This window comes from Cryptomeria japonica, chromosome 2 (assembly GCF_030272615.1).
Source record: "Cryptomeria japonica chromosome 2, Sugi_1.0, whole genome shotgun sequence".
In the NCBI taxonomy this organism is placed as follows: domain Eukaryota; kingdom Viridiplantae; phylum Streptophyta; class Pinopsida; order Cupressales; family Cupressaceae; genus Cryptomeria; species Cryptomeria japonica.
The window spans coordinates 663,242,508-663,314,596 of NC_081406.1; the positions used below are offsets into that span (position 1 = coordinate 663,242,508).

Sequence of the window (72,089 nt, forward strand, 5' to 3'; positions counted from 1 at the left end):
TGTTTCTAAAGTATGTAGTCCTTATTATAAGCTTTCCAAATGGTATTATGTGTTGTAAATTATCACTGATAAAAACATATTGAAATGTTCGAAATGCAAACAAACAACCTAAACTACACAACTTACCAAATAAACACTCATGATTAGGATGCTAAGAAAAGAAGCTAAATTAATAAAAGAGTGAGAAAGTGCAAACTCATAAGCTCCTTTTGATTTATCAGTCCTTGATTTGATGTATGCTCACTTTGGCAAGGGTGCTTGGAATCACTTCACAGTTATACAAATATGGAATCGAAGCTAAATTGGACGCAAGATGGAATCTAGATGCAAATGCAAAATGACATTATAATGATGTATTCATATGAACGTGGATAGATTGTGAAGAAAAATGGAGGGATTAGATAGAGATGGAAGGAGGGATGAGGATGCCTCAAAATGTGCCACTTATCTCTGTGAAGCCAAGTGGTAGAGAAAATTATGAAAATTGTCCTCTTAGAGGCCAAGTGTCAATGCACATGATGACAAGTGGAAGAGAGGCCACATGTTCATTTGGGAGTGAAATACCCAAATTAGATTTTTTTTCCAAATTATTTAGAAAATAAGGAATATACACACATGGGATAAGGTTGGTTAGCAACCAAATATTAGTTAGTGGGTTAGGATTAGAGGAAGGGTTAGAGGGGAGTTAGAGTTGGGATCCATGTTCTCAAAATGGAATAAATTTGATTTATTTAATTCAAATTTAAGAGTGATAAGAAGAAAGGGCAACATGAGTTAAATAAAAAAATAGATATATTTATTTTATTTAATAGAAGAAGGAAGAAATTAATTAATAAAATGATAACAAAGATACATTAATTAATTAATTGGAGGTGGCTTAATTAATTAAATTAATTTAGCCAAAGGGTTGAGATTAATCAATTAAATAATGCAATTATTTAATCAATAATCCAACAAAAGAGAATTAAATTCGATTAATGAAATTAATCATATTAAAGTGTGTAAAAGTATAATTTTGGATATATTTAATTTAATCAACATATTTATTCTTATTTCTTGTGATTGCAGAATTTTGATCGAACATTAAGGTCTTTGTTTCACACGTGGAAAAATAGAAAGATAGAGAAAAAAATTTGTAAAAAATATCTTTTCTCAAGGTATTGATGTCCTTGTTTCAACACAAAACAAGAATTTTTTGATTAAGATAAAATAGGTTTTATAGGGACCCAAAACCTAAATCCAAATAGTGAAAAATTAAGCCAACAACAAATTAGACAATAGACAACAGCTGAACAACATAAAAAATAGGGGAAACACCCCACAAAATCTAGCAAAAAAACAGAGCAACTTGGACAAAACAACCAATAGTACAAACAAAAGACTAGCCAAGAGCTTGCATGAGCTTAGAATTTTTCTGGATTACACTCTTGTTAATTTCCTTGAGCTCCTCCATGATGAATCTTGTGGCACTCCTCTCCTAGTTCCTAATTCTAGTCCTAGTCGAGGGTCTAGTTGAAACCTGCATCTCCACCCATTGTGAATTTTTCTCCATATTCTTGTTTGTCAACTTGGCAACTAAAGGCGACACATTGTTGAGCGACTCGGCTTTCTATACAACAATTTTCTCATTAACCTTTTTAAGACCTTCTGCACTATTAATCATAGCCTCTTTTCTTATCTCCACTAAGCCCCTGAGATTGCCTTTTAATTCCTCCATAATCTTATCCAGGTTAGCAATTCTTGACTCATGCTTGATTTTCATGACCCTCACTTCTTCAGTTAGTTTTTGAGTAATTCTCAGGAGCTTGTCAGTTTTGTCTAGCATAGGGTTCTCTATAAAAGTATTGATTATGTCTTTAATGCCCTATTTTATGAAGTAGATTTCAGTGAATACCCAACATAAACACTTCTCTTAGCTGTTGAAAGAATTAGCAAGTGGCACTTAAAAAATCCATTTTCTCCTAGGTCCACATTAAGGGGAATATCCAACTTGATTTTGTCTTCCCCTAGATCCTTGGATTCTATTTCTTCCCCAGTTTTTGCTTTTTTGAGTGTTGAGGGCCCCAATCTTGGGGTTTAGAAAGGGGGGCTTTCAACTTTTAAGCTACAAGTCTAGGGTGGGGTTTTCTTTTCCTGCTACTATTGGTGCCAGGAGTAGCTTTCTATGGGGGAACCTCTTCCTCCGAGGGACAATAGTCTGGGTCATTAGACACTTGAAGGTCACACCAATCCATGGCTGTCCCTATGTCCTTGTCATCAATCTCGGTGTCCGAAACCATATACACATAAGGGATTTCCATGGAGCAAGGGTTATTCACAATAGGGAAGGGTTTGACCTCATGCACTTTGGCATATTCCATTATAACTAGGATTAACCCCTCATGTAAAATAGGGTTCTCACTGTATTTGGCATGAGTTGAAAGACTATGCTTAAGTGAGGAGAGTAAATAAAAAGGCAAAGAAATTTTCCCATCATGCCTAAAATGATTTAAAATGGTGAAATGATATGAAAAAATGGTAGCAAAATGGCCATCCAAAGTGATGTACCTCATTATAACCTCTGCCCTTTCTACCCAGAGATTCATGAGTCTTTTTAGTTGTAGCCCCCATCTACCATTTTCCTCACTCTATCACTTTCACTCTGTTTATCGAAGAAAATTAACAAGGCTTCCTCTGTCGCCTTCCGCTCTCTATAGAATTTTTTTCCTTCCACTCTTAAACTAGTAATCTCTGCTATGAAAGGCTCATCAATTATGAATTTTGCTCCATAAATGCTGAGAATGCCTTTATGCTAGCTCTTCATAAACTCTTCCATCATCCTATGATCATGGCCATGCAAATTTTTGAGGTAAGGCTCAAGGCTGGCATCCAAAATTTTAGTCCATAGTTCCTTATTTTGTTCCCATTTCTGGCATGATGTCAACTTCATTTTGTTTTTATCTCCCTCCATAATAAGAATGCCTTTGTAGATTTGGAAATTCATAATTTTAATCTCAAACCCGAACCAGTGGATACAAAATTAGCTGACGATGAACAATCTGGAAAGACGATTCCACTTATTACAAGAAAGGACTATTTATTTGGAAGGATGACACCATAAATATTTGTTTGTTGGTAAATATTTTTGGCATCCCTTCATTTCAGATTACACAAGTGTATCGGGAAGGATTCCATTTTCGTCCACCATTTGATTTCCTCATACACCACATCAAGATTTTCCACGTAATCTACAAGCATGTTGCCTTCTCGAAAAATGTGAGTAATTCAAATTTCGTCTAGTTTGATAATCATAACGAGGCACTCCTAGATTAAATGTTTGATCATTGATCTTGGAGACGTCTTTTGAATCAAGCAATTAATGATATTGAGAAAATCACTTTCTTAACATACCTTTTTATAGCCTCCACGCATTTCTAGTCGAATCCCAATGTAGGTTGGATTTGCCTAAGCAAAGTGGTTTATCTGAGAAAACAAAGAAGCAAATTCAAATGCATACCAAAAAAAATTATCCATGATGACATATACCTCTATCAAAATTAGAAGTACTTTGACTTCAAAATTAACCAAAAAAATATATGCAACAAAAAATTATGAAAATATATCCATACGCTAGATATTGGTGTGACAAATATATATTTTAGAAATTAGAATTTTATTCTCTTTATAAAAAATGCTATGCATGGCATCATAAATGTCACTTCTAAAAAAATTTGATTACCGTAAAAAATAAGTTATTGAAAGTTACACAAAAATATGCACAATTTATTTGTAATTTAAAAAATAAAATTAGAATCTACAAAGAAAAATCTCAAAACTTTTTAGTTTTCTTCATCTTGAAATTCATAATGCCCATGCCACTATAAATGTTAGAAAGTGAAGATTTGGTGCAAAATGCTAGTTTTAATGTCAAGTTTGGCCAAATTTTTTAACCCATTATTGTGGGATCACAAGAAAACAACAAGAACTAATTCTACTTATACTTGTACTTGTACTTTTACTTCTACTTTCTTAATCATATTCTTGTTCTTTTTGCGTTCTTGTTCTAATTAGATAAAAATGGAAGAGGCCTGAACCATTACATAATCATAGAAGAAAAAAAAAAAAGGGGTCTTATGAGGAGTGAGAGCGCTTAGAAGAATAATTAGCTGTAAAAAAGGAACAAAAACCAACTGACCACAAAAACCAACTAGAACAAAAACACTACACATTTTTCTTGTTCTTGTTAATGTGTATAATTGGTTTGATAATTCTACACTTTTAGTAGATAGATATTAAACTAGTTACTCATATTAAGGAAATGTGAAAAAAATAATAGAATTAAAAAAGATGAGGATAAAATATTTTGAAATATAGAAACTTATTCTACTTGATTCTCGAATAAAGATTTATGACATCAAACTATACATATGGAACTGCCTCTAAAAAAGTAAGAATAATGGATAAATTGAGATAAATAAATACTTACACCGTGTTTACTAAAGTTTCTATCATATAAAGTGATTAGAACTTGGTTATACATAATTTAGAGAGGATGTATATATAGATACACACACACACATACGTATATGTCTGTATGTATGTATGTAGGTACATACATACAAACATACATACATACATACATATATACATATACATATACATATACATATACATATACATATACATATACATATACATATACATATACATATACATATACATATGTATGTATGTATTTATGTACACACACACACACACACACACACACACACACACACACACACACACACACACACACACACACACACACACACACACACACACACACACACACACACACACACACACACACACACACACACACACACATATCATACATACATACATATATACATATACAGATACAGATACATATGTATATATATATATATATATATAAAAGCATGTGCACACACACACACACACGCACACACACATATATTTGTGTATGTGTATGAATGTGTGGAGGTATAGATAGTTGCAAAGATAGATATGAAGAGATAGAGAGTGACAATTAAAGTGAGGCCCATGTAGAGAGATAGAAATATGGAGAGATAGACGAAGACATGGTGATATATAGATGAAGAAAAACAAGAATAGAGATAAATAGATAAGGAGATTTAGTAAAAGAGACTAGGAGAGATAGGGAAAGAGATTAAGGGAGAGGGATATATAAATTAATATAGATAGAAGAGGAGAGAGGGAGGCATGAGGAGATAGAGATAGAGGGAGAGTTAGAGAAAGATAGTGAAAGAGATAAAGAGATAGATAAATATATAAATAGAGAAAGAGAGATATGTAGATATAGTAATAGAGAGTGTGCAAGAGAGGGACGGATATATATAGAGTGACAAATAGAATGGGAGGGGGAGAGAGGTAATAAAATAGATAGAGAGATAGAAAGGGATCTAGAGAGGGAGATAGCTATGTAGGTTCTAAATATATTTAAAAATAAATAAAATATGATATGTGAAGTTTTTATGTTAGTTTTAATATCTTATTTTATAGTTAACAATAAATTCTAGAAAGTGGTCCATTTATTCGATATCACCTAACTTTTTCTATAAAATTTATAAAACTATAAACTCTTAAACATATATTGATAGCACCAATATCTAGTGCACAAATTATGAAATCGAATGACATAATGACCCAAATGATGAGCTACTTCTTATCTTTTTAGCTATATATATTTTTAAATATTTTGAATATTTCATATTTACATTTTTTTTAACAGTGCATTCATATTCCTCAAATATGTATATGTATTTATTTTTCTTTATAAATGTTGATGTGCTTATCCAAAAAAAATTAAACATTCATTATGTGGTGTGTGTGATGAATGATGCAGTTTAAAGGATACAATGACTTTAAATTTTTATAATTTTTAAAATAAAAATATAAATAATACACAAATTTGAGTACACTACTATGACTTTATTTATGCTAACATATTTTTATAAATACCTTACATAAAAAAGTAGAGGATTGCACACTTGACACTATGTTATATTTTAGTGATAAGATCAAAGTGAAATAATTTTGAAAATTTATTAGGGTTTAATATAATTATTAAGTATAAATTGTACATGTTGAAAACACCCATGGTTTTAGAGAACATGCTATTAATCTATTGGTATTTGGGACCTTGATTTTGTTTGGGAAAAAAGTTTCACAATAAAATATCATTTTTTATATTGGTTAATAAATTAAATGGGTAAATATAGATATTTTTGTTATAAACAATGATGAAATTTTGAAATAATTGAATATTAAAATATTGAATGGGAACCTAGGCATGTGATATTTAGATAAATAATTGGGAAATTATGTCAAATAGAGAATGCTAAAATTAGAATATTATTTAATGTTAGACTTGAAAGCAGTGCTTCCTTGTCCATATAGCCACCTAAGATTTTGTTTTAGATTTTGACCCTAGAATAGAGGAGGAATTCTTGAGTCTAGGATAGATTTATGATTTTGGCTATGCATTTGTGCACTGAAATTATCTTGTCAACACACGGGTTTTGATTATACACCTTGACCTAATATAATATTCTTCTTTATTTTTTTTAATAAATTGGGGATTGGTGGTATTTATGAATACCTTAGAAGGATCATTACATGCCCAATATATGAGGGCACAACACCTCAATCAGTCCATTGAAATACAAAATAATACTAAGCACCTAAAATGCATATTATGCACTCTTTTACTAAGCCATGTTGAATTGTGTGAGTAGCTTTACTACTCTTATTCTCTATAATGATGTGCTCTTTAATTCCTGTAGAACATGATTATTTGATGGTGAGAATAATTGTATTGAGTATCTTTAAACACTAGAGTATAGATTAACATATAATGATAAAAGTGTAAAATAGTCAAGGTTGAAGGATGAAAAGGATCAATTGACCAAATTTAAATTTTAAAATTTGAATTTGAAAAGGGGAGTTTGAGACCATGAGGTTTCCCTTGCATCTTAATGCTTTTAAGTTTGACATGTAGGTGGATAATATGAATGCATAATGAGTGTGTAAATGTATAGAGTAAGGTTAGTTGTCTAGAAAGGTGTGTATATGCAAATAGATAAAGAGGCTACAACAATATGTCCAAATATGAAAAATATCATGTCATTTTCATTATGTAAGTTGAAAATTTCTCTACATTACCTTAAATGCTCTTTATTGATGCTATTTTGTCCACTTATAACCTATTTTGATGCCTTCACGCCTATTTTTTATTTTTTAACTATTAATTTAATTTCTATAAAATTAATTTATATCCTATTTTTTTATGTCTACACCTCACTTAATACATTCAAAGTTTTGAAGTTTAAATTTCTTCAAGTGAATATGAGTTAGGGGAAGAGCACCAATAGATAACATAGTTTCAATAACCATCACCTTATTGTGATGTTGACCCCTCAATAGCCATCATAGTGAAAACACCATTAATAAATTTATTTTGTACCAATAGCTGATCATTTTTTGTTCATAATTGGCCCATTTGTGCACCACTATTGGAACATTTGTGTGCCACTATTGGGACATTTGTCAACAAGTACTAGCGATTTTGAGTTGATGGTTACTAGAACATCTTTAGTTAGGTATCAGGTGACATTTTGAAATGTGTACTTTTTGACCTTTGTGCGCATAACTAATTCCACAACATGCATCGTTACTACCTAGAAGCTAGATCAATAGCTATAAGCAATTAAGTCGCATACAAAGACAACTAAAAAAAAAAAAATCAAAATCCGATGTACCATTTAGGATATGTGGGTGCGTGAAGTTATCTATGACGGCTACTGGTACTCTTCCCCTAGTGGAACTAAGGATTTTTAGGTTTTGGTCCCATATCCATTAGTCCAAGATAATTAACCATTTCATGTCTAAGAGATTGGATATCTCCACAATGACGAGGTCAAAAGTATTTCTAATAAAGCTTTTATCTTCACTCTCATATATTTTTCTCCAAATTAAGTTAGTTATTCTATATCCAAGATGTTTGAAGTTAAGAAGATTTTTTCGACTACATCTAAAGAACCTATGATGATTCACATAGTAAACCAATGACTTGACATGTGTATTCATAGGGTACCAATAAACACTCTAATTTTATTTTCAACGTTAAATTTAGCTTTTGGTATCCTCTCTACATTTAGTATTATATTTAAATTACCTACCCATTTTCACCAATTATCATATTTACTTATTTTTATTACCTTTTTATATCCCCTTATTATTTCTACCTTAATAACCAAGGGTCTTGCTCACACCTCCATTTATTTTGAAACTTTTTTTGACATTAAATATTTGGAATAGAAAGCCTAAATTAAATATGACAAGTTTTTCATCTTACAAAAGGTTTAATTAAAAATCACTTACACATTTCAACCCCTTAACTATTTCGAGGCCAGCTTTAACAATGAACCTCTATAATAATAGATATCTCAATTATAATGTACACATTAGTCTAAATTATAATAGAATGTTTTTTAATATAATTGGTGATTCTTTTGAGGGTCACAACATTACCAAAAGTTTTCCAATAACTAGCCTTAAGGGAATTGTGTGAGATTGTACTAAACTTGTGTGAGACATGGACCAGCTCTGATACCATGTGAGATTTTGCCAAGATCAAGAGGCAATGGAAAGCACAAATAAGAGAGAACAAAATAGATGATAGAAATAAACTGTATTCTATCAAGATGAAAAATATGATCAACTGGATCATTAAGCATTCGTTACATACAATGAATATGAGCCTTCTTATATAGGCAAGGCTATATGGATATGTGAGCACACAAACATGACATGTGGCTCAATAAGAAATAAGGGTAGGTAGGAAATAGGTGTGGGTAGGTAGGAGAAATAATATAATAGTCCACATGAGGTGGATCACCCACTGAATGTAGAGTGTAACAACAAGATAAACACCATAAAAGGTGGAAATTCTCCTACACACACTATCCCAATGTGGCACAAACACCCAAGTGTCTCATACCCAAACTACTATGAAATGCATTTACTAAGTAAACTTAAGTAAAGTGTAATAATATCCATGATGAATAATTATTTTCACCAACACCCCCCCTTAATTGCAACTTAGGGGAATGCACTTAAGTCTACAATGCAACTAAGCAATGCAAGATGGGTCTCATCTACGAGGCCATGTTAGGTACCCATGTCCAAATGAAAATGCATGAAAACCAATGCAATGAAATCTCTTACAAAGTGGGGAAAGAGAGAAAAACCCAATGGCAAAAAATCCTCCCCCAAAAGAAAGATGATGAAAGCACACAATACTCTCAATGATGAATGAGAAGAACAAACTATATCCCCCCATAAGAGAGAAGAAGAGACCATGAAGCCCCCCCTCAATGTCAAATCTCTTGCAAAGATGGTCCAATGATGATGACCAAAATACCTACCCATAAGGAAGAAAGAGAGCCAATGTTGCACCAATAATGTTAAAGTGTAACAAAACTAGGTACCAAGTCGATGACGATGAATCACTCGCTGCAACAAAAAGAAGATCAGACATGGAGACAACCTGCTATGAGGATCATCTGGATACTCAGAAATAGAAAAAATACTTGTACAATCCAAGTCTCACAAGAGCCATGTACAAATGTGTACAATCTAAGTTTCAACTAGAGCCATGCACCAAGTCTCACAAGATATTTCTAATCTATGTGTATAAGAGGATTACATCAAATATGTCAACAATGACAAGATACAAAGAGGTGTGGCACTTTATGATAGTGCGAGTACAACATTTCTCATGAAAGAGCATACAACATGATAGTGCAAATCTAGAAACATGAAGTTGATGCCACCAAGAAGCCCTATAGAATATTGCAGAAAAAGACGCCTCCGATTGGGATGTGGCCAAGCGATATAAAGGAGCAAATCAACCCCCCCCCCTTGATTGCCGGTTGGAAGCACTACAAGACAGGTGTGAAGAGACAAGAAAAAAAGTGTTCCAAATTGGACTTCAGAGGCCAAATCTAGAGGAATTTGAAGTTTGAAGCCGCAACGGAAATTTTCTAGAAATTATAATTTTGTAGGCATTTTTCAAATAGCGATATCTCACTCATCCAGACTCGTTTTTTCGAGCAATTTTTTTTGTTTTGGGGTAGAATTTTGTGATCTATATAGTGGTGTAGAATTTATCTGATTTTCAGATATAGGTTTTTTAGAAATCACGAAATCCCATTTTTTACAACTTTGGAGGCTTCGTTTGGGCTCATATGGACTCCTTTTCAGGTACCATTTTTTTTGAAAGTGCATATTTTTTCATCTACTTTTATAATCTACCATCTATTTGTAGTGATTTTAAGTAGAAATTGTACTTTTTGTATTTGGCCATTTTTGGTATATTTGGTACTTGCATTTTGCTTGGATCTCAGTTTAGATCACTAGCAGTATTTGTTGAAGTCTCTTAAATCTCATTTTGAGAAGTTGTAAATTGAAATTAGAAGTCCACCTTGCCATTGTTTGCAAGTGGCCTATTGTACACGCACTACATATAAAGTGCCAAAATCATCATTTTTGGGGGGTACTTTGATTGAGTAAATTTGGGGGGGTGTCTCTTGTGCTTTTGTACTCTCGTGTTCCTTCCTTTTTGCTACTATGGGTTCTTCTAAGTTTCCTCTCTTAACTCCTCATAATTATGCTACTTGGAAAATTGATGCATGGAGTAAACTTATGAAAAAAGGACTCACTCATTACATTGATGGAACTATTGTTGCTCCCGCTAATCCTAAGGTTGATCCAGTTGGTCACTTGGATTTGCTCACTAAAAATATCATGGCAATTGGTACCTTAAGAAAGTATGTATCAAAGGATCTCATTTTTCATATTGAGAAATGTACTCTAATCAAAGATGCTTGGAAAAAGTTTCAAGACTTGTATGGTCAACTTGATGAGATTAGGGGATATCAAATTGATAGTGATCTCACCATGTTAGATCCGAAGAACTTTGATACTATACAAGATTATGTCATTAAGGAAAATGAGTTGAGGGTACAACTCAAAGATTGTGGCATTGATAAGAAGGATACTCAATTGATCTTCAACTTGATGGGCAAGCTTCCACAAGAATATGCCACATTTGTTTCTAGTTTCCAAACCCATAGGATGACAATGGGTTCAAGCTACAAAATGCCTACATTTGATGCTTTCAATGAAATATTGATGATGGAACAAACTAAGTTGATAAGCATGGGCATTCTTAAGACTTCTAAGTCTCAAGCATTAGTGGAAAATCAAGGGAACAAAGGAAATCAAGGAAAGGACAACTCAAACAAGAAGAAATGGAAATAAAAGCCTAAGGACAAAGCACCATATTCTCCACAACAAGGAGATACATCCTCTTCCAAGAGAGATAACTCACCAAAGAGGGAGATACCTACTTGTGCCTATTGTAAAAAGTTTGGTCATGAGGTGCATCGTTGCCATTCTAAGAAGATTGATGAGCTCACACATATCATCAAAAAGGATAACATTGATTTGCCTAATGTCTACAAGAAGGATGATTCATCAACTTCCACTTCCTCACATTCAAAAGGAAAAGGGCAAGCATTCATGGCTTCTAAAAGTGGGAAGACTCACTTTTTTGGGACAAGAAAAGGAAAAGCTCTATGTGCTACAACAAGTCATGATTCAGAGAGATGGCTTCTAGATTCAAGGGCTTCTCATCATATGGCATCTTCATAGTCTATGTTCTCTACATTTGAGCCTTGCACCATGCCGTAGATTTTGATGGGCAATCATACATACATGGATGTGGTTGGGAAAGGATCTATTGACATTGGGGATAACTCCTTCAATGATATGTTGTGTGTACCCCACTTGACAAACAATCTCCTTTCCATCTATCAAATGACACATGGCGCAACTAAGAGAGTTGTGGAGTTCACACCTGAGTCAGTTTTCATTAGAGACTTGGAGACTAGAGATATCATTGCAACTGGGGTGGTTGATCATGCATCTTGGTTATTCTCCTTTTCAAATTTTGTTGATGATGATGATTTCACATTTGATGATTCTACACATGATGATCACACTTCTTGTGATGGTTTAGTTTTTGAGGAGAACTTTGGACACTTGAACATGGGGATTCTCAAATGTAACCCCATTCTTGAGCCTTGTATTTCATCTCCTCATATTGATATCACATCACCTATTGCACCTAATGATGTGGATAGTGTGATAGTTTTGCCTTCATGTGATTCAGTGCAACAGGATATTCATTGTCTTCCAACTTCAGATTCATGGGATGATTACTTGATAGACATTGCACGTTTGTTTGTGGAATCCTACATTGCAGATTTGGGAGACATCATTGATGACATTCATCTTCTCTTTGATGAAGGTGATCCTTCTTTGATTGTTGTGAGGGAACACTCTGACCCTCTTGTGCATTCTCTATATGATCAATCTTTAGAGGTTGACATGATTGTGGATACTTATGTACAATAGTTGGAGGAGGTCTCTTTATCTTTTGAGGAGACATGTGAGTCTTTGGGACATGTTCTACATCCATCTCCACTAGATCTTGGAGTGCCTTTTTCAGTAGTGTGGCACAGTTTACCACCTTTGGAGGGGGTATCTTTCAGCATCGACATGGGGACACTTGAGCAGTTTTTAGAGATTCCTTTCATCATGGGTTTTCTTCATACCTCTTCCCTTCATGATTGGGGAGACTTCATGGATACAGCTTTGGTTTTGTTTCTTCCTAAGGGGAGGAATGTTGTTCGACATTCATGGAGCAGTTTTTTCATACATCGAGCTTCTATCATTGGTGCAGATTCCACATTGAGGGGGGGCTTCCTAGCTTCTCTTCTTCTCTCATATGGGGGGGACTTTTTCCTCACATGGGGTTTTGTCCTTCACATTCTTCTATGAGAGTTCTCTTGTATGTTTTTCATCTCTCTTTTGGGGAAGGGTTTTTTCCCATTGGGTTTTCCTCTCTTTCCCCACTTTGTGAGAGATTTCATTGCATTGGTTTGCATGCATTTGCATTTGTACATGGGTACCTAACATGGCCTAGTAGTCGGGACCCATCTTGCATTGCATTGGTTTGCATGCATTTGCATTTGTACATGGGTACCTAACATGGCCTAGTAGCCGGGACCCATCTTGCATTGCTTAGTTGCATTGTAGACTTTAGTGCATTCCCCTAAGTTGCACGTAAGGGGGGGTGTTGGTGTAAATAATTATTCATCATGGATATTATTACACTTTACTTAAGTTTACTTAGTAAATGCATTTCATAGTAGTTTTGGTATGAGACACTTGGGTGTTTGTGCCACATTGGGATAGTGTGTGTAGGAGAATTTCCACCTTTTATGGTGTTGATCTTGTTGTTACACTCCACATTCAGTGGGTGATCCACCTCATGTGGAATATTATATTGTTTCTCCTACCTACCCACACCTATTTCCTACCTACCCTTGTTTCTTATTGAGCCACATGTCATGTTTGTGTGATCACATATCCATATAGCGTTGCCTATATAAGCAGGCTTATATTCATTGTATGTAACGAATACTTAATGATCCAGTTGATCATATTTTTCATCTTGATAGAATACAATTTATTTCTATCATCTATTTTTTTCTCTCTTATTTGTGCTTTCCATTGCCTCTTGATGTGGCCAAGAGATATAAAGGAGCAAATCAACCCCCCCCCCCCTTGATTGTCGGTTGGAAGCACTGCAAGACAGGTGTGAAGAGACAAGAAAAAAAGTGTTTCCAATTTGACTTATTAAATAATGTTTGTGTTTTTAAAAGATTTTAAAAATCTAAATAAAAACAACTTATTATGCCCATGCAAAAAAACTTTATTAAAAAATAAAGAAAAAAATACAAAAAAAGGCGATAGTCATTTTTTTTTGAAAAAAAAAATGATATTAAAAAAACTTTAATAAAAATTTATTAAAGATAAAAAAGACTTTTATTAAAAAGTTTATTTTTTTAATTATTAAAAAAACTTAATTTTTTTTAAAATAAGAAAAAAGTGAGTTTTTTTTTATTTATTAAATTTTTTTTAAAAAAAAATTAAAAAACAAAATTAATCATACCCCCCCCACATGGGGAGGGGCCCATAGGTACACTGCGGGGCCGTAGGTACCCTGCGGTTACCCATTGTGCTTGCGGGCCAAAAAAAAGTCCCCCCCGAAAATTATTTTTTTGCCTTTTAAAAAAAATGAAAACCAAAAAAGTTCCCCCCCCACCCTGCTTTTCAAAAGAAAATTTTGACTTTTATTTTTTTTATTTTAAAATTTTCCGAAAAAATAAAAAACGGAAAAGTAAAAAAATTAAAAATTCAGACCTGTACCTGCAAGTTCGTATGGTGGGTTAGGAGGGGAGATTTTTTCAACTCGGGGTAATGGAGGCTGATTTCGATGAATTGACAGTCGATCTTGAGGGTTTTGGGCCTTCTGAGCACAATGGCAATGACTGATTTGACCAAAAATGCTCAAAAAATGCAGATAGCTGCCGGGACAAGTCACCACCCTCCACCTTCAAACGGCTTTAGATTTGGCCTCGGATGTCAGATTTGGATGAAATAAAAGGGGATTCTTACTTTCTCAAACCTCCTCAATCCAATAGTGACCTCAGATCTGACCCAACAAGTTCCAATAATAACCTACAATAGAAAGCTCTAAAATGCAAACCCCAAAATTCTCTCAATTGGCAAACCAATGGCACTCTAATGGCTCTGATACCATGTGAGACATGGACTAGCTCTGATACCATGTGAGACATGGACTAACTCTGATACCATGTGAGATTTTGCCAAGATCAAGAGGCAATGGAAAACACAAATAAGAGAGAACAAAATAGATGATAGAAATAAACTGTATTCTATCAAGATGAAAAATATGATCAACTGGATCACTGAGCATTCGTTACATACAATGAATATAAGCCTTTTTATATAGGCAAAGCTATATGGATATGTGAGCACACAAACATGACATGTGGCTCAATAAGAAACAAGGGTAGGTAGGAAATAGGTGTGGGTAGGTAGGAGAAATAATATAATAGTCCACATGAGGTGGATCACCCACTGAATGTGGAGTGTAACAACAAGATAAACACCATAAAAGGTGGATATTCTCCTACACACACTATCCCAATGTGGTACAAACACCCAAATATCTCATACCCAAACAACTATGAAATGCATTTCCTAAGTAACTTAAGTAAGTGTAATAATATCCAAGATGAATAATTATTTACACCAACAACTTGTACAAATTTTCAATGTAACCATTATTTTATATATTTATTGCATTAGAATTGGAATTAAGTAAGAATTCTTTGGATTATGAGAATTTGACACAATATACATACTTATACAATATAGAAAAAAATAGCTTTATAACTCTAAAGAGACCAATATAATGAATAGAATTTTGTTTAATTGACCTATATAAAATAATTAATAGAATATTTTGAATGCCACTAATAAGTTAACTTGACCCCTTCTATCCATGCTTCACAACCCCAAATACCCACTTACATCACAATAATTAACTTATCAACTTTATCCTTAAATAGGCCTGTGTGCCTTCTTAGTTTGTTAGCTTTTATTTTGATAAAGGACTCTGCTATTACTATGGACTTTTTACAATTACCTACTATTATGTTAAAATTCAGTAGAAGGCAGTTTGGTAGGATGATTATGTATAGCTATGTTGGTAAGTTAGTTTTTGATTATTTTTTGGAGTTGTTTCTGTGCATTCTGGGCGTCTAGTTGTGTGACGCTTGAAGCTGTTTGATTGCTCTCTGGTTTTGCTGTTTTGTGAAGATTCAAAACCCTTCTCTGCTAAAGTAATAAAAAGCACAGGAAAGATATATTGCTTCTTTGGAAAACTGTAATATACAACATATTTCTGAACAAAAATAAGCTAATTAACCTGAATTATATTATTAAAAAGAAAAACAGAAGTGTACAATAGTTTATGTCCAAAGCAGATCGCCCCTCTGCCAAAACAGAGATGCATACAATTCGCTCCCTTCGCTATCTTCGCTTGAGAAAATAACCTCACTCTCCATCCTCTCATACCCATATTGACTTTCTTCTATGCCGTTCCATCCTGCTCCCATCATTAAAACATCTTGACCGTTGCCATAACTAGGCAGGCCTTCCGTTAAAATAGGTGAATCTTGTGCTGCAAAATTATTAAGGTCCTGGGCAGAATGTTCCGGTGTTTTATCAATGTCTGTGGAGTTCTCCCCATTGTGAGCAGCAACAGCAGGAGCAAGAAGAACGAGCTTATGGCCTTGGCGCCCTAAGGCCACATGGCGAAGCAACTTATTCCTTGTTGTAAAGGTGAGGTTGCAGGAACATCGCCATGTGCTATGCCCACACTTATTTCCGTGGGTTTTTAGATCACCCACGAAAGAAAACTCCTTTCCACAGTTGTTGCAGGTATACATCTTAGCACAATGTCTTCTTCTGTAATGGTTCCTCATGGATACCATGGATTTCAAGTGCTTGAAATTGGGATGACGCCTGTTGTGTCTGCAGCCTTGGGAAGGGCACGAATAATATGATCTTGATCTGTCCTTGAGCCTGTTGGATGTAAGGGCTTCTTTGCTTTTGTATTGCTCGCCATGGGATCGCATATGAATGCGCACATTTCCGTCTCGGCGGAACTCTTTACCACAGATGCTGCACAAATGGCTGTGCTCTGCAAGAATCTCGGCAGCCTCCATTTCTACAATTTCTTCTTCGCCTGCAAAACTCAAACGCTGACATTGTGACAAAATCGAAGCAGATGTGGCGATCACTTGGTAGATGATGGAATTGAGGTTTGAATTCGCTTGATCGTGGCTTTCGTTTTGCAAGAAGCACTTCACTTCCTCGGCTTTGTCCCCAAGCCAAGAAAGCTCAGAAGTCAGAGAAAACAGATTTGTTTCTCCTTCATCGCCATTTCCCAACACAGATTTGTCACCATCATTACCAGAGAAGGGTTGCCAAGAGTTTTCAACCTCTTGACTGAAAATCTCTCGCTCTATAACTTCCATAACTTCACTAAATCCTTTAGAACCCATTTACTGAAATTTGCGTGTTACAAAAACAAGCCAGAAAGGATTGTTTGGATTGGATAGGCGCGTGGAAGGCACAAGCCAATCTATAAAGCATATTCAACACTTTCCACACAAGCACTTTCCTAACATTTTCGCTGTCTAATATTAATTTAGAAAGAAAAAACAATGGGGGAAACGTGATAATTGAGATGATGTTTTACCCACAGGTTTCTCCAGTTTTTCAAACATTGCGGCGATGAATTAACAACCACCATAGCAATTTTATATGATCGTGTGCCCATTGGACCGTCAAAGTGAAATGACCTTGACAGCTAGTATGTCTTATTCCCCAAAATAACAACTAGCGAAGGTAACAATAGGGCAGTTTGCAATTAAAATAAGATTGCTGATCACCCAAAGTAACAACTAGCGAAGGTAAGAATATGGCGTTTTGCAATTAAAATAAGATTGCTGATACCTTCTCCATTAAACTAATATCTTTGTGGTCACTGACGCTACGTCATGCCAGGCTTTATTATTATTTCTTAATCTTTCACTTCTGTGATTACTACCTTTACTCATCATACTGGTCTAAAAAGTTGAATTTACTACTATTATAAAAACACTTCCTTTAGATCCCTTCGCTAGCGTATTTACAGACTCCCAATTTAAGACTCTTGATAAGATAAGAAGCATTGAACAATATCATTCTCAGGAACACTGTACACCTAACTACAACAAATCTCAAGATAGAGATGACAAGGAATGTAGGAGAGAAAACAAAAAGTTTGCGTAGAATAGAAGGCAAATAGAACATTCTTAAATAGAAAAGAACAAATTATGAGGGGTAGGGTTAGTAGATAAGTTCAAATTTAATGGGTGTAGATAAATGTTTGTGCGAAAAAATTCGGGACGAAATAGCTGACCCAAGCAAACAAATCTCTCTGGTTTCAAACGGTACCATATTTTTTCCTCTCTCCATCAAAACGCCTTGGTGACGCTGTTGATTTAAACGGCTCCGTTGAAGATGATCTATGGGCTTCTCCTATATCGTGACAGTGTTCGACCTGCCTCTTTTGTTTGGTTCTTCTAACATTCTCAGATGGCTTTTCTGAATACTCCCACACATCCTCCTTTTCTTCTTCTACTCCTTTGTTTGCTGTTCGTTCATTTTAAGTTTCCTGAATACTATGTAGTCTCTTCGCCTTAGCGTTCTGTTGGACATATACAACAGCTTGATATACCCTTTGGAACGTCAAAAGGCCCTTTCCAAGGTGTTTCATTCTTTTATCCTTCCGGATAATGTGGTTCAAGATACTTGTAATTGTCAATCTCATTCTGTTACTCTATTTTTCTTCGGTAGAGTGCCTTCTAGGCAATAATTTAATAAGTGGGCTGAATTGCATTTTGGTTATGGCTATGTTTTATATTTGTTTCCTTCCTCTTATCATGCTCAAGAAGCTTTTTAATATCATTAGGAGAAATTTTAGTGTACAATATGTTATCTTAAGTTTGACATCTTTCATGTCTTTAGAATTCTTTTCATCCTGATGATGAATCACAAAGTGTGATTCAAAACGTTGATGGGAAAAAAATATACACAATCAAATCCAGAAAAATACATTAGAATGATTTTGTTTTTCATTTTAGGGTCTCGTTAAACATCAATTTATCTTTGTGTAATCTCTTAGGGCTAGGTTTAAGCTCTCTCAATTTGTTATTATTCTTGTCAAGAAGGTTATTGTAGTCATGATCCCTCTTTTCATAAACCATATACCATTGCATCTAGTTGAAGTCTACGTAAAGTAAGAGATAGGGGGGAGATTATGTGAATCAACCAATCTCTTTAATGAGTGGTTCTCCTATCTCTATATTGTAGGGTTTATTCACATAGTTATGTGATTAATCTCTATTGTACCTGTAGACACCCAAAATTGTCCAGTCTAAATAAATAAATATTATCTAAGCTTAATTCTTCTATTAATTAAATAAATCTTTATTTATTTAATTAATTCATTTATCCTCTTTTAGCCTTATTTCTCATTTAAATAAATACATTTATTTATTTAAATTATCCTTTTCCTAAATTAAATAAATATCTTATTTATTTAATTGATCTCACTCCTTCTATTAATTAAATAAATATTTATTTATTTAATTAATTCATTAACCTTTTTTACCCATGACACATGTCATTCATCTCTTAATTCATACACTACCTACCCCTTTCATTATTTTATTATTTCTTTTACCTACCCTCTAATCATAGCCGACCTCTTTTACACCTCTCAATTTTATCCCTCCATTTCATATAGTGTCTTCTATATAAGGAGATGCTTCCTTCATTATCAACCCTAATCAATCAATTTAATAAATCTATGCATCCTAATCAATTGATTACACTCACTATGCATTCAACCCTGACTACGCTTTCGAACTTGCATATGCAATCAAGCCTACTTCCAACCACATTTTCGTTCTTTGTTGAGCTCTTGTGCGCATAAAATCTAAGAGAAAATATATCAAGCAAGATTAATGGAGATAGGAAGAATGGAGATTCAAACCCTATTGGACATGTGATGGTATAATCTTTGTGATTTCATTTGATTTGCATTGTCTTAGGTAATCTTCATATGTTATGGTGGATCTTTGTTGTTGTTAGGCTAGGGTTTTGTGGTTGAATTCATTTAGTTTTTCATCATTATTGTTATGCATTTTCACTATATACATTTTGGCATGCCCAATGGGACATGGATTTTTGTTAGATCTATATTTTTTTTAGATTTTTCTAACCCTATATTGTAGTTTTGTAAAACAATTTGGAGAATAACTTTGTGCAGCTAGGGTTTTGGACACAAAATCAATATCTTGGAGAGATTTGATCATATCTCACAAACAGTTGAGAAATTTTGCACCAAATTTTTTTTTGCAGGTTGAAGAAAGTATCAGGAGCTCTCAATACAAAATTTAGAATTTTTGGAGCACATTTTCATTTTCTATGAATTTTTTATGATTTTTCATAAAAAAATAATTTTGAGAGAAAATGAGAGAATTTTTCGGATTTTCTTACATTTTTGGAAATCACTCAGAATTATACACAGGATCTGTTCTTTGTGATTTTAATTTTGATGCAAAATATTTCCCTAAAAATCAGATCTTTAAAAATTAGGGTTTTTCTTTATTTTGATCAGATCTCACAAACGGTTTTGAATTTTGGCATCAAATTTTTTGTGTAGGTCAGGAAAAGTATTAGAAGGATTCAGTAAAAATTTTAGATTTTTTTGGATCACTTGTTCAATTTATATGAATTTTTTATGCAGTTTCATAAAAAATTAATTTTGAGAGCAAATTAGTGAATTTTTTGGATTTTCTTACATTTTTGGAAATCTTTTAAAATTATACATAGGATCTGTTCTTTGTAATTCTAAATTTGATGCAAAATCATTCCTAAAAAATGAGATCTTTGAAAATTAGGGTTTTGCATTATTTTACCCATATCCCACAAACTGCTTGGATTTGTTGTAGAAATTTTTTATGCAGGTTTGGAAGACCATCAGGACTCTCCAATAAAAATTTCAGATTTTTTGGATCGAATTTTCATTTTATATGAATTTTTTATGATTTTTCATAAAAAAATAATTTTTGGAGCAATTTAGCAAATTTTTTGGATTTTCTTACATTTCTGAAAATATCTTGAAATTTGGTAGGTGATCTTTTTTTTATGATGAATCAGATCTTTGAATTGTTCAACAATATGCATTGTTGAAGGCCCCTATTTCACAAAGTCTTTTGGATCTAAAATTTACCTAACTTGTGTGCTTGCAGGAAGGGGTGACTATTTCAAACAATCCGAACTACTAATAAATCTTTGTTGTAGGTCCTTGGCAAGGGTTTTTGGAATTTTATTGTGTGCCTTGTTTTCATAGACTAGCAAACACTTCAATTGGTGCACTAAAATTGAATCATTGTCTTTTGTGTCTTGAGCAATAGGCTCTTTTTGTTTAATCTTTAGAGGGCCTATCTTCCCATGTGGTCATTAGGACTACTAGTGAGAAGAACGACCCAAGTGGTAGTGAGGAAAACCCACCTCTTTTGAACCATTATAAACAACTGTATTCATGGTGAAAACTATGGATAACGTGTGCTGATTAGTTCATACCCACACTATGTCTCCCCATAAACCCGTTTGATCAAATTTATTTGATCAGTTGTAGGGCATAACCCCTACCGACTGGGAGCCTTCTGTATTTACAGAGCTGGAATTGCCGCATGTATGGCCACATGAGTGGATGCCCTTACTAGCACCTTTTTATTTTAGAAGCCAAAATCCTTCTAGTTATTGAGGGAGGAGGTCGGACCTCTGGTAGCGGCCCACACACATACAATTCTTAGTAGAGATACAAAGTTCACCACGAAGAGTTTTCATGGGGACTGATGCTTGGCTGACCTGAGAAGTGAGTGTCGAGGGGGGAGCCAGTGAGGTCAAGAATCTAAGTATCCGCTCTGAATAACATAGCCTCGGGGGTAAAACCTCATGTGGGATCAACAACTATTGTCTTGGCTAGCCATAAGAATTGTGCTTGACTTATTTTAAACATTCAAAACATTCAAGATCAAACAACAAAACATTGTGTCTTTTGTGTCTTCAAGTGTATGCAAAACAAATTTTACATCAAACAACACACTTTTCTTGGAGTCATTTTGAGTCTAAACACTTGCAAATATTGAGTCCTCATCAACATTGTGTCCTTTTGTCATGAAAAATAGTCAAACATTTAGATTTGGTCACAACCAACAACTTCACAAATTGGAAAAATTTTACAGTCCAACAAACAAGAGCAATCAGTTTCAGAATTCTTGAGCTTCCTAAGTTGTTTCTCTAGGTTTTCATCTAGCATTCAACTTGTCTTTGGGTCTCACAAAGTCCATCATTGCTTTACATTTTGCATTAAATTTACATTTGTCTAAACTTGAGTCAAAAGGTCACTTGCTTGTCCTCATCATACTTTGTCAACACACTACATACAACAACATTTTGCTAAGTGGTCCCTCATCAAGGTCTATCACCTTTGGGTCTCATTTGGTCTTACTTAGAGTCAAGGTCAACTTACCTCATCAAGAGACACTATCCTCTCTTTGGAAGTCACACCTACTCTACTACATACATACTTGGTCTTACACTTTGGACATTGCAAGTACACCTCAAATTCATTTACATTCCATCCAACTCTTGGTCTTCCATACTTTTTCCATTTTCATCTAGTCTCACACATCTCGGTCAATACCTAGTTCATGGTTGAAACCCATCTTCAAAAATCTAGGAGAGAAACTAAAGAAGCTCAAGAGTTCGCAAACATGAGTTCTTATGAGTATGACAATGATATCTTTTTCAATTCTAATCATACTACATTACTTGACATGGATGCCTATAGAAACATTCCAAATGTTGAGAACATGGACACTGCAAACAACAATGATACACACAATGATGATATGGACAACTTTTCAGTACATTCAGCAGATGTGGAAGAATCCATTATGGATCCCTGTTTCAATCAATTGGTTGAGGAAATAATGAGGAGGGATAAACAATACTTCTTACAAATGATGCCACAAAGTGGAGCCAAGATACCTCATGATTTTGACATGTCTCAAATAATGAAAAATCAACCTTGCAACAACCTCACTTCAACATGGATCAAAGGAGGCCTAATAGTGGAGGCAATAGAAGACCACATCTTGTGCTTGAATCACCATCATCTTTGTTTCAAAAACTAGAGGTCCCACATACACACGGTCAAGCTTATGATACTCACCTTCACAGACCATTATGGAAGTCTTATGTAGAGAAATATGCTCAATCACATATCAATGCTATGGATCAACCACCAAAGCAATTAGATATTCAAAGGCATGCTCAAAATTTGGACACAAGGAACCCTGTGTCAAATTTGGGGGCAACACATTAGAACATGACATGCCTGTAGAGTATGGTATACATGGACAAAATAGATATTTCGTTCCTCAACATGAATCTATACTAAGTGGTCCATATATGCAGCATCACTATAGACCTCCTCCATATGAACATGTGTATGATCAATATCATCCATATATGAAACATGCTCCTCCTCCAATTGGTGCCTCAAGCATAGGGCATGGTCCAAGAAGTTGATCTCCACCTAAGAGAAATTTGGAGAAACAAATTAGGGACTTACAAAAGAAAATGGAGGACATAAATACATTGAAGCCAACATACACAATGAGAGACATATGTCCTTATCCATTTGACAAGAGCATTCCAATGCCTCCTTTTCCTACATACTTTGTGACACCTAAGTTTGATAAGTATAGAGGAAAAGGGGATCCTAAGGCACACATAAGATAGTTTTTCATAGCTTGCATTGAGATAGCAACAGAAGAGACATATTTGATGAGATTATTCCCACAGAGCCTAGGCGATCAAGCTATGGAATGGTTCTCCCAACTTCCACCTGGAATTAAGTCATGGGGTGACTTAGCAGAGGCATTTATTCAACATTTCTCCTACAATATAAAGACAGACATATCAGTCACTACTTTGTGCAACACCAAGCAAAAAAAGGGAGAGTCTTTTGCATCATTTTTACAAAGATGGAGGAATCTAGCCAGCAGATGCTCTTGTGAAATTCCACAAAAACAAATGGTAGAAATGTTCACCCAAAATGTTAACAAGGACATTGGCTATGATCTAAGGAAAGCTTGTTTGTCCACCTTCAAGGACATCATTGAAAAAGGCTTAGTGACAGAAAAAGGTCCTAATTGAACAAGGAGTCATTAAGATATTCAAGGAAAACAAAGATGACTTTAAAGGAAAAGACAAGCCAATATTTTGGAATAAAAACAAGAACATAGTCAATGATGGTGTTGTTGATGCCAATATAGTGTGACCCAAATTCATTTTTTCTGGATCAAATCAGGTGAATACTCAAACAACTTCTAAATCACGAAGGAAGTACACTCCATTGGGAGAACCACTTGAGTTAGTTTTCAAAAAGCTAGTGGCAAACAAGGTAATCACTATTCCATATTTTCCTCCATATGAACCAAAGGTTAAACCAAATTGGTGGAATGATGGTGAATATTGTGAATTTCATAAGAGCAAGGGTCATAAGATAGGAAATTGTCATCAACTGAAGAACATCATACAAGATCTCATTGATAGGGGTGATATTGAGATTGAAGGGCACTCATCCAATCAAGAACATGAGATGTTTAAGGAACTATTCCCAAAACATGACAAAGGAAAAGCTAAAGTCACAGATGACCAAACCAACTATACCAGAGCATCTTATAACTATGATTCAACCATCAATCACATCTCGATGGACAATTATGTCTCTACCATTATCATCAAGGACAAAACCCCTGAGAATTCTACCCAAAGACCCAAGATCATTCTGAAAGGCATTGGATCTTCTTCCGAACCTACCTTTGAATGTCATGTTACAACCCCCCAAGGTAAATTCACTTTGCAAGGTGCTCTAGCTGAAAACACTGCTTCCTCATCAACCAAACCTGAGTATGACCTTGTAGAACAGTTAGGGAAGACACCCGCGCTCATCTCCATACTTGAACTCTTGTGCATATCCATCGTACATAAATCCATTCTTGACAAAATCTTGAGAGAAACTACTATTCCTACTAATCTAAACGTGGATCAGTTTCAAGCCATGGTGGGATAGCTTTCCATTCCACACTCCCTTACATTCACAGAAGCCAATGACGCCTCTGTAAGTTAGCCACATAATGCACCATTACACATTGAATCCTTCATACACAAACATAGAATCAAACGAGTCTTGATAGATGGAGGAGCAGGTCTAAACATTTGTACATTGAGCACTATTAAACAATTGGGATATTCCGACAAAGCTGTGAATTCTACAAACAAAATTACTATCAAAGTATATGATGATGAAGAGCGTTCATCCAAGGGTATAGTCACCTTACCTCTCAGAGTTGGGCCAGTTACAAAGGATGTGGTTTGTCAAGTACTTGATCTTGATCTCACATACAACATACTCTTGGGATGTCCTTGGATTCATGAGATGAGTGGAGTACCATCTACATATCATTGATGTATCAAGTTTCCACACAATGGAGTTGAAGTGACTGTCAAAGTTGACCTCGACCCATTCATATATTGCAACAATCTGGGACCTAGATCAAAAATAACAATCCTAGTCAATTGAGAAGCTATTCCTTCATCAGCATATGAGGATCTAGAATCATTGAAAGCTTCTACATCAAAGCAAATAGAGATCAAAGAAAAGTTCAAGTTTAAAGACTTGGGATGTGGTGAGTATATCTTTCATGTTGATCAACTCCCACTATCTCCTAAGACATTTAGTCGCCAGGAACAATCTACAAATGATTTGCAATACCAACGAATTGGGTGTGAACCACCTAGTGCTGTGGCTATTAAGTTTGAATGCAAATTTCCTCCAGTGGTGCAAGCAACTCTTGAGATCAATAATCCTAAGAGTGGTTCCAACAAAGAATCTATTGAGCGTATTGCCAACCCTCTTGAGAACTCACATAGCTTTACCATTTCATCCACTCATTCCATTTCCACTTCTCTCCTAGGATTGGATCAACAAGAATTACAAAAGCCCTTACTAATTGGGGATCAAAAATCAAGATTTGAAAAGAAAAATCCAAAAGTAAAAACTAAAGAAAAGTCCTTTAGTCCAAATCAAAATCAAAGTCAAGGATAAAACTCCTATGAAGCAAAAAGAACAAGGGTTTACCTCCCCTAATATCAAAATCATACTTGTTGATCCTAAGTCTCCATCGTGCTATCCTACTTTCACTTCTTTTCACAATCATAAGGCTTCATAACTCATCCACTTGTTCCACACATACATCCCCTTTTGGTGATACATCATGAACCTTTAATGGAGCTTCCTCAAGGGACTTTGTTATTAGGGATGCCCAAAATTCTTTAGGTGATATGCATACAAGCCTATGTAGTTCACATGCTAGTAATTCTATCTTAGTTCCTTTATCAAGGAAGACATACACTCAAGCTACATATCATTCAGTCAAGGAACAGTGCAGCTAAAATCATAAGGTCAAGCCTCGCACATTTGAGGTGGGTTCCTTAGTTCTTAGAGAAAATCCTAAAAATCAACAAGACAGAGAGAAGAAGGGCAAGTTCGAACCAAACTGGCTTGGTCCTTACATCATTACAACAGCATATGGATTTGGTGCATATCAGCTCTCAACCACAGAGGGTGAAACTTTAGAGGATCCTATCAACAAAATGCACCTTCGCAGGTTTTACACATAACTCTTCAGAGTATCCCAATTCAAAAATACAAAAAAAAAAAAAAAAAAAAATTGAAAAATTGAAAAAAGTAAAGAGAAATAATTTCGTCCAATGGTGAAAACCACTTCAGTGGTGCCCTGGGCAAGTACCATGGTGAAAAATGGGTCACCAGCACCATGTGTAGAGACATTACTCCTCCCTCCTTCAGGATTCTCTTTCATCACTTCACTTTGCACACACTCACAGCCTATCATTCATAACAAACTTACCCATTCCCATCATGGCTTGTTATTGATCTACCTAAGATTGGTTAGCCATTCATAATAATCATTCCTTTTCACCCCTTTCCATCCATAATAAATCAGCTCCTATCTATGGCTAAGGCAAATCCTACTTCTAGTAATGGGTGTGGAACTAAGAGCATCACACATTCTGAGGAGTACAATTTCTTCCAGTTTCTTCAGTCTAGCCGTGCACAATCCACAATAAAACAACATTTGCATTGCCAATCCGCAATAAAGTTTTGTCTTCTCTGCAATAAAGTATTAGTTTCATGGATTCAGTCAGTTTCAGATGAGACATAGCAGCAACAATGGGCTTCAACAAAATCAAATCTTTCAACAAACTCAGACAACATATGGTTCAGTGTGGTCTATCCTTTTTGTGAAATTAAACATTGTGACCACAATCAAATAAGACTTATACAAGTGACAAGAGACACTAAACTTGAGGACTACAGTGGATGTTGGTGTTGAGTCTTGGTTTTCTTTTGATTTTATCTTTTGGTGACATGTCTTTTAGCTTTTTCAGGATGTCTCTGACTAGAGATTCTATCTCTAGGATGTCTTTGACTAGAAAGGCGAGGATGGGGTATCGTCACCTATTTGTATTGGCTGCCTGTGGATTGTCTCTTAGTAATGCTATGACTTGTCCAAGGATATGAGGACATTGTGAGTCTAGTATGAACTGGGGCATTCCTTGTTTATGACTATCTTATCTCCATGCAAATAGGTACAATGACTTTCTGGGTCAACCATATGCCTCAATTGTCATAACCTACTTGCCATAATAAAGCTCAATGATGATAATGCACAAGAAGCTCTTTCACTTTCATATCTTCTATCTTCCATCCCCATTTCTTGATTGACTTCCATCATCCTTCTCGAGTCCATGTAGCCTGCTATCACATGACTGAGTATAATGACACACCAAAAACATTTGCATTTCATGTAGTTGCACCTGCATTCCCACATATTAAGCATTTCATACATACATATAGATATCATAATTGCATCACATCCTGCACACAACACATGTTAGCACATTTTATATTCTCATCATGTAAATAATTATTTGCATTATCATATTCATTGGCATTTCATACATTCACATTTGCATTTGCATAACATATTAAAAACATAAAACAATAAAAATATTGCATTTCCTCATGTACATATTTGCATCTATATCATAACCATCACATAGAAACATACATCATGAAACATCTCATCACATAAGTACACATGCATATAGCTGCCGCAAAGATGAATCATCTCATATATATAATCATAAGTGTCAAGATACAATGATGTCAAAATCATATGGCTACAATCACCTGAAGGTGTCTACATCATCATATAAAATGGTATAAAATTGATACATAGGGAGCCCTCTACGGCTACGATGAACTCCCTCCCTCGGAGCCGGTTGGCCTCGATGGAGTCTGAGCCCTAGAAGGACCCACCCCATGATCATCTCTCTTGTCCCCTTTGTCTCCTAAGCCTAGTTGTCTCATCCTCCTCCTCTCCTCCTCCTCCTCGTCGATCCCGTAGCCAATCCTCATGTCGCCCTATCTAGACAAAGGAACCCACTGATAACTCCTGCCAACACTGTTGGTAGTGCTAATCCTGTCCATGTCATGGTATCCCATGCCACATGTCCCACCCTCATCTCTAGTCCTGGATCCTAAAACACTCATCTCAGGGCCTCCCTATCTCCATCTCGATCGTACGGAATCAGCTCCCCATCGATCGATATCCGTAGAATCCTGTATACATCCTCCAGGGTGACTGTCATCTCCCCCATCGGCAAATGAAAAGTGCAAGTCATAGAGTGCCATCTCTCCGTCAGTGCAGTTAGCAATCCCATGTTCAGCTTAAACTCAAGCACATACAAAATGAATCGCAAACCCATAACCTTAATCGTGGCTTTGTCCTCAAATGTCAACTCAGGTCGCAACCTCTGAGTTGATAGGAATCTCTCCCATGACTCCAACATAGGCAAATACTCTTGCAGTCACACAAATCAATCATCTTAGTCCTAGTGACACTCACTGTTCATCACAAAGTGTTACTTCTATCCTAGTGGTATTCCTTGTTCATCACAAAGTACTACGTGTTTGGCACTTCCTGTTCATCATAAAGTGCTGCTCACATTTGCACTCACTGTTCATCACAAAATGCTGCTCATATTTTAGTACTCCCTATTCATCACAGAGTACTATATCTTGGTACTCACTGTTCATCACAAAGTGCCTTGATCTATCCTATCCTAGGGCCTCTGCTTGAGTGAATCCTCTTGAGAAGTTTCCTAATTGGCAACGTATGTTCTATCACAGAATTGTCAATCCTAGCCCTATTTATTATCCTAGTCTTCCCTAGAGGACCTACTTGAGTGTATCCTCTCAGCAACTTATCCAATCGACAGCGTATGTTCATCACAGAACTGCTGATTTGACCTAGAAGACACAAATTCACATTTTTGGACACAAATGTGCTTTCATGACATAAACGCTCTTTTAGACCACATAAATGTGCCTGGTACCAATGCAGACATGCCTACACATTTTTGACATTTTTTGGACCCTATTCTAAGCACATTTATTACTCTACCTAGCATGCATTAATTACAACAATAAATGCATCAAAGTACAAGGAGGTTTTGCGATACTTACCAGCTCTCTTGCCTCTACTGGCCTCTGAAATCGGTGAACATGATCGAATCTATGAGCCATTGCCATCGCTGTTGACTCCTACTGCTCTATCTCGCTCTGTACTCTGATCTATTGGATGTGTGGATGGCAATGAGGATGTTTTCCCCTCGTGGTCTATCTTATAGACTACCCTAGCCCTAGTCTCTTGTGTCAGTCTTCGTTATCCCATGACTTTGTCACTTTATCTGATTAGTCCATTCTAGCCTTTCTTTCTTATCGAGAGATTGTTTGTGGTCTTTTCACACATTTTCATCCAATCTCTCGAGGGGGCATATCATTCCCATCTTGGGGCAACTCTGTATCAGTTCATCTTATCTTCTTTGAAACAACGCGACAAGCCGCATTGTCTCAAAGAGGGGCAAAATGTAGACACCCAAAATTGTCCAGTCTAATTAAATAAATATTTTATTTATTTAATTATCTAAGCTTAATTCTTCTATTAATTAAATAAATCTTTATTTATTTAATTAATTCATTTATCCTCTTCTAGCCTTATTTCTCATATAAATAAATACATTTATTTATTTAAATTATCCTTTTCCTAAATTAAATAAATATCTTATTTATTTAATTGATCTCACTCCTTCTATTAATTAAATAAATCTTTATTTATTTAATTAATTCATTAACCTTTTCTACCCATGACACATGTCATTCATCTCTTAATTCAAACACTACCTACTCCTTTCATTATTTTATTACTTCTTTTACCTACCCTCTAATCATAGCTGACCTCTTTTACACCTCTCAATCTTATCCCTCCATTTCATATAGTGTCTTCTATATAAGGAGATGCTTCCTTCATTATCAACCCTAATCAATCATTCTAATCAATCTATGCATCCTAATCAATTGATTACACTCACTATGCATTCAACCCTGACTATGCTTTTGAACTTGCATATGCAATCAAGCCTACTTGCAACCACATTTACGTTCTTTGTTGAGCTCTTGTGCACATAAAATCTAAGAGAAAATATATCAAGCAAGATCAATGGAGATAGGAAGAATGGAGATTCAAACCCTATTGGACATGTGATGGTATAATCTTTGTGATTTCATTTGATTTGCATTGTCTTAGGTAATCTTCATATGTTATGGTGGATCTTTGTTGTTGTTAGGCTAGGGTTTTGTGGTTGAATTCATTTAGTCTTTCATCATTATTGTTATCCATTTTCACCATATACAGTACCAATACCACAATCAATAATAAGTGGATTCATTAGGGTGGCCCTATGAGAAACAAATTCACCTCTAGTTGGTTAACCTCTCTCTCTCGATGTCTTGTCTTCATCAACCAAAATGGCCCACTATTAAATAATATGGGGATTGGATTGAATGGAAGACATGGACACTATCAATATATAGAGTTGAGACACTAAAATTATCATATCTATAGACACATAGAGGAGTTTACCATTCAAAGAAAGTAATATGATACCATCAAGGGATTATTCTTATCCTATGTGCATCTTTACTAACTTGATTGATAAGCTTACCTAAATTTCATTATTCTCAAGGTAAATACAGTGAAGCAAATAAAAGTATGAAAAAGTAGTCCCACCTAAACCTACTACCTATTTTTATTTCTACCATTAATATGATGGTTTTATTTGCAAGAAAAATTCCACATGTAGTGCGTTAGTATGATATCAACACTCAAAGAAATGATACTTCCTAAGTTTGATCTTATTAATTTAACAACTAGATTTGAGCATTGTTTTGATATTCTTGATCTTAAAAATAGAATGATATTATTTCTCCCCCATGTTCCTACTTGCAACTATAAAAAGAGGTGGGGTTGAATTAAACAAACCAAAGGAATAGTCATGTCTTTGCTAGCCATTGTCACTGGGTTTGTGGATACAGTTAAGAAGCCTTGGCCCATATAGTTTTTTAAGGTGGGCTCTACTATAACTATTATAAAGAGGGGGACAACAAAAATGGTTACATAAGAACATAGTAAACATTTGGGATGACCATGACTTAAATAATAGGATTCAATAGATTCTTAACAATACATATGACTCAATGAGTGTATACTTGAGCTTTAACAAAAATAACCTTAAAGATAATAAGCGAATTATCTAAGAAATATTCTATAGAGGACCTTCATTCATTTGTTAATTACTTCAAGAGCTAACCCCATTATTGAGTGAGAAAGACTTGACCAACTTATTAATAAAGAGAATGCACAATATTGAATTAGAGAGAATATTTCTATTTTAAATAGATGAATTGTTAAACAGTTGATTCAAAACTAGATAAATGACAATCTAATTTTAAAACCCTTAGATGAAACTAAAGTGGAGTTGGAGACTAGAAGAAACATAAAATAAATTGTAGTACTATGAATCTATTTTCTAATGGACAAACAACCTCTGATGAAAAGTGTGTTTTTAAGATTGAAGCATCACATCTCTAAGAATTAGGGTAGTAAAACAAGATGAGGTTGGTGTTGGCATTATTGTCATTGATGTCAACAAGGGCTACAGGGATGCCAAGATGGTATAGAGAAACAAGTGTTGTAGCCACCAGATAAATAAGTGTTGCAGTCTGCATAACACACATCAACATAACATGCAAGTTATACTATAGAAAGATAGATCGGGATAGCTCAGATTAACTATGCCAATGCCATGTTGTGAGGAGGAAAATGCTATCAACATAAGTTAGGTCGATGTCGGGTTGTGTGTAGAATATCGTGATAGAAATACTAATCACAGAGTTTGTGCTACACATTGAGATAACTAACAAAGGTGGTAGAACAAGTTTATGTTATGCCAACAAAGAAAAATAATCCGACATCATTGTGTCAGAATAGCTATGTTGAACAAGAGATCAAGGGTGTGTTTCAGAATGGCTATGCCAATAATTGCTCAGGTTGAGTCATCAAAATAAGGTTGTATTGACGGGTTAGAGTTCAAATTTAAATCTGATAGTGTTAACTATGTCGATGGGGTTTGTCATTGTGGAGTTGTGAGTTTGGAATACCTACGCCAATATTGAGAAGATAACAGTATGTCTTCAGTATAACTTGTTATGTCGATTTAGATTGTTCTTCTTATGTCGATAGTGTTGACTATTTTGATGATGGCCGTTTTGCATGATGATTTGCGATTGAGGTAACTTAAGTCAATAAGGTGTGTCAACATGCAGATTGCATTTTAGGATAGCTTATGGTGATAACTAAAATAAAAGGTGAAGGAGTTCATTGGGATAGGCTGTGAAGGTGGAGTAAGTGATAGTTGTTTGTTCGACAAAGATTGTTATGCCGATGAAGGGACAAGGTAAGCGATTGGTATAGTCAACCTGATACTTGCAGCATAACATGAAGGTTAGTGACAACATGGAAATCAGCCGCTCTAGGCAGCTCGACAGTCCACGTGGATGATTGACCTGGTTTGATCAAGTGACCTAGATGCAGATTGCAAAGAATTTGAGAATACATTGCATGCCGAAAATCACAGGGATGATGTGGTGCATGGAACTGCCATGATGGTGATTATGATCAAGTCAACCTAGTTGAATATTGAAGATTGATGACTTAGATTCAAAGTTGTTCATGAAAACAGGTTGGCACATCTGGAAACTTGAATTGTTTACTGGCAAGATACAAACCAACTATATGAATGATCTACAAAATGCATTGGAAATTGTACAGATTGTGGGGCATGACAATGAGGAAGAAAAATGGTTGTCCTATGTGTGATGAGTTATGATCCAACCAATTTTTTTTGAAGGTGATTAGTCCTTTATGAAATCAATAGTCGACATAGTGGTGGTAGTTGTTGAAAAGAAGCAGAGAGAAAAATCAGATGACATAATTTATAGAAGAGAGAGATATGAATTGAGTAGAAACAAAAGGCAATTTTTTTAAAAGACAAGAAGTCAAAGACAGAGAGAGAAAGATGAAGTATTATTAAGGTACATCTTTTTGAACAACAGATAGGTGTTACAAAACTCACTTGTAACAAGGTTTCAATCATTATAATAAACTATTCATTTAATTATTATGTATCTTTGAGTGGGTGCTTAGAGCAGGGGTAGGTTCTTGTTGAGTTCTTGCTCAAAATAGTAGGGGTTGGTGCTCCTTGGGTTGGTTGCCTAAATCTTAATGTAATTGTGATTTACTTGTGAGACTACATTGGAGCAGTAGAGTCCAGTAACTATTCTCACCGAGGTTTTTACCACATTGGGTTTTCCTCATAATTATTGGTGTTATGTGTGTATGATTCTGGTTTTTTTTTTTACTTGCACACACACTAGATTGAAGTTTTAGATTATCACTGATTCACACCCCCCGCCCCCCGTCAATGTTCAATGTGTTCATCAATTGGTATCAGGGCAAGGTTCCCTGTTGTAAAGTTTTCTCTATCTTGGGTAGATCCTGTCTTGTGCACACAATGTCTAGGAATGAATCCTCTTCTAAAGCACCTATGTTTGATGGAACTAACTATGATTTCTAGAGAAAAATAATGGAAACTTACTTATCCTCTCTAGGCTTTGATGTCTAGATGTCAATGAAAATTGGTTATACTGTTCCTCAAGATCCTCCTACCAATCTTGATGCAAATAGGGAATATGAGAATGATGCCAAATCTAAGAATGCAATATTAAGTGGTCTATTTGATATAGAGTTTGTCAAAGTCTTGCACTTCACTTCAGCAAAAGAAACATGGGATAAGCTACAAAAAGTATATGAAGGAGATACCAAAGTAAAAGAAGCCAAATTGGAGAACCTAAGGGCTCAATTTGAAAGTCTAAAAATTGAAAGAAGAAAAGATAGCAGATTATCGACAAAGAGTGGATGAGATCATGATTACTATAAGAGGACTTGGAGAGGAAGTATGAGATGAAGTCACTATCAAAATGTGTGGAGGTCACTCACTTCAACGTATGACACAAAGGTCTCTACAATAGAAGAAGTTAAAGATCTAAAAACCTTCTCCATGGATGAGTTATTTGGTTCCTTATTGGCCTATGAGATGAGGACAATTGACAGTGAAACCTGAAAAAAAAAAGGTACTTTAAATACTACTAAGAAAAGAAAAGAAGAAGTTGTCAATGTGGAGGAAGATGAATCTTATGCTACTATAGCCAAATTTGCAAGAAAGATCGAGAAAGGTTTAGGTAAATATAAAGGTAAGGTCCCTTTTAGATGTTTCAACTATGGTAAGATTGGACACTTTGAATCTAAATGTCCTTATGGAGAGAAGGATGAAGATGAGAAGAAAAATATGAAGATCTATGGTAAAGAGAAGATGAAGAATTCTTTCAAGCCAAGAAGAAGAAAATTTAGGAGAATGAACATCCTTGAAACATTTCAAGATGATGCTACTGATGAAGAAAGTATGTCTGATGAATGTTGCAGTGAGAATGAAAGAGAAGTCAATCTCTTTATGGCACTAGGAGAGTTGCATGATTAATTTATTGTTGATGAGGAAATTGAATCCAAGGTAGACCTTGAAGGTGAACTTGTGAGTGCACTTGAAGAACTCAAAAAAGTAAGGAGGGAATACAAAAAGGTTAAGTGTGTTGCTGCTAAAGAACAAGACAGATTGAACAAATGTCTTGAGAAATCCGAGAAAAATATTTCAGATCTGAGAACACAATTGGATGAATCTAAAAGAATGTATGAGGTAACTAAAACAAAGTTAGAGAATAAGGATAAGGAATACCAAAAAATGGAGGAATAAATTGTGAATCTCAAAAAGGATCTAGAAAAGTGCAAAGATAAACTCAAGGCGAGAAACAAGTATGAGGGAAACACAGATGCACTGGATAAAATGTTGAACAAACAAAAGAAATCCAAAGACACAAAGGGTGTTGGATTTGATGTTGGTTAGTGTTCTACAAGTAAAGACTTATCAAGCAAGGAAATACTCTTTGTTAATTCAAGTAATAATGATAATAGGAAAACCTTCACAGTCAAGGATGCACCAAGGAAGAAAATAGATGTGACTACAACTACTAAAGACATGAAGAAAACATTTGTTGATGCTACAAAAAACAAAATTGCTGATCCTAAAGGAAAAACCAAGTGTGATGAAAAAGGCTTCACTAGAGTCATGGATACATGTAAGGGCTCAGGAAGACCGATCTATGGTAATTTAAGGAAACCAAATAGAAACAACTTCAATGGTGATCGGTATGCACCTCAGTTTCATGGCTATTGTTATAAATGTAACACTTACGGTCATAGAATTGTTGATTGTAAGCTTATGAATAGGCTTCCACCAAGTTTTGAATGTAGAAATTCATTTGCTTCTCTTAAGGATATGAATATTATTTTCTACTATTGTAATTGTATTAGTCATATAAGTTATGAATGTAGGAGATATAATTTTTAGTCCCATGATAGTCCCTTAAGTTCATTATTCAATAGAAATGTCAAATATTATTATTGTCAAAATATTGGACATATAGCAAAGCATTGTAAAATTAGAACAACTAAGAAAAAGAAGAAAATGTCAATCATTGAACCTGAAGCCAATCTAGATCAAAAAATAACAATAGGCAAGAAGAAAGAAGTCAAACAAGTTTGGGTTGAAATAGATATGAACAAGGCCGAGTCAAGTCTGATTGTTCAAACTGCCCTACATGCTGAAAGGAAGAACTTATGGGTAGTAGACACTGGTTGTTCAAATCACATGACTAGTGATAAGAAGAAATTTATCAAGCTTGAAGATTGGAATGGAGGCTCAGTGAGGTGTGCAGACAATTCATCAATCAAAATAAGAGGCAAAGGTACTCTGAGCATAGATGGAAAATTAAAACCTTATGAGGTATATTATGTGGAAGGTTTAAAACACAACTTGCTGAGTGTTAGTCAAATGTGTGACAAATGATACAAGTTTACTTTCGATTCAAAAGGATTTGAAATCAGAAAAAAGAGAAATGGTAAATTAATTGCAAAAGGAAAAAGGACTGATAGAAATGTCTACAACCTAAAAGATTGCTTTGAAACACAATGCATGATGGGACAAGTTGATGAGAGCTGGTTATGGTACAGAAGATTGGCTCACATAAATTTTGACAATTTTGTTAAGGTTAGTAAAAAGGGGTATGTAATGCATATACAACAGATCATCAAGACAGTAAGAACATTGTGTGATGAATGTCAAAAAGGAAAACAAACTAAAGTGATCTTCAAGACAAAAGATTATTCAACTACAAGGCTATTAGAACTTGTGCATATTGATTTATATGGTCCTACTAGGACAAGAGCTCTAAATGGTTAGAGATACTACATGCTTCTTATTGATGATGTTTTATGAATGACATGGGTTACCTTCTTGCAAGACTAGTCGCAGGCATTTGAAAGATTCAAAATTTTCAAAAGGTTGGTTGAAAAAGAAAGTGGTTATAAACTAAAATGTATCAAATCAGACCATGGAATTAGAAGATAATATTCAGCCCCTAGGATGCCACAACAAAATCGTGTTGTAGAAAGAAGAAATAGGACAATCGAGGAGATGACAAGAACTATGTTAAATGAAGCAAATCTTCTTGATTTATATTGGAAGGAGGCAGTCTATACTATTGTATATACATTGAATAGAGTGTAGCTAAGAACAAACAAAATAATGACACCCTATGAGCTATGGTTTGATATAAAACCCTCAATCAAGTATTTCAAGGTGTTTGGTAGAAAATGCTTTATCAAAAGAGATGAATATGGTTTAGGTAGTTTTGAATCAAGATGAGATGAGAGAATCTTCTTGGGCTACTTTACTCACAACAAATCTTACAAGTGCTTCAACAAAAGACTAAGGAGAGTGGTTGAGAGTGTGAATGTTAGAATTGATGAAGGACAATCTAAGAGTGAACAAGAAGAGGCATTAAATAAGACACCAAATAAGTATGTTCAGGAAAATCATCCCGAGGATCAAATTATAGGAGACAAAAATGAAGGTTTGTGAACAAGAAGAAGTTATAAAAGAAATAATGAACAAGTAAACTTTTGTCTTATGGCTGAGATTGAACCCAAGACATATGATGAGGCCAGTAAGAGTGAGAAGTGGATGGAGGCAATGGAAGAAGAGCTACAATAGATTGAAAAGGAAAAAACATGGGAATTGGTTCCTAGACCTACTGATAAGAATGTCATTGGGACTAAATGGGTTTACAAGAAAAAAATGAATGAAGAAGGAAAGGTGATAAGGAATAAAGAAAGACTAGTCTACAAGGGGTATGCTCAAGTAGAGGAAATATATTTTGAAGAAACTTTCGCTCCTGTTGCAAGACTTGAAGCAATCAGAATGTTCTTGGTATTCTCAACATATAAGGGATATAAGGTTTACCAAATGGATGTAAAGTCTACTTTTCTAAATTGCAATCTAGAAGAAGAGGTGTATATTGAGCAACCTAAAGGTTTTCAATTGCATGAGAATGAAAAATTTGTGTGCAGGTTGAGAAAACCATTGTATGGTTTATAACAAGAGGGCATGGTATTCCATATTAGACAAATATCTCCAACATCAAAGATTCAGAAAAGGGAATGCTGACAACAACTTGTATTTTAAGGCAGATGGTAATCACATGATCATTGTTGTTGTATATGTAGATGGCATCATCTTTGGAAGTAACAAGGATTCCCTATGCAAGGAGTTTACTGATCAAATGCAATCCGAGTTTGAGATGTCTATGCTTGGATAGATGTCATATTTTCTTGGTTTGCAGATTTCTCAGTTAGAAAAGGGTATATTTATATCAGAACCAAGTACGCTAAGGATATGTTGAAGAAGTTTCAAATGGAGGACAAAAAGCTAGTAATTACATCAATGGTGATAGGATGCAAATTAAGCAAATATGATGAGTCACCTAGTGTTGATCAAACATTGTATAGATCCATGATTGGCAGCCTACTATATCTCACAGCCTCAAGGCCTGATAATGTGCAATTAGTGTGCATGGTAGTTATATTTCAAACTACTCCAAAGAAAGCACATGTGAATGCAGTTAGAAGAATCTCAAAGTATCTACAAGGAACACTTAATTATGGCTTATGGTATCCAAAGAAAGGAGATTTCACTTTACAAGCCTTTACAGATGTTGATTGGACAGGTTGCATAGATGACAGAAAGAGCACCAGTGGTGGAGCTTTTTTCCTTGGTGACAGGTTAGTCTCATGGCACAACATGAAACAAGAATCCGTCTCTTTATCTACTATTGAAGCGGAGTAAATAACTACCACTGCATATTGTTCAGAGGTTCTCTGGATGAACCAAACACTCAAGGATATCTAGGTAGAGTATGCAGATCCAATCTCCATCAAATGTGACAACTCAAGTGCAATCAACATCTCCAAGAACCCTGCCATGCACTCAACGACAAAACATATAGCAATTAAGTATCATTTCTTGAGGGAGAAGGTAGCTGACAAAGAAGTCAAGGTTGAATATGTAAGCACGGGTGAGCAATGTTTGATATTTTTACAAAACCTCTACCCAAGGACACTTTTGAATATCTAAGACTCAAATTGGGGGTTGTCCCAATTTTTTTTAGCATTTAAGCATTTACAACAATATGTGGTTCAAGGGGAGCTCATTGTTTTACTTATTTCTATCCTTGAACCTTATGTCTAGTCTCAGGGGGAGATATGAATTTGTGTAAGCAACAACAGTCTTGCCTTTTATATTGTAATAATGGTTCATCTTGCTTAGCTAGAGAATTCCCTTTGCCATTGTTGTCAGAGGGGGACAGAAGAAATGTCTGGTTTCTGTGTAGACATCAATGCCAAATGGGGAGATTGTTGGCATTATTCTCATTGATGTCAAGAAGGGCTGCAGGGATGCCAAGATGATGCAAAGAAACAAGTGTTGCAGTCTGCATAATACACAAGTTATATTGCAAAAATACAGATCGAGATAACTTAGATTGACTATGTCGATGCCATGTTGTGTGGAGGAAATTTCTATCGACATAAGTCAGGCCGATATCTGGTCATTTGCAGAATATTGTGATATCAATACCGATCACAGAGTTTGTTCTACACATTGGGATAACTAACAAAGGTGACATAACGATTTTGTGTTATGCCGACAGAGAAAACTACTCCAAAATCATTGTGTCATAATAGCTATGCCGAACAGGAGATCAAGGGTGTGTTTCGGAATGACTACATATCAGGTTGAGTAATCGGAATAAGGTTGAATTGATGAGTTAGAGTTCAAATGTTAATCCCATAGTGTTAACTATGCCGATGGGGTTTGTCATTGTGGATTTGTGAGTTCGGAATACCTATGCTGATACTGAGAAGATAACAGTATGTCTTCGGTATAACTTGTTATGTTGATTTAGCATGTTCTGCCTATGCCGATAGTGTTGACTATTCCGATGATGGTCGTTTTGCATGATAATTTGTGATTCGGGTAATGTATGCCAATAAGGTGTTCTAACATGGAGATTTCATTTTGGGATATCTTATGGCAATAACTAAAATCAAAGGTGAAGGAGTTCATTGGGACAGGTTGTGAAGGCGGAGTAAGATATTTGTTTGTTTGTCTTTTGATCTATCTATCTATTGTTGAGGTGGAAACATTGTTATTTTATTTTTATTTATGCCTATCATCTAATAATTTTTGTTTCATTTTTGACTTTTAGGTTTTGCAAGTTAGCCAAAGCAATGTCTTTGTATCCTCTTATGTCTCTTTGTTCATAGTTTATAACAGACCACAAACCATCACATAGACATATGTGCCCCATGCTATCTTCGTTGACCACACTAAAATTCTTGGATGAGACTTTTAGATTCTAACCAAAAATTCTTTGCCATCTGCATATTTTATTCCCATAATTAGAAACTTCATTTTCCTTATTGGTGATTAGATATTTCCACTAGTTTGACTATTTGGAGATATTTGAATGTATTTAGTGAAATTGGCTCTCAAAGGAACTTTGTTTTCCTTCTGTAGAGTCACATTTCCTCCATTACAAGAGCAAGGAATTGAGATCCCTATATATCCCATACCTCATTATCATAAAGAAGGCATTGGATTCCCTACCTCCCCTTTTCATTCATCTTTTCCTTCATTACCTCTCAACACATAAAAACACTTTCCTTCACATGATATTGGCATAGTACCTAACCATTTTTTGTTTTTCTAAAGAAAACCAAATCTTTTTAAGACTCCTAATCAACCATTTGATCATTCTTACACTTTTGAAAGATTATGAGACTTGATAGCATGATCATATAGATTTTTACTTTTGTTCTTATCATCACATTTATGTTCATACCAATGGTAACACAAGACATTTGCTAGAATTCAAAGACTTAAATTGAATGTATTAAAATCTAAAGAAAAATGAAAGGACCAACACTTGGTTATATTTTTATTTACATGTGGATTATTTATTTACAATATATAATATAATTATTTGGCAAGTTTGGATATTATAAGTAGAATCTAGTGTACAACAATTAGACCCACTACAAAATCTATCCTCTCTCCCTAAAGAGGTTTGTTTTGAAATTGAAAAAATTCCAATCCATATGAAGATTTCAATAATCCTTTGACAAATAATACACTAGCCCATGAATTCATAATTTTACATTCTTTCTAAAGTCTCTTATTATTAAGAAGAATATAAAATATGATTCCATATTTGAATTTACCTGAATTAATAAATATCTTGATCTATTTCTCAAAGAATAAACTGAAACAATTTTGATAACTATCACAAAATACGTTACCCCACAATCCTCTCTATACATATGGAAAATAATTTGAAAAAGAAAACCTTTTTTTAAAGCGAAAATATATTATAATAATGGCATAAACTAGTGGCCACAGAATGCTAAACATTCATTATGAAATTCTAGTTTCTTTTCCATCTGTCTCTCTTGCCCCTCTTGCCATTTTGTTCAAGGTATACCCATAGTGTTCATGAGAATGACAGGTTCAGTGATTTTCTTCATGAACCCTAGTTGTGACTGTGTGAACAGGTTAGCCAAGGAATCTGTTTTTAAATAAAAAATAGTAAATGAAATAATTTCAAACCAGTGTTCCGAGTAAAGGGGGTCAAAGACATAAAAATAATAATAAAGACTGGCATGACATATACGCATTGACTATAAAGACAATTACTTGTTCTAAAAGTTACGTTCATTCACTGTTATTTGTTTTTGTAATACATGGATTATGTCATTTGATTCAATTTGACGGTGGAACGTCCACAGGATCGTATGAAATTCCTTTGAAATGGTGACCTGTGAAACTTCGAGAAACTTGTGAAATCTGTGGGCTGAACAAGCGTATGGGTTATACCCATCTGTACTCCGTATTCGTATTTGTACATGAACATGCATCTATAGAATTAACTAAAGTGGTGAGAATTTGCTGTTACGAAGTTGCCTATTGTCTTTTGTTTTAAAATAATAATATAAATAAAGGAAAATGTTTTTCTGAATGTGCTTGTGTGGAAAGTGGTGTGAATATTTTATAGATTGGCTTGTGCCTTCCACGCGCTTGCCGCCCTAAACAACCAAACCACTCTACTTAAACCATCATTTGCCCTGTTTGGGCACACGCAGATCTCAGTGAGTCAGCTCTCATGGAATCTATAGAGAACACAGTTTATAGTGAGATTTTTAGTGGTGAGGGACAAAACTCTTGGCAATCTCTCTTTGGTCGTGATGATGATGATGAATCTGTGTTCGGAGTGGGACAAGGTAGTGAAGGTGAAACAAATCTGTTTGCTCTGACTTCTGAGCTTTCATGGCTCGGGGAAAAAGCCGAGGAAGTGGAGCGATTCTTACAAAGCGAAAGCCACCATGAGAGGCACCAAGCTAATTCGGCCCTCAATTCCATCATCTGCCAGGTGATCACAACATCTACTTCGATTTTGTCACAATGTCAACTTTTGAGTTCTGCAAGCGAAGAAGTTATAGAAATGGAGGAGACCGAGATTCTTGCAGAGCAGAGCCATTTGTGCAGCATCTGTGGGAAAGAGTTCCGGCGAGATGGGAATGTGCGCATTCACATGCGATCACACGGTGAGCCATACAAAAGCCAAAAAACCCTAATATCCAGTAGGCCCAAGGACAGAAGATCTTCCTATTCGTGCCCCTTCCAAGGCTGCAGATACAACAAGCGTCATCCAAGTTTCAAGCGCTTGAAATCAATGGTATCCCTGAGGAACCATTACAGAAGAAGCCATTGTGCTAAGATGTATACCTGCAATAACTGTGGAAAGGAGTTTTCTTTTGTGGGTGATCTGAAAACCCACGGAAACAAGTGCGGGCATAGCACATGGCAGTGTTCGTGCAGCCTCACCTTTTCAACGAGGAATAAGCTGCTTCGCCATGTGGCTTTGGGACGTCATGGCCATAAGCCTGTTCTTTCTGCTCCTGTTGCTACCAGTGGCCATGGTGAAAACTCCTCAGGCGATAAAAAAACTCCGGAACATTGTGATGAAGACTTTAATGTTTTTGCTGTACAAGATTCGCCTATTTTAACAGAAAGCCCGCCTGGTTTTGGCAGCGATGAAGATGTATTGATGATGGGCGTAGGATCGAACAGCATAGAAGAAAATGTATACGGATATGACCAGATGGAGAATGAGTTTACTTTCTCAGGCGAAGATAGCGAATTGTATGCATCTCTTTTTTGGCAGCCTGGGGATCTGCTTTGGCCCTAACCTATTGTAGACTTGTGTTTTTCTTTAATATAATTCAGGCTCATCAGCTTATTTTTTTGTCAATATACCATATTTACTCGATGGTTTTTGTATGTGGTCTTTTTTGGTATCAATTTTTACAATCTTGAAAACTCTTTGACAAATAGAACTTGTACCAAAATATATGCAAATTGTTTTAGAATATGTCTCATAGAGTGTTCTACGTGAATTTTCATTTCTTGTTGTCTTTAAAATTATACATCTTGATGTAATTAGATTGAGATTATTTATGTCATTATTATGTATATAAAAACATTAAAGTAAAATCAACATTTATTTAAAAATATAAAAAATATTAAATAATTTTAAGTAAATAAAAAATAGTTATTTGCTGTGTGTGGTTTAAGGGTGGTCATATATAAGGTATTATCTAGAATGTGGCATTGTTGTTATAGTCATCAAGTTTTAAACTCTTACTTAAAGATTATTGCTTATGGATTTTGTGTCCCTACTAGATCAGTGAGCTCATGGGTTTGAAATGTTTTGGTTGATTATTTTGTGTCTCTATTAGACTAGTGATCTTGTAAGTTTAGATTACTTATTCTTTTAACTTATGTTCATGCTAAAGATCACGAAGTCTCTCATTTATTACCTCACTTAATTCAAGCTAGGTTAAAAATATATTTATGTAAATATAAAATAAAATAATTCTTAATTAATTTTGAAGTAAAATATATTACAAATCTAGTAAAAATTAAATATGATAGTACATTTTTATTATATAAGCCACTCAATCTTAAGTTTTGAAGTCTTACTAACATAAAAAATTATAATAACATGAATTTCTTTATTTACTTAAGAGTTATATCATTTTACTTAAATGCATATTTATATATTCTCTTCTAATAGAACTAGTTTCTTATATAATTTATTCATTTTCATGTATGTATAAAAGAATAGATATAGATATAGAAAGAGCGTATTTGTATTTTTATAATTTATACTATTTCATAATTATTTAAAAATTATTTTATGTTTGTTATGTATAATATATTTAATTTATTTATGTATATAATAATTTATTATAATTTTAAAAAAACAAACTAATGGGTCACTCTCCCAGCCTAATCCTCTTTCTAGATCCATTAAATAGAGCTGCCCACTTTCCCGTGCTCTGTTTGTCATTGCCTCGGATGCCCTCTTTTACCTCCTAAGAGATGATACCCTATCCCCTAAAGTTCATGGCATTAAGATGCCAGATGACTCTGAATTGTTCAGCATACAATTTGTTGATGACACCACACTCTTCCTGGAGCTCTCTAGGCATAACATTGACTCCCTCAATCAAAAACTTGCAACCTTTGGTAGAGCCTTTGGTGCTCGTATCTCCAATTCCAAATCTATTCTGCTTGGGTGGAAAGAAGAACCCCCAGACTAGCTTCAACAATTTGGATACTCATGGGGAGGACCCAATAAAATAGTCAGATACGTTGGTATCCCTTTTTATGTCTCTCCCTCTCTCAAAGACATGTGGATTTGGCTGAAAGAAAAGATTGACAAAAAACTTAACAAATGGGACAATAGGGTTCTATCCTTGGTTGGTAGGATCTAAGTTTGCCAGAAAATCCTCTCCTCCTATAGTTTATACTACTCCTCTATTTGGATGTTCAGTAACTACCAAATTTATGAGATCCAAAAATCTATCAGGCGCTTCCTTTGGTCTGATGGTAAGGGTAAAAGAAAGGCCCACACGGTCAAATAGATCTGGTGCCACATATATAAGAAACTTGGTAGGTTGGGACTTAAGGATCTTAGAACGCAAGGAATTTCTATGGCTGCCAAGTGGATATTTCATGCCTTGGAAGGATAGGAACCTTGGAAGATTCTTGTCAGAAATAACATACAAAATGGCGTCCCCAAGTATGCCAAATCTTGGAAAGCCCTCCCCTTTAGTGATCTGGTAGTAGGCGGATTCTCTGTGTCTGTTCAAGGCACTTGGGTGTTTAAGTCCATCTGGAAAGCCTGGGAGCATGTGCGTAAACTTATTGCCAACTCTAATATTGACTGTAATATCATTTTGCATGGGGAAAGATCACTATGGTGGAATCTCTACCATAACTCTAAACCCCTTGCTTTAACCCAAGGATGCTCTACTAGATGTTGGTATAATAAGGGCATTAAATATCTCATGGACATCTTGGAACATGATAATCTCATCAGTTGGGAGGATCTTAGCAATAAGTTTGGCCTCCCTGCCTCGCATAAGAGAACCTACAATATAATTAAAAATGCTTGTGCTTGTCTAGATCTTCCTAGGAACATTGATGTAGACACTCATAGATACCTCTCGTTCTGATGGAAGGATGTCTCCCTCGTCTCCAAGGTCAAAGCCAAGTCTATTTACAAACTGTTCACTCATGATACCATGGTGATAGATCATGTTAACTCCCTCTAATATGTTGACCTTAATACCTCTACCTGGCAGAAAAAATTTGAGAAACTATGGAAGTCCCCCATTGCCCCTAAAATCAAATGCTTCAGGTGGCAACCAATGTTGGATAGAATGCCTATTAGGAATAAGTTTGCTTCCTTCGACCTATGCTCTGTATGTAGGAAGCCTGAGACTATGCAACACATCTTTTTTTATTGGATTTTTGCTAGAGAGGTCTGGCTGATGTTTGGAATCTCCCTTACTGAACATGTTTGTACTCTTGATATTATTAGTGGATTCATTCATGGCCTTAAGAAGGATGCTAACCTATTCTGGAAAATTCTTTCTTCTTTCATACTTTGGTTTATTTGGAAACTTAGAAATGAGGAAAAATTCCAAGGTACTGATAGGACTCTTACTGGGTTTTTTAAGAAACTCAGATGTTATAAAATTGCTATGCAGATATGCTTTTTGATGAATGTTGAGAGGGAGAAGCTGCTGCATTTCCTTAGGGGTGGCAGGGCAACCATGTTCATATATGAGATGAAGGATGGCTTTGAATGGGCTAGAATTGCGGAGAACCAAATGACATTTGATGAGGCTCTAAAGAAACTAATCAAGGAACTTAGGGACAACAGAGGTCCTTACTTTGATAAGCTTGAGATGTTTACCTAGGTCCTAGAGTGGAAGAAGGTGGTGTGGATGGAAGGCCCACAAGGATGGACAACATGGTTGGAAAACTAGGATGAGATTCTACAATAGGTGTTTAGTAGCTCTTTAGTTGATGTTTATGGATCACTGTATATACTCTCTCTTGTAACTCTTTTTTGGTAGGAGGATGTCTATGTTCAGTCAGATAATCTCTTTGGTTGATGGTTAAGGCTCTACCTCCCATGCTCATTTTTGTATAAACTCTCCTTATTTTGGTCTCTCGATATTTAATATAAAAAAAACAAAAAAAAAACAAAAGGTTAATTCTAAATATTTTTTATTTAGTTGAATATATGTCAAGTCAAAGTAAGTAACGTCATCTATGTTGTCATTAAATTATTAACATAAATACTTTATATACATTTGTCTATAATTCATTTAAAACAAAAAACTGTTTTATTTTCGTTATATTTTCTCATGTTTATTTCTTGATTTATCTTCAGTTATTCTTCATAGTTAAACATATTATAAAATAGTTTTAAAAATAATTGGGTTTACAAGGAAAAAAGAAAATTTGTCGAAAGAAAGATTATTTCATTGGTATTCCATATATTTATATATTTATTATTATGTTAAATAATTTGACATGTAAATTATGATCAAATTTATGATAGAAAAATAATAATTTTGGTTTACACATCTAGGCCATTACATTCCACCTCTAGAATGATGAGTCATAGTTCATTAATTAATATTACTTTTATAATACATCTTTCATTTAATTTTGTATCAAGGGTTTTTGTAACTACCTCATCATCTTTTGCCTATCTAACTAAGGTTCATTTTTTATTGTGGTTGGTTTGTTTCTAGGTCGATCCTTTCAAGTGTGACCAACTTCATGACTGAATCCTATCTTTCCAATAGTTTTTACAATTTTTTTTTTAATTTGATAGGTATTGAATTCTCTAAATGAAATATTAGTACTCATAAGAATTTATACAAAGGATCAATAAAGTTGTGACTATAACAAAAAAAAATATAGCAAAAATATTCATCAATAAGAAAAGTTTCACTAACAAAAGATTATATAAAATCTACTTGTACTTTATTTTTGTAAAAATAAATTATTTATTTCTTATTTCATCATATTATTATTTTAAAATTATTATCTACTATTTACTATTTCATTTAGTAAATTAAATATTTTGCTAAAAATGAAATAATAATAATTTAATAAAGTCATTAAGTTTTTAAGATGGATTATACATTTTATTTGTTTTGTATTTTATTATTTTGTATGTTAACCTTTCAATGTTTTTTTAATGCATTTATTTCATTACACTTTACTCCTTTCTTGTTATTGTAATTATGTCTCTTAACATAATTGGAATGTAATAATGTAAAAAAAAATAAAAAAATAAACACCAATGTATATTTAAGAAAAATATAGCTATAAAATAAACCTTAAGTAAATAAAAGTAACACCATACATTGATTAAAATAGAAAAATTTTATAGTCACCAACATTGAAACCCTTGCAAGACTATTAACTTGAAAAATTAGACGATTTGTATTATGTAGCATGTTCATGTTGCAAGATGAGGTCACCTATATGTTTCCCCTTCTAACTTAAGCTAGATTGAAAATAATAAATCTAGTAAAAAATATTTATATGCTAGTAAATTCATTAGATACAAAACACCTCTTAATATCATCCGTCTATTTTTATTTAATTTATTAATTTCTTATGTGAACACAATTATATAGAAGATTAGGTAAACCACATTTAAAGAAGGGCTTCCTATATATAAGAATTAATGTATAAAGATTTTTTTAATATATATACACATTATGTGAGGAATTATAATAAGATAAATTTATTTATTTAATAGTTATTTAATTTAATTTTTAAATAAATTTTTATATCATATCATTACCTCTTTATATATATATATATATATTTTAATCTATAAATAGCAATTAAAGGGGTTGCACTTATTATATTAAAATATTAAAACATACTTATCAAACCTCTGACACAAATTAATAGGATTTGACCTTAACAAAGGGAAGCTTATGTTGAATAAAACTTATGTACCTATGTGCTAAGAAATAGATCCATACTAGCATTACATCCTCGACAACTCACTACTACAACACCTTATAGATTAACAAAATACTCGAGTAGTTACCATATTACAAAAGAAATAATATACTTCTATCCTTTTGCATCGTCTCCACTAGTAGTGGTTGTCCCCAAATGTTTCTTGGGGAATTCTAGAACACAATTCCTATGTTCCTAACCATCTATATCTTCCTCACCAAAGACTATAATCAAATCCTCTTTCTTGCTTTCTAAAACTTTAGCCACCATTAATGCCTAATCACCACTTGCAAACCCAAATAATTTATCCTCTTTGATATAGTTTTGTAAACATCCTAGCCCATCTTTTGAGACCAAATATAACATGTGCTTCAAAAAAAGAACACTTCTACTCGCGAAAAAGTCTATACCTTTATAGAAGAGAACAAAAAGTGGAGAAAACAACAAGGAATTTATCTACTATGTGGCCTCTCACTCAAATTATATAGAAGTCTTTCAATAGAGGAATTCCTCTACCTACCATCACATTATCCAATATATACTCCAACTCCCCCAGAAATCTATTCCAAATTAGCATCTTACACACTACACTTGCCATCACCTTAGTCTCACCCATGACTAGTAAAGATGCTAGAAACATTGAGTTTTACTCTTAGCTCATTTGCCTTAGTTACATAGTCCTGGATTGTATCAAAATCCTTAGGATCTAAATTTGTGAGATCATTGTCAAGCTTGTAACCCCTAATCTCGTCAACTTTTCCATACAATTGAGCTATTTTTTTCAAGAAACCTTAATTATTTTACACTTATCAATGTGAAAGAGAAGATAAACTGATACTTATTTCCTTAATGTTTTGTGTGCCATAGTACTTTTTATGAGCCAATCCATTTGAGAATTAGGATTATCTTTAGGATCAGGTGGTGCCACAATAGTTCCATCAATATAATGAGTTGATCCTTTTTTTCATTAACTTACTCCAAGCATCAATTTTCCAAGCAGCATAGTTATGTGGAGTTAAAAGAGGGAATTGGGGAGAACTCATAACAACAAAATGAAAGAGCACAAGATAAAGAGAGGCACAATCACACAAGAATGAGGTAAATGCAACAAATTCAATCCACATTTATTCCCCATTCTCTTATTCCTTCCTTGCCTCCAAATATCATACCTAGATATTGTTGCAAATGTAGTAATTTAGAGCCTCCATGTCTTACACTCTTTGACTAGCCATTTAATTACATATACTTCCCAATTTTCACAATTATGTGATACTATTTCACTTTTCTAATTGATTGATGTCGGTGGACTAGTGTATTCCTCTAATTTTTTTTCTCATCATTCACTATGTTCAACATTTATGTATAGGTGCTTTCAAAGTGACTCGTGAACCACCCCTAAAAACTATGAATATGATATCCATTGTATGACACCTACATAAGATGATCCATTAGGATATAAAACACATGCATAACATTAGAAAAAGAACATAGGTAGAGCCATTAGTGGTTAGTGAAGAGAAGCACTTGGTCATTTTTTCTTACAAGTAAATCTTAAAGTCATTTCATAGTGTATTTTATGTAAAATTAATAAAACAAAGATTAGCATTAATTTATATTTAAGAGGGATATTAGTTGATGATAGAGAAGGAAGTTAGAGAAGTTAATCATGGTGCTATTTCAACCATTGAATATATTTGGCCTAGAATTGTTGGTATATTTTTTCTACATGTATAATTTTTTCCCCTATATGCATATCATTTTTGTGAGTAATTAAATATATTAATTTATATATTGATCTTATTTTACTTTGTTAGTCTACTCCAAATGTTAATGAGGTGGTAGCTTTGCCAACATGTTGTATAGTAGAACACTCAATCATCCTAAGTGATCATCATTTTGAGAATAACTCTTAGAGAAATCATAAATTTTCAAGGTAATTGGACTGAATTTTAATTGAAATAATAGCTTAAATACCTTATATAATTGATTGAAATGATTCATATGTTAATTTCAAACTTATTATAATTATATGTTTACAAATAGTCCTACATTCTTGTCTTTTTTTGTACAAGAAATTGTAGTAGGTTTATCCATGATGAGTCCTTAAAAATCATGTCATTTAGTGAAAAGTAATGTTTATAGGGTGGTTCCTCATACATTGGGCTAAGATAGACATAAAATGACTTATAGTTGACCTCATATAATATTTTGGAAATAATCTAGGCTGCCTAACTAGGAGAATAAAGGAAACCAATAAAGGTGGTGCCCATATAATTAATAACAAGTTGATGATCAAACTATACATACAAGTGATTGACAATGACAAGATCTATTGCTAAAATTGTTTTATAATTAATTGGAAGGCCCCATCCTTGCAAAAATTCATACTAGACCAACTAGTTAGGCTATTTGTATAATGATAACTAGTAAATAATCATGCTACGTTATTAAGTTCTTAGTCAAAATCTTAGAGTCGCTCATCACATTATTAATAAAATAGGATAAAAAACATATAAGTTAAAATGAAGCTCACTATTCAAAAATATAGAAACTTTAAACATTAGATCTTGATCATGAAATAAAGCACAAGATTTTAGACTTGAGTGAAGCACTTGGATTATTGACTTCAAACTTGAATTGCTAAGGCATGCCAATATTTGATAACTAAAAAAAAGGAAAAAGATAGAACAATTGGGGTTCCAATAGCTTAAACAATGTTGCACATCCACTTTTATTGTTTAATTTTGTATACAACATGTGGCTCTATCTTGGACTACCAAGCACGAACATGTAAATATATCCTGCTAGGTCAAGCTAATCATAGTGAGGTTGTGTAGCGTCGTAAATTGTACGCACTCGCTAGGGTGGTACAATTTCACACCTAGTTTAGCACCCGCCTTAGCGCATTTTGCATTCTGCATTGCATTTCTCCTTAAGCACTTAATTAATCAAATTAATTAGGTCTAAAGTCTTATTTCATCATTTTCTACATCATAAAGTAGGGCCCTTTCACTAAAGCGCGCCCTTCGCATTTCATTTCTTCAATACATCACTTAATCAAAAACCCTAATTAAGTCCTATTTCGAACTTGGGGGCTTGGTTTCGGGGTCTAAACATCTCGAAATCACCTGTAACTTCGGGATTCTCTCTAAAATCATCATATCCGACGGCCCTGAAAATTTGGTGAAAAGTTGTCGGGACCATGGCGCCCATGCAACATGGTCCCGGACATTTTTTCCGAAATTTTGGGAGCGCGATCCAATCATAAAATAAAGCTTAACCCCAAGAAATTGGCGGGATATTCAATCTCTAGGTCGGCCAAAATATGAATTTACGACCTAGGGTTTCATACATAAAAGCTCTCTTTCCTCATTTGAAGGGATGGGATTTTTGTTTCCAGGAACTTGATATGCAGCGAAAGAGCAGATCTTTGAAGACTTCAACAACACTTAACATCATTCTATCAAGCATCTATCAAATCCATTCATTCATCCAATTAGGGCTTGGAAGACATTGAAGAACAATAGGAGATTACTGACTAAAGATTGGCTTGTACTCCTCCCTTGAGGGTTGGGTATGATTTCATATTGTTTTCATGTCCTTACATAAGCTTTGATATATCATTTATTCATGATTTAGATCACATTGCATCTTGATTTAGAGCATTTGCATTATCATTTACAAGCAATTAGGGTTTACTTTCTAGGTTGCTCTAGTTTGCTTTCTTGCATTTTGGACCTTGCACACACACTAGGTCTGCACACACAATACATTTTACAAAACAACTTGGCTATTCGTGGAGGTGGAAATCACCAAAGCGGGGGTTTGAATAAGGCAAAACCCTATATAGCCGCCCTTCCCCCTTTTCAGATATTATTGCAGGTTTCAGGATTCGGACGACGCCGCAGGACACAGATCCGGAAAGAGGAGATTGAGACAGAGCTCTGTGTGCAATTGCAGCTCAGAAGACTGGGACAGGGGCGCTGGGCGCCCTGGTCCTGCCAGGATAGGGGCGCTGGGCGCCCTGGTCCCTGGGACAGAGGCGCTGGGTGCCCTGGTCCTCCGGAGAGACAGCTTTCTGATAGTTTCCAGACAGTGTTTCAAGGTGCAAAACAGTGGTTTCCGGTGCAGTTTTCAGGACAGTGGCACCCGCGCCCCCGTCCTGAACATTTTCAGTCTGATTTCGACTCCAGGTACATATCTGCATTCTTATTTTATCCTTACATTTACAGCTGTTCATTGTTTAATCTCAATTCTGCAAACCTGTTACTAGTTCATACTTACATTTCGAGGTTAGGGTTTGAACTTGTATCATTTTAGCTTTCAATTTCAACAAGGGAATAGAAATCCTAATAGATATCCCGTGGCTCTCTCTCTTTCACTAAAAGAAGTAGCCAACCGTGCGATATCTCTAGGCTCTTTCGTATTCCGCAATGTGTGTCAAAAGTTAGGATTAGGGTACATTGTCCTAGTCTCGCTTTTTCCCCTACACATTTTGGTGAACCCGACGTGAAACTATCATTGCTTCCTCTTGCATTGCATTTTTTAGATCTAGATCTAGATTTAGTGTGTTTTTCATTAAAAGAGAAAAAGAAAAAAAAAAAGGAAGGGAAAAAAAAACTTGTGTTTCTTTGCATTGTGGGTTTAAATTTTATGCAATCTGTTCAAAATGTCAGATTTCTATTTGCAAAATGTTCATGCATTTGATGATTATTATGAGTATAGCCAAGATGAATTAGATGAAGCTTTAGATGAGTTTTTAAACCCTAAGGATGCTAAACCTTCATTTTACCAAAAACTCATAAACTTTGTTACTATGCCATTTAGGTGTGATGAGAAAGATAAGTCGAATGATTCCTATCAAGGATACATTCCTATCCACTCTTCCCCTGAATCTAGTAACATGGTTGTTTTCAATAATCCCCTCTATGAGGAGATGTCTCCTTTTGAATCAAAAGACAAACCTTTTAACCGCTATGATCATGCTTTGTTGGATGATGCTCTTGATGACTGTGTGGCTTTGTCGAAACCTATAAACAAAAACAAGACCTCTAAGTTGGTTAACATGATAAATTTGAATGAATATAACAAGCCTCTCTTTGAAGTCCAAGGTGCTTATCCTTCTTCCACCTTTCAAATTCCTAAGACTCCTCTCCTTACTGTCCAAGGGAGGTATGATCATGATTCCTTTTGTACTCCGAATAAACCAATCATTACCGTACAAGGAAGACTACCTATAAGTCCTTACAATTATGCTAAGCAAATAACTAGAGAGAGTTATCATGCGGTTGCCCATACTTATCATACCAGAAATAATAAGCAACCTAATCCTCCTCCTATTGTTCCAGTCTCTCTTCCTAATCCTCAACCAATTCTTCCTCAAGCTCCTCATATTTCGCAAGTTATGGGTAAGGAATATGATCTCATAGAACAGCTTAAGGCTACCCCTGCTAAGATATCCCTTTGGGATTTGATTCAAACTTCTTCCACTCATCATGGAATGTTACAAGATGCCTTGAAAGATTTGAATGTTCCTCCACCGAATACATCTAGTAATATAGCATCTTTTGTTAACTCTGTGATGAGTCCTAAGCCTCAAATTGTGTTTACACAAGATGAGTTGCCTACTTGTGAAGTCCAACAACAATATGATCCCTTGATGATTGTGGTTGTCATGAAAGACACTGCTATAAGATGAACACTAGTAGATAATGGCTCTGGCCTTAATGTGTGTAGCATCAATCTATTGCATAAGATGAATGTGGATACTTCTCTTATGGAGCCTGACTCTCGTTCCATTCGTGGCTTTGACAATGTGGCTAAGACTTCATTAGGTATCATCACCTTACCTCTCACAGTGGGACCTGTTACTTTGCCTACTCCTATCCATGTTATGCCGGGAAATTTGACATATAACTTGTTATTAGGGAGGCCTTGGATTCACAGTATGCAAGCTGTCCCCTCTACATTGCATAGACAAGTTAAATTCATCTATAACAATAAGACATATACTTTGATGGGAGATACTAATTTTCAAGCTTGTCTACAAACATCTAATTCCAAAGGAGATTCTTCTAAGCCATCCTCGTCTAGTGAGGACTCTTTAAACAAGAAACCTATCGATGAGTCTTCGCTTTCCGATGATCAAAATCCTTGGGATGAATCTGGAATTCCTAAGGAAGATCCTTCTCGGCTTGAAACTACACATAAAAAGGATTTTGATCCTAAGAAGGCTCTCGTAGAAGATGATTGGGGATCTCTTGACTTTAACCCTACCTTTGTGGGTGAATATAAGATTCCTTCTAGAGAACTTAAAGTTGAAAAGAAGGAAGAAGCTGGAAATCACAAAGTTGAAAAGAAAGAAGAAGCTAAAAGTCAATCAACCTTACCTGAAGCTATGAGTAATAATTTTGTGGCCGCTTCTCAAACTTCCTCTTCTCACATCTATAAATATGAAGAGTTTGATTCTTTGTCTTATGAAAAACCACCTTCTTTTCCTGAAATGGCTGATCGCTATGGTCGTGGTTTTCGCATTTTTGCTAAGCATGGGTATCATGGAAAAGGTTGTGGTGCTAATGAACAAGGGATTAGAGTTCCTCTAGAGACTAATTTTCAACATTATGCCTTTGGACTTGGCTATAATCCCTGCAGACGTACTAAAGCCTCTAAAAGACCATGCATTAGTGTTAATGCCATCTCTACATCTTTATCAATACAACACCCTGAGTATATTGATGAGGATTCTTCGGGTGATTGTGCTCTAGATATCTTCCCTACCGACGACGCTTTAGCTGAGTTCTTGGGAGCCTATGACACTCTTCCTCGTTATCATCACAACAGGGGACTCCCTTATTGTTTGAACACTGAAGCTTATTTTGGAAAAGAGATTGATGATGATAAGACTGTGAAAGAATTCCCTCAGTTAAAGGATACTCCTCAACAAAGTAATCTTCTCATAAGTGATACCACTGATGTTACGATGGATCCTTGCAACAAAGAAAAAGTCATTAAAATTGGAAAATGTTTGGATAAAGAGGAACAGAAACAATATGAAGGACTGTTGCATGAATTCCCTGAGATTTTTGCTTGGGCATATTCTGACATGCCTGGTATAGATCCTAAGATTGTTACTCATAATATTGTCTTAGTTCCTGATGCTAAGCCCGTGAAACAAAAGATTCGAAAAATGAATCCTAAGATAGCTCTGCTTGTTAAAGCTGAGATTGAAAAATTATTGGAGGCTGGATTTATCCGCCCTATTGACTATTCCCCATGGATTTCAAACATTGTCGCTGTGGCTAAACCAGATAACAAAATAAGAATGTGTACCGACTTTCGAGATCTAAATAAGGCTTCTTTAAAAGATGATTTCCCTCTTCCAAACATTGATATGATAGTTGATTCTACGGCAGGACATGCCCTCTTATCCTTCATGGATGGTTTTTCAGGCTACAATCAAATTTTCATTAACCCTCAAGATCAATACAAAACTGCTTTCACCACTCCTTGGGGTACGTTTTGTTGGATAATGATGCCTTTTGGACTTAAAAACGCCGGTGCAACTTATCAACGAGCGATGACCCTTATCTTTCATGATTATATGCATAAGATTTTAGAGGATTACGTTGATGATATTTTGGCTAAATCCTTTCTTCGCATGGATCATGTTAAAGTCCTTCGTCAAATCTTCGAAAGAATTCATAAATATCACATGCGCTTGAATCCCCGAAAATGTTTTTTTGGTGTGGATAGTGGAAAACTATTAGGATTTATAGTTTCGCATCGTGGGATTGAGGTGGATACTAAGAAAATAGATGCTATTGTTAACATGCCACCTCCTCGAAATGTATCTCAACTTAAAAGCTTACAAGGAAAGATTCAAGCTATTCGTAGGTTTGTGTCTCAGCTTGCGGATCATACCTTTCCTTTTACTCAACTTCTTAAAAAGGATATCACTTTTCAGTGGAATGAGGATTGTCAGCAAGCATTTGAAGATTTAAAAGTGTATTTGGCTAGTCCTCCTATTCTTCAACCTGCTGAACCTTCTAAACCCTTTATCCTGTATACAGCTGCTTCTTCTCATGCTCTCGCAGCATTGTTAGCACAACATGATAAAGATGGTAAGGAGTGTCCGGTTTATTACATAAGTCGTACCTTACTCGATTATGAGACCCGATATTCTGTGATAGAAAGACAATGCTTGGCCGTGGTGTTTGCGACTCAAAAATTGAGACATTATCTTTTAAATTCAGAAGTCCATGTCATGGTTAAGTTTGATCCGTTGAAGCATCTTTTCTCTAAAACTGATTTATCAGGACGTCTCGCTAAGTGGGTTATGATGTTAATTGAATTTGACCTTAAATTTGTTTCACAAAGAGCAATTAAAGGACAAGCGTTGACTGATCACTTAGTTGAGGCTCCTTCACCTTTTTCATTCCCTAACCCTGAGTCCTTTCCTGATGATTTCATTCTTTCTATAGAGAAAGATGAAACTTGGGAGTTATATTTTGATGGCTCTAAGTGTCGTACGGGATCGGGGGCAGGGGTTGTTTTGGTTTCTCCTACAAAGAAACCTATTCCCTTATCATATCGTCTAAATTTCCTGTGTACCAATAACATTGCTGAGTATGAGGCTCTTATAGCAGGAATAAAAGCAGCCCTAGCTCTTAATGTAAAACACATACATATCTATGGAGATTCGCAATTAATTATAAGACAAGTAACAGGAATATATCAAGCAAAACAAGACAAATTATCACAATATAAAGACCTTGCTATATCTTTATTACAAAATTTCGATTCTTATACCATAGAACCGGTCCCTCGAAAAGATAACCGACATGCGGATGCGATGGCATGTGTGGATTCGTTAGTATCTTTAGAGGACCCTATGGTCGATCTTAACTTCGTTATTCACAATCTTAGTTCTCCAGCTATTGAAGATGATTCTAGCTTGGTAACATGTTGTGACTTTGTAGACTCAAATGAATGGTTCTCGCATATTGTAAGATATTTGATCGATGGTACCTTCCCTGATTCTGCTAATAGGAACACTAGGGCTAGAATCTGCAAGCTGTCTGCTAGGTATATCATCCTTTCTAATGTCCTTTATCGAAGGGGTTATGATGGTCTTCTTCTTCGTTGTCTTAACAAGTCGGAAATCCCTGTTACTCTTGAAGAGGCACATTCGGGTGCCTGTGGGGGGCATTTTGGGGGCAAATCCCTGGTTCATAGGTTGCTTCGTATGGGATACTATTGGCAAACTATGCAGAAGGATTCCTTCTCATTTGTTAAGAAATGTCACCAATGTCAACAACACAATAATCTGATTCATGCTCCTGCCCAAGAACTTCGTTCTCAAGTAGCTTCTTGGCCTTTTTCCGCATGGGGTTTGGATCTTATTGGAAAAATTTCTCCTCCTTCATCTCAAGGACACACCTTCATTATAACTGCAACGGATTACTTTACGAAGTGGGTAGAGGCTATTCCCCTTCGCTCTACTACTGCTGAAGTGATTTGTCAATTTCTTCTAGAAAACATTATTTCTCGATTTGGGATACCTTCCACTATTATCTCAGATAATGGAACTTCGTTTAAGAACAAGGACGTGAAGAAATTCCTCAAGAAGTATCATATCAAACATCGATTTTCTACACCGTATTACCCTCAGTCAAATGGTCAAGCCGAATCATCCAATAAGATAATTGAGCAAATTCTTCGTAAAACCGTAAATAAGCACGGTAAGGATTGGAGTAACCAGCTAATCTACGCTCTTTGGGCCTACCGAACGAGTGTACGAATTGCTACGGGAACTACTCCTTATAGTCTTGTTTATGGTGCTGACGCTATTATGCCCTTAGAGTTATAAATTCCATCACTTAGGGTTTCTCTTAAAGGTATAATAGATGATGACTCTTATAGAGAACAACGACTTCAACAGCTTGAGATGCTTGATGAACAGCATATAAATTCTCTTGAGCATATCCAAGCGTATCACAAAACTCTACAACGAAGCTATAATGATAAGGTTATTCAACGTTCCTTCTCAGTAGGTGATTTAGTCCTTTATGAGAATCAGCGCAATGTGAATGCCTTGCCGGCCGAAAAGGGAAAATTTAGTCCTAATTGGCTTGGACCATATATCGTTATTGAGGATTATGGATCAGGTGCTTACAAAATAGCGGATGTAGACGGTACGCCTCTTAAAGAACCTATCAATGCTATGCACTTGCGTAGATATTATGCTTAAATTCTTCATTTCTTATCTATCTTCAACATTGGATAATATGTTAGTGTTTCTTAATTAAAGCAAAATAGAATTAAATGTTATGTTGTTTAATCTATATTGCTTCGTTCCTGACAAGCGTGTCTTCTTACTTTATAGTTTGTCTTGAATTCATTTATGTAAATTGTGAAAGATTTACATTTCCATTATGCTAGCATATTATACAGTGTCTTTATGTGTGTTAAGTAGAATCGTATCATGTTGTGTTTAAGTTAAATCACATTAGTTATATGATTCTTAGACTTAATGCATATTTCTTCCTTATCATCAATGTTGTACTTGATTAAAAATTTTAATTAAGTCACACATGTATCAATTTAATCATGGAGCATTGAGAAATCAATCACATAGAAATTAAATTCTAAACATACATGTACATTTACCAAATGTATTAGATTTAATCAAAACAAAATATACATTGTTTTAGGCATTAAAGATAACACATTTGAGACAGAACGAGAAGCATGTATATATACATATATATGTGTGGATCGTGTACAAACATAGGTCACTATATATCCAAAATGTGATCTCTCTCTTACATCATACAATCATCTCCTATCCCTAGGGCTAGTGGCTGGAGAGTGTCGACTGGATGCTCCCTCCTGATCTGGCCGTGGAGGTGGACCCATGGGTGTGTAGCGCGATACAGATCGTGATTGACTCCGAGAGGAACTCCTACGATCCCTATCCATGAGGATCGCACGATAGGTGGTAGCCTCGGTTTGGGCCGCTACTAGATCTCGCCGCACCTGCTGGAGGTCCTTTGATAAGACCCTCTCTCTCTGCCCCGCCTGATGGAGATCCTCTGATAGGACTCTCTCTCTCTGCCGCGCCTGATGGAGATCCTCCGATAGGACTCCCTCTCTCTGCCGCGCCTGACGGAGATCCTCTGATAGGATTCTCTCTCTCTCCCTCCATATATCTACCTGTAATCGAAATGGGAAGAACAAATCCTCATGCCGACCCGCGTTCCCCTGAGGCCTGTACGTAATCTGTGAGGAACTAGGAATCTGTGCTATCATGGAGATGTCTGTCATTGCCTGCTGAATCAAGGAACGCCAGTCCTGCACATTAGCTGTGGCAGTAGAATAGATCTTTGTTAGTACCATTCTATATCATCAAAGCATTAATCAATCAATATAAACCTACTATACCTGGATCTCCCTCGCGCCAGTAGGGATCATGATATGGTAGCATCTGTGACTGGGAACCGCTAGGCTCCCCTCGCTTGAATACTCTATCCACGATGGGTGTAGGCTGGACGGTACTGGTGACAGGTCTCCGTATCGCCTCCTGTTCCTCCTGTTGAGGAATAAAAGGTGGATCCAGAGCTATGGTATCGTCTCCTGAATGGTGGGGAGCTGCATCCGACTCCTCCTCATCATCTATATCATCCTCCTCGTCGTCCTCCTCATCATCCTCATCCTCATCCGCATCATCACCTGCATCCTCCTCGTCCTCCTCTCTATCTGCATCCTCCTCCTCCTCGTCACTGGGCTGATCACCTATAAGTGGATCAGGATCTCCCGTCTCCTCATGACCCCCTCCCTCATCTGACTCCTCTGATCTGGATCCCTCGTCCTCGTCTCGGTTTCCATGTCTCCATGGGCCTGGATAGCCTGTCGGATGATCTGGTGGAAAGATAGGACCTGGATACGATCTCATGAACCATGAAACATATCTACGCTGTGCTCCAGGCTCTGCAGAATAGTCAGTGACTACATCCTGATCTGATCCCTCCAAGTCTGTCGTCTCGATATCATCCACCGTCGGTCTCGCTACTGCTCTAGGTCTGGGAAGGACCCGTGAGTGTCAAGTATAGATGGGCACATCGGCTGGAACACACTGCTCTAGTCCGAACTGCCTCCGTACTCGGTCGAAGTAGAAGGGGACTATGATATGTGCATATCGTCCTCGTAGTAGGCGGTTCCTCTGTAAACATGCTAACTGTCTCTCCATACCATCCCATCTGTGCATCAGTAGGTAAGGTCTCCACACTATCACCTCGGATGTCAGTCTGTCAATAGTCACTCTCCAATACAACAAATCCCCAAATCTCCACTCGCTGGTCAGTGGATAAGCGAACACCCTAGGTCGCTCGCTCGCTATACTCAGTGGATAGCCGACGGGCCTGGTGCATGTGAAGTGCTCTAAGATCCACACCTGCAGAAGTGTGCATGTCATCAAACTACAACCCTGTCCGAATACATACTCCTCAAGGTCATGATAGAGATGTGCAAGCATACTCCGACCCCATGCATAAACTCTCCTATGTCTCTCCATCCCTCTGATACACCATGTGAGGCCCCCATGCATGTGTGTCCCTCGCCCATTAGGGCAGACGGCTAGTGCTATGATGGCTATCATGAGGCGTCTCAGAAGTGGTATCTCTCCTGTAGGATGTAAGAGCCAGCTGACCATGATACGACCTCTCGTCTCGCTCGGCATGACTCTCCCTATGCAGTACATCTGCTCCCTCTGATGATCCTCTGCTACCCGATTAGTTGCATATGTGACTGTCGCCCCTCTGATAGGAAGACGCAGTATACGGTACACATCCTCAAGTGTGACCATCAGCTCTCCTACCGGAAGGTGAAAGGTACAGGTGTCAGGATCCCATCTCTCCATCAGTGCCATCAGCATCGCAGGATGAAATCAAATGGCCGGCATAAGAGTCACATACCACAATCCTATTATCGATAGGGTGTCTCTCTCTGACTGAGTCAGCCGTGGAATCTGATCTCGCAAAGTGCGAAGAATGTGTCCCGCTGTATGCTCTCTCATGTACGGGAGACCCTGCAAAACGAAAACATGACCAAAATCAGTACTCAATCATCGAAATCGCAAATGCAAACTGTTGAACATTGAATGCTTGCCTTGTAACCCCTCGCCAGGCCCTGATTGGGGACCATGGCGCCCTGTCAGGGACCATGGCACCCTGTTAGGGACCATGGCGCCCTGCAGGGACCATGGCGCCCCTGTCAGGGACCATGGCGCCCTGGGGGGACCAGGGCGCCCCTCAGGGACCAGGGCGCCCTAGGTGGGCCCCGGTCGGCGTTCAGGGTCCGCATTCGATCACGGAAAAGTCAAACATGCGAGAAATCAAAAGTCAAACATTCAGTCAACTCACCTCGTCCAGTGGCTCGTCGTCGATCACGGCCTGGCGCAGGATCTCGATCCTCGTGGGACGCTCTGGTCGTCGTGAAGGCATGATGACTAGGTGGGCTCCGCTGCACTGAATAGTATCCTGAAATCGGCAAAGTGACGAATACAAGTGTCACTTTCGCAGTATATACTCTAGTTTGTCTATTCTTACTTCTCGAAACCCTAATCTTTCCCCTATCATTCATCTTATCATAACTTGAGTTTGGGAGATGCGATTTTCGAGCCGTTTGTTGCGTTGGAATCGTACTTTCCTTCCCCTACTCTCGGGATGTTCCAAAAAGTGCTCTGATGAAGCCTATTTAGTGAACACCCCTCATCAACACTCTATTACACAATTTGTCGCAAGTAAACATGTTACCCTGTTTCACCTCCCTAAATAAGCAAGTCGAAACAGGGGGGGCATATAGCTACTCACAGATTTCATCACTTTCCCTAGTAAGCATTAGGTGATTTTGTGATCTAACGTTTGTTTTGTAGGGTGCGGTTCCTAACTGTGTACTGTAGATACCGCTGGGGGCTTCGTCCGATGACTTATGGATATATCCTTTTTCAAATAATGTTTACTTTTCTGTACTTTAGCTTGCATATGCACGTAGTACTCATATGACCGCTAAAGTGGGGGCTAAATGTAGCGTCGTAAATTGTACGCACTCGCTAGGGTGGTACAATTTCACACCTAGTTTAGCACCCACCTTAGTGCATTTTGCATTCTGCATTGCATTTCTCCTTAAGCACTTAATTAATCAAATTAATTAGGTCTAAATTCTTATTTCATCATTTTCTACATCATAAAGTAGGGCCCTTTCACTAAAGCGCGCCCTTCGCATTTCATTTCTTCAATACATCACTTAATCAAAAACCCTAATTAAGTCCTATTTCGAACTTGGGGGCTTGGTTTCGGGGTCTAAACATCTCGAAATCACCTGTAACTTCGGGATTCTCTCTAAAATCATCATATCCAACGGCCCTAAAAATTTGGTGAAAAGTTGTCGGGACCATGGCGCCCATGCAACATGGTCCCGGACATTTTTTCCGAAATTTTGGGAGCGCGATCCAATCATAAAATAAAGCTTAACCCCAAGAAATTGGCGGGATATTCAATCTCTAGGTCGGCCAAAATACGAATTTACGACCTAGGGTTTCATACATAAAAGCTCTCTTTCCTCATTTGAAGGGATGGGATTTTTGTTTCCAGGAACTTGATATGCAGCGAAAGAGCAGATCTTTGAAGACTTCAACAACACTTAACATCATTCTATCAAGCATCTATCAAATCCATTCATTCATCCAATTAGGGCTTGGAAGACATTGAAGAACAATAGGAGATTACCGACTAAAGATTGGCTTGTACTCCTCCCTTGAGGGTTGGGTATGATTTCATATTGTTTTCATGTCCTTACATAAGCTTTGATATATCATTTATTCATGCTTTAGATCACATTGCATCTTGATTTAGAGCATTTGCATTATCATTTACAAGCAATTAGGGTTTACTTTCTAGGTTGCTCTAGTTTGCTTTCTTGCATTTTGGACCTTGCACACACACTAGGTCTGCACACACAATACATTTTACAAAACAACTTGGCTATTCGTGGAGGTGGAAATCACCAAAGCAGGGGTTTGACTAAGGCAAAACCCTATATAGCCGCCCTTCCCCCTTTTCAGATATTATTGCAGGTTTCGGGATTCGGACGACGCCGCAGGACACAGATCCGGAAAGAGGAGATTGAGACAGAGCTCTATGTGCAATTGCAGCTCAGAAGACTGGGACAGGGGCGCTGGGTGCCCTGGTCCTGCCAGGACGGGTGCGCTGGGCTCCCTGGTCCCTGGGATAGAGGCGCTGGGCGCCCTGGTCCTCCGGAGAGACAGCTTTCCGACAGTTTCCAGACAGTGTTTCAAGGTGCAAAACAGTGGTTTCCGGTGCAGTTTTCAGGACAGTGGCGCCCGCGCCCCCGTCCCGAACATTTTCAGTCTGATTTCGACTCCAGGTACATATCTGCATTCTTATTTTATCCTTACATTTACAGCTGTTCATTGTTTAATCTCAATTCTGCAAACCTGTTACTAGTTCATACTTACATTTCGAGGTTAGGGTTTGAACTTGTATCATTTTAGCTTTCAATTTCAACAAGGGAATAGAAATCCTAATAGATATCCCGTGGCTCTCTCTCTTTCACTAAAAGAAGTAGCCAACCGTGCGATATCTCTAGGCTCTTTCGTATTCCGCAATGTGTGTCAAAAGTTAGGATTAGGGTACATTGTCCTAGTCTCGCTTTTTCCCCTACACAGGTTGTAGTTCAATTACTAGCTACCTTAGCATTGTAAGGAAATGGCCCGAGAAATCATGTGAAAACATATTTCAAAAGCACATAATGCATGCCTTGATAAATTACAATTTGGTCCAATGACATATGTTGATTATAGAGAGATCTAGATAGATAATTCAAATCATGAAATCCTATTTGTACAACATTATGTTTGTTTATTTCAGCCCAATGGTCACAAAAGTCTTTTGCTACTATTCAAAGACTTAAATTAAATGTATAAAAATTTAAAGAAAAACTAAAAGACTAACTAATGCATAATATCAATAAATATTTAATACATGTGTATTAGATATACTAAATTATGTAATAATAAAGATCATGGATGAGATACAGTTTTTTTATTGTAAGTCATCATAAAGAAAACAAATATAGTAAGATGTATTTTGAAAGTCTATATAAACTACATGGTATAAAGAGGCTTATTTTAAATTTTTATGCAATTCCAATTCATTTGTAAATTTTAATATTCTTGTGCTCTATTATTACAAGAAAAGAATATACAATATGATTCTATATTTGAACTTCTTTAAATAATAAATATCTTGATATATTTCTCAAAAGATATATTTAACAGTTACAATAGCTATATTCAAAGGCTACAAGAGTTGTTATTGTTGTTAGGAGGACATCCGTGACTAATCGCATAGAGGCTTTAGAGACTTAATGAAAAAGCTCAATCCTCCAATGTCTCCCCCTCGACTACTCATGCTTCCCCTCGCATCTCGGTTTGTGGCAAGGGCAAGGATAAAGTGTCTATTTTGAAAGGTGATACCCAGGCCAATCAGGGACCATTAGCCCACACATGCAACAAGGATAAATGTAAGAACATGAATGCCAACGATATGGAGGATCTTGTTGAGATTAATAGGATTTTTATTGATAAGAATGTTAAGATTGTTCAAATATTGAACAATATTGTGTAATCTTTGGGTTATTTGACCCTGTTGTCTATTGTTTAGTTGCTACTGGCCCGTTGAGGCTTGGCGTTGAGTTTGTCCTTGAAGAGTAAGTTTTTTTGTTTGGATTTTAGATCCGTATAACCTGTTTTACTCTAATAAAAAAAATTATAATAGATATCACAAAATCTGTCACTCCACAATCCTCTTTACCACAATGAAAAATAATTTTAAAAGAAAACCCAGTTTTTGAAAGTGAATATCTATATGATTGATAACAACTATTCACAAACACTCACAATCTTATATATCTTAAAAAACTCTATTTGTAAATTAACTAAATTATGAAGACATAAATAAATAAATAATAATAATTTGCAAATATGTTATTGTAACATAAACTAGTGGCCGCGCAACGCTAAACATTTATTTCGAAATTCTACCTTGTTTCTTTATCATATGTGTCTCTTGCACATTTGTTCAAAGTATACAGTACAAATGAGAATGACAGGTTTAATGCCTCTCTTCAGGAACCCTAGTTGGGAATGTGGGAACAAGTTGGCGAAGGAATCTGTTTTTGAATAAAAATACTGAATAAAATAATTTCAAACCAGTATTTTGAGTAAAGGAGGTCAAAGATGGAAAAATAATAATAGAGCCTGGCATAACACATAAGCATTGACTACAAAGAAAATAACTTATTAGACAATTTACGTTAGCTTACTTTTATTTCCATGTCATAAATGGATTATGTCATGTCATTTCAATTTACCGGTGGAACGTCCACAAGATCGGATGAAATTCCTTTGAAATGGTGTCCTGTGAAACTTCGAGAAACTTGTGATATCTGTGGGCTGAACAAACGTATGGGTTATACCCATTTGTACTCCGTATTCGTATTTGTACATGAACATGCATCTATAGAATTAACTTAAGTGGTGAGAATTTGCTGTTAAAATAGTGTATGGGACTGTCTACATGTTTGCCAGTTCGAGGAAGTTGTCTATTGTCTTTTGTTTTAAAATAATAATATAAGCAAAGGAAAATGTGTTTTTGAATGTGCTTGTGTGGAAAGTGGTGAGAATATTTTATAGATTGGCTTGTGCCTTCCACGCGCCTGCCGCCCTAAACAACTAAACAACTCCACTTAAATCATCGTTTGCCCTATTTGGGCACACGCAGATCTCAGTGAGTCAGCTCTCATGGAATCCAGTTGGGGACATAGTTTATAGTGAGATTTTGAGCGGTGAGGGACAAAACTCTTGGCAATCTCTGTCGTCGTGATGATGATGGTGAATCTGTGTCCGGACAAGGCAGTGAAGGTGAAACCAATCTGTTTGCTCTGATTTCTGAGCTTTCATGGCTTTGGAAGAAAGTTGAGGAAGTGGAGCGATTCTTGTTGATAAGTGATGCTGTTCTAGCATGTAGTTCCATGCAACTTCAGTTTGGACATAAGCTATCCATTCATCATCATGCATGAGCTATTTTTAGTTTAAATCAGTTTTTTGTTTATTCATGCAAATAAAGCATGTGTTCCAACATTTATTAATCTTTAGGACTATTTTTAGTTTTGTTTTTTGCACGAGTTTGTTTTTAGTAAATAAAGCATGTTGTGCATGCACTTATTGTATTCTTAATTTAGGGAGTAGTTTGGTTTTTTTAGTTTGAGAGCCTTAGTAGCTTTCCATGCAATGCTAGGAATATATTTAGAACTCCAGTTATTATTAATTCTTTTAGGCTGCAAATTCTTTATATATACAGCTTCTATGTAATTTCTTATTAAGCTTCAATAAAGAAATTGGTGTGTGCAATTCCAAAAAACAAGGCACTTTTTTTTTTATTCTGAATTGTGATTTCTTTTTGCAATTTATTCTTTTTGCTATTATTGTTTGCTAATCAATTGGTTCAAAGAGGATAGATCAGGTTCAAAATTCTAAAAGTGGTATCAAAGCAGGTAAAATTGTTTTGGGTTAAAGTTTCATTGTTGGAATTTCGCCAAAGTTAATCATGTCGAATTCTAACCATATGCTCGTTCTAGAATTTGATGGGAATGATTATGATTATTGGTGCATTAAGATGCTAACCTTTTTGATTGGAAAATATTTGTGGGAAATTATTGAATCAGGTTATGAGGAGCCAGCTAATTGGAATGCCCTTAGAGTCAATGAAAGAACAACAAGAAAGGAAGCAAGGAAAAAGAATGCTCAAGCTTTGTTTCACACTAGATAGCTCTTGATAAGAGCTTTTTTCCAAGAATATCAGGAGCAACAACAGACAAAGATGCCTGGAAGACTCTACAAGAAGCTTACTGGGGTAGTGATCAAGTTAAAGTGGTCAAGCTTCAGACATTGAAGCGAGAGTTTGAGAATTTGAAGATGCAAGAAGCTGAAAGTATAAGTGATTATTGTGTCAGAGTCAAAGATGTGGTCAATAAAATAGCTACACTTGGGGAAATTGTAAGCAATGAAGTTTTGATTAAAAAGGTGTTGAGATCTTTGACACCCAAATGGAATCATGTAGCAATAATCATAGAAGAAAGAAAAGATTTGATAAAACTACAATTTGATCAACTAGTTGGATCCTTGATGTCTCATGAAGAAAGATTGAAAGATTCTTTTGAAGGTGCAGAGAAAGCGTTTTCCTCTAAATTGCTAATCACAAAAAATCAAGATGCAAGTAGCAGTAGTGCCAAAATCAATCAAGGCCAAGGTAAAGGGCAAAGCCAAAATTCTTCAAGAGGTAGAGGAAGAGGTGGCTCAAAAGGAAGTGGTTGTTTCAGAGGAAGAGGTAGAGGCAGATTTGATAAGAGAAATGTTCAATGTTACCATTGTAACAGGTATGGCCACTTTGAAAGAGAATGTAGATTGAAAGAAGGTAAAAGTGCTAATTATGCTCAAGAAAGTAGTGAGAGTCCTCTTGATCACTTATTTTTATCTTATACCAAGGGTAAAAATACTAGTAAAGATGTTTGGTACCTAGATTCTGGATGCTCTAGCCATATGACAGGGAATGAGAAGTTGTTCTCAACAAAGGATGGAAGTTTCAAATCCAAGATCCAGCTTGGTGATGATAAATCATTGGAGGTTGTTGCCAAAGGAGCTATGGAGGTCCAAACAAAAGAAGGTATAAAGAGTATTCATGATATTTATTATACTCCACAATTGAAGCACAATTTGTTAAGTGTTGGGCAACTATGTGAGAAAAATTATAAAGTAGTCTTTGAGAATAAGACTTGTACTATCTATGATAAGAATAAGGATAATAAGGTGATCATTGTTGTTCCTATGACAAGAAATAGGATGTTCCCCTTGAGGTTTGGTGAACATAACAACAATTTGGCAAATATGGCTTATGAGGATTCAAGTTGGTTATGACATCTTAGGTATGGGCATTTAAATTTTTATAGTTTGAAGTTTCTAACCTCACATGCATTAGTTTCTAGTTTGCCCAAGGTTGAGGAACACAAGGAGGTTTGTGAAGGTTGTGCTAAAGGAAAGCATGCAAGAGAAAAGTTTCCAAAGAGCAATGCACAGAGGGCTCATCACCCACTTCAGCTTGTTCATTCAGATATATGTGGTCCTATGCAGACTAAGAGTTTGGGTAAGTCATCATATTTCATCACTTTTATTGATGATTACTCACAAAATTGTTGGGTATATTTTTTGAAGGCCAAAGATGAAGCCTTGGATACATTCAAGAAGTTTAAAGCTGTTGTAGAAAATGAGAAAGGGTGCAAGATCAAATGTTTAAGGATTGATCGTGGAGGAGAGTTTTGCTCAAAGGCTTTCCAAAGTTATTGTGATTTTGATGGCATCAAGAGGCAACTTACTACTGCATACACACCTCAACGGAATGGAGTAGTTGAAAGGAAGAATCGTACTATGGTTGAAATGGCAAGGTGCATGTTACAAACCAAGGGACTGCACAATTCTTATTGGGGAGATGCAGTTGCTACAAGTGTGTACATCCTTAACCATAACCCCACTAGTGCACTAGAAAAGATGACTCCTTATGAAGCTTGGTATGGTAAAAGGCCTAATGTTAATCATTTCAAAGTTTTTGGTTGTTTGGCTTATGTGCATGTACCTGATTAGAATAGATAGAAGTTAGATGCAAAGAGTGAGTCATGTATTTTTATTGGGTATAGTGAGAAAAGCAAGGCTTATAGATTGTATAATCCCCTCACTAACAAGCTTATTGTCTCAAGAGATGTGATTTTTGATGAAGGGGGAGTTTATGGTCATCAAAAAGACCATGTTGAGAAGCCAAAATCTATTTTGAATGATGATATAATTGTTGATATTGATCATGAGCAGCCAACTAATGTTTCTGTATCCAATGGTTTAACTCCACCAAGCAACCCTTCATCAAGTTCTTCAGTACCAAGTTTAAGTCCAGCTTCTTCTCCAAGTTCTACAAGGAAAGTAAGGAGATTGAGTGATATCTACCAGAGGAGTAGAAATCAAGTACATGAAGAAAACCCAGTAGGTGAGACAGTAAATTTTTCTTTATTAGCCAAGGCTGATTTTTAACCATCATGTTTTGAAGATGCATGTACTAATGAGGTTTGGGTGAAAGCCATGGAAGAAGAGATGGATTTCATTCACAAGAATGACACTTGGGAGTTAACAGAACTTCCACATGACAAAAAAAAGATTGGCACCAAATGGGTCTACAAGACCAAGTTTAACAGTGATGGGAGTGTTGAAAGACACAAGGCAAGATTAGTTACTAAAGGCTTCACACAGAAATATGGAATTGATTATGAAGAGACATTTGCACCAGTAGCAAGACAAGAGACCATAAGAATGTTGATTTCATTAGCAACTCAGAAGAAGTGGAACATACATCATATGGACGTGAAAAGTGCCTTCTTGAATGGGTACTTAGAAGAGGAAGTATATGTGGAGCAGCCACAAGGTTTTGAAGTAGAAGGAAAAGATAATTATGTCTACAAGTTGAAGAAGGCTTTGTATAGCCTCAAGAAAGCACCAAGAGTGTGGTATGCCAGAATTGATGGATACTTTCAGGAGAATGACTTCCAGAGAAGTAAGAGTGATCCTACCCTTTACTACAAACAAGAAAGTACTGATATTCTCATCATAAGTTTGTATGTTGATGATCTTTTGTATATGGGTAGTAGTTCTAAGATGAAAGATGAATTCAAATTTGCTATGATGAAAGAATTTGAGATGAAAGATCTTGCTCTGATGAAATATTTTTTAGGAATGAAGGTTTATCAAAGTAAGGATGAGATTTTCATTTGTCAAACAAAGTATGCATAAGATATATTGAAGAAATTTAATATGACTGATTGTAACCCTACCTCCACTCCAAGTGCTCATGGAGTTTTATTATGTAGAGATGATGGTCCTAATTTAGTTGATGAGACAACTTACAAAAGTATTGTGGGGAGCTTGATGTTTCTAATCCACACAAGGCCTGATATTGCCTATTCAGTTTCACTTGTTTCAAGGTATATGACAAATCCATCTGAAATACATATGAAGGTAGCTAAGAGGATTTTGAGGTATGTGAAGGGAATTTAAATTTGGGTATTCATTACTACTCTTCTGAAAGTTCAATCTTGTAGGCTTTAGTGATTCAGATTGGGGAGGTAGTATGGATGACTGTAAATCTACATCTGGAAATTATTTTTCTTTTGGTTCTGGTTTGATTACCTGGAGCTCGAAAAAGCAAAGTCCTATTGCTCTCTCATCTACAGAAGTAGAGTATGTTGCAATTACCTTAGAAGGTACACAATCTCTTTGGCTTAGAAAAGTTTTTGAAGAAATTGGAGAAAAAAAATTTAGCCTACAGTAATTTATTGTGACAATGTGAGTGCCATCAAGTTAGCTAAGAATCCGGTTCATCACAGCAGAACAAAGAATTTTGATTTGAAATATCACTTCATACAAGATTTGGTGCAAAAGAAGGATGTTGAATTGAAACACATCAACACCCAGGATCAGCTTGCAGATATATTCACCAAAGCAATTGCGAAAGCTCAGTTTATAGCACTACGAGATAAGATTGTGAGCCCTCTCAATATCAAGGGGGAGTATGTTGATAAGTGATGCTGCTTTAGCATGCAGCTCCATGCAACTCCAGTTTGGACATGAAGCTATCCATTCATCACCATGCATAGGCTATTTTTAGTTTAAATCAGTTTTTTGTTTATTCATGCAAATAAAGCATGTACTCCAACATGCATTAATCTTTAGGAATATTTTTAGTTTTGTTTTTTGCATGAGTTTGTTTTTAGTAAATAAAGCATGTTGTGCATGCACTTATTATATTCTTAATTTAGGGAGTAGTTTGTTTTTTTTAGTTTGAGAGCCTTAGTAGCTTTCCATGCAATGCTAGGAATATATTTAGAACTGCAGTTATTATTAATTCTTTTAGGCTGCAAATTCTTTATATATACAACCTCTACGTAATTTCTTATTAAGCTTCAATAAAGAAATTGGTGTGTGCAATTCCAAAAAACAAGGCACTTTGTTTTTTATTTTGAATTGTGATTTCTTTTTGCGATTTATTCTTTTTGCTATTATTGTTTGCTAATCAGTTGGTTCAGAGAGGATAGGTTAGGTTTAAAATTCTACAATTCTTACAAAGCGAAAGCCACCATGAGGGGCACCAAGAAAATTCGGCCCTCAATTCCATCATCTGCTAGGTGATCACAACATCTACTTCAATTTTGTCGTAATGTCAATGTTTGAGTCCTGCAAGTGAAGAAGAAGTTATAGAAATGGAGGAGGCTGAGATTCTTGCAGAACAAAGCCATTTGTGCAGCATTTGTGGGAAAGAGTTTCGGTGAGATGGGAACGTGTACATTCACATGCGATCCCACGGTGAGACATACAAAAACCAAAAAACCCTAGCATCCAGCAGGCCAAAAGATAGAAGATCTTCCTATTCATGCCCCTTCCAAGGCTACAGATACAACAGGCGTCATCCCAGTTTCAAGCGCTTGAAATCCATGGTATCCTTGAGGAACCATTACAGAAAAAGCCATTGTGCTAAGATGCATACCTGTAATAACTTTGGAAAGGAGTTTTCTTTTGTGGGTGATCTGAAAACCCACGAAAACAAGTGCAGGCCATAAGCCTATTCTTTCTACTCCTGTTGCTACCAGTGGCCATGGTGAAAACTCTTGAGGTGATGATAAAACTCTGGAACATTGTGCCAAAGACTTTAATGTTTTTGCAGTACAAGATTCGA

General features: G+C 35.9%; 2 protein-coding genes across 2 annotated transcripts; one reads left to right on the forward strand and one right to left on the reverse strand.

Moving 5' to 3' along the window:
- Positions 1–15,998: 15,998 nt before the first annotated feature.
- Positions 15,999–17,096, reverse strand: LOC131061632 (zinc finger protein STAR3-like). The gene has a single exon (XM_057995424.2). It carries the CDS (start codon positions 17,094–17,096, stop codon positions 15,999–16,001), a length of 1,098 nt encoding a protein of 365 aa, XP_057851407.2.
- Positions 17,097–41,938: 24,842 nt separating this feature from the next.
- LOC131061647 (zinc finger protein GAI-ASSOCIATED FACTOR 1-like) lies at positions 41,939–43,024 on the forward strand. The gene has a single exon (XM_057995440.2). The coding sequence runs from the start codon at positions 41,939–41,941 to the stop codon at positions 43,022–43,024; it is 1,086 nt and encodes a 361-aa protein (XP_057851423.2).
- The last annotated feature ends 29,065 nt before the right edge of the window (positions 43,025–72,089 follow it).

Excerpts from the sequence above, each read along its gene's own strand:
- LOC131061632 (XM_057995424.2), bottom strand. The coding sequence starts at position 17,096 with ATGGGTTCTAAAGGATTTAGTGAAGTTATGGAAGTTATAGAGCGAGAG.
- LOC131061647 (XM_057995440.2), top strand. The coding sequence starts at position 41,939 with ATGGAATCTATAGAGAACACAGTTTATAGTGAGATTTTTAGTGGTGAG.